The following is a 71589-nucleotide window of genomic DNA, read 5'->3' as shown; positions in this document are numbered from 1 at the left end:
TGGCGCTTAACTACTGTATGACTCTTTCAACATGCCACTGAAAAGGTTGAAAGCTGCAATTAATTGTACGATACCTGAAACTACTGAAGAGTAATTCAAAGCCATTTGCAAACATTGGATGCTTTGCATATACAACTTTGAACCTCTTTGACCATCTGAGGGTCAGTGTTCTTGTTTCAAACACACATTACACCATCTATAGAGGGATGGTTACTCAGATTTGGCTATAGTTGATTCAAAAGGGTACTTTTGGGATATTTAGTCATCTTTCAACACTTAAAGGCATACTCCTTTATATACTTCCCCAGAGTCAGATTAACTCGTGGATACAAATTGTATGTCTATGTGTCCAGTATCAAGGAAGCTAGAGGTAGTTTCGTGAGCCAATGCTAATTAGCGTTAACGCAATGCCTGGAAAAATAGAGGCCGTTACCATTACAAATGTAGACATAGAGAAAAGCCGACCCCCGATATAATCTGGGATGTCTTTAAGGCATACATTATGGGAATGATAATCTCAATGATAATCTAATATTTGGCAAAAACTAAATCTGATTACGTGATTTATTTTTCTTTAATTTTTTATTTCTATCTTAGAAAAAGACCATAACAAATCTTTACACAGTCTTTTACACAGTCAAGAACACAGTCTTTTACTTTTGAAGAGGGCAAACTCCAATAAAGCATATTACTTAATGGCAAATAAACCTGGTAAATATCTTGCAGCTCTCACAAAAAGGAATACATGCTAAACCAGTTATAATTTTAAAAGAAAGATACAAATGCTGTTATTAGAAATAACAAAGTGATTAATGACAATTTTATAAGCTTCTATTCAAATGTATATACATCAGAATTAAACAACAGTGAGACGGACCTTATAGTCTTCTTAGACTCAACAACCGTGAAGCAATTATCAGAAAACAGAGATCGCCCAAAAATAAATATTACATCACAGGTGTCAAACTCATTCCACGGAGGGCCGAGTGTCTGCGGGTTTTCGCTCCTCCCTTGTACTTGATTGATGAATTAACATCACTAATTAGTTAGGAACTCCCCACACCTGGTTGTCTAGGGCTTTATTGAAAGGGAAAACCAAAAACCTGCAGACACTAGGCCCTCCGTGGAATGAGTTTGACACCCCTGTATTACATACTGTTAAAACATATACACGGAGAAAAGCACCAGGACTGGATCGCTTTCCCATAGAATTCTATTCAACATTTTGAGACAAATTAGCACCCCTTTTTACACAAATGACAACACATGTCACTCAATTCAGTACTTATAGTTCTATGTTTCAAACAGTTATTTCAGTTATATTAAAATCAGGAAAATCTAGAGAGTCCCCTAATGATTATAGACACAAGTTTAATAAACTGTGACAAGTAAATAAAAACAAATATATATTGACAAATATATAGATTTATTAATAATGGATGTTGATCCTGAAAAGGCTTTAGACCATCTTAAATGGCCTTTTTTAAATTCAAAACTTTGGAAGTTTTCAACTTTACAGATGAAATAATAAATTTAATACAAATAATATATAAATGTCCTAAATCAAAAATATGCACAAATAATACATTATCTGATGAAATTGCTTTAGAAAGGGGCACAAGACAGGGATGTCCCCTCTCCACCCTCCTGTTTACACCGCCAATTGAACAGCTTGCAGAAGGAATTAGACAGGACCCATAAGTAACAGGTATCAGTATTGGTAAATATGAATATAAACTAAACTTATTTGCAGATAATCTCCTGATATACCTGACCAATACTGAAAACTCAATGCCCCCTTTGCTAAAAATATTTCCAGAACACTCTAAAAATCCAATTTAAGGGAATAAATGATGATTACAATATGAAAAAGAATAACTCAAGCAGTCCTTTAAGTAGACTACAACAAATAAGGATACTGTCACGCCCTGACCATAGTTTGCTTTTTATGTTTCTATGTTTTGTTTGGTCAGGGTGTGATGTGAGTGGGCATTCTATGTTGTATGTCTAGTTTGTCTGTTTCTATGTGTTTGGCCTGATATGGTTCTCAATCAGAGGCAGGTGTCAGTCGTTGTCTCTGATTGAGAGCCATATTTAGGTAGCCTGTTTTTTCATTGTGGGTTGTGGGTGATTGTTCCTGTGTTCGTGTTCACTATACGAGACTGTTACGTTTTCGTTCGTTCGTTCGTTTACTTTATTGTTTTGTTCGTTGTTGAAGTATTCTTATTAAAATGAATACTCACCACGCTGCATCTTGGTCCTCCTCTCTTTCGCCCGACGAAGAACATTACAGATACTTAATAAGTGACAACAAACAACAAATATATAAATTCCATTACTTAACAATATGAAAGCAGATCTAATTAAATTGAACAATCTTCCCATAAATCTTACAGGTAGAATAAACCTCTTCAGAATGGCATGGCTGCCAAAGTGTTTGTATTTATTTTCGGTAATACATATTACCCCACCGAAGACATTCTTTAAAAAAAAGTATACTATCATATCAGACTTTATATGGGCAAGTAAAATTCATAGAATTAAAAGGAAAGATTTACATCTTCCTAAGTCTGATGGTGGTTTTTACTTTCCAAACTTGGAATTGTATTAACTCGCTACAAAATTAACAAATTCTACAGCACAACAGCAGAGTCATGTCTTAAGTGTAAAACTAACAATAACTCAATAATCTATACTTTCTGGGTTTTCCTAAAAGTTATGGGCGGAGCTAGAAAGTTGGCTGTCAGAAGTATTACAATGTAAACTTACTTTTAATCTGTCTGTTTGCATATTTTAAGACATGTCATATGGGGGTGTAGTGAGATACCCAATGGGCTGATTCTCTTCTCATCTAGAAAGAAATTATACTAAAAACATGGAAATCAATCTATCTCCCATCATTAACGCAATAGGAAAATCTCGTTATTTATTATTGAAATACCATGGGTGACTGATGAAAGACAAATTGATACAATTTAAGGCCATGTGGCCCACTAGGGATAGGGGTGTGAGCATGCTGGTCTGGGCAGATTAAATGTTGTTGTTGTTTGTGTGCATCTGTAAGTTGATGTTTGTATCTGGTGTGAATCTTTTTTTCATGAAAAAAATGTATACAAATAAAATAAATAAATACCTTAATATAATTTGGTTTTCTGAGAAGTATTTTAAATACTTTCACATATTATAAAAATGTTCTGAGACCTGTATTTGAATTTCAAAGAAAATAGTTGCCTTTTAGTCGAAACTCTATATAAGCTATATTCCACTACCTTGAGTATTTGAAAAGTTTGTATTTTCAAATAAACTACAAAATACAATTATTTTCTGCCCTGGTCTGGTGGGGACCCAACAAAACAGCGGCACACTACAGAATGAGTTGAAAAAAACAAATCCACTCAATAAACCAGCAGAACAACTGTAAACGCTACCACATGTTGGTAATGAAAACAGCTTTTATTTCTGTCTCTGGGCTCACGTGAACCGCGACTGTGGAATTTGGACTGTTTTGGCCAACCGTGACAGTGGAATTTGTACTGTTTCTGCTGTGTGTGTGTGTGTGTGTGTGTGTGTGTGTGTGTGTGTGTGTGCCATCCTACCTCGTAAGAACTGTTGAGTTTGTCCAGAAAGAATTCTTAGGGCTCTATTCAATCTGTATTGCTGAATCGTTACAGATTGCGCAATCGAAATGTGAAGTTAATTTACGATTGCGCCGACATATGCAGCGTTTACCTTGAATGCAGTCTCCGCTAATGCGGGAACATTGAAATGTAATGGAAATCAAGTTGGAATGCTAAATTCAGCAATACAGATTGAATAGAGACCTTAAATCTAAAGACAGAATAAACCAGTGTGAAAAGGAGTCAAGCGTGCGTGTATGTGTGTGTGTCTGAAAAATTGAATTTCTAGCAGTTTCCCTGAATCAACAAGGGGAATCTGTCAAAATTCAGAGTTTCTTTGTCAAAGTTGCAAATTAAGGATGACTTATTTCCTGGCATATGACTAGCATTTTTTCACCAAAACAAAGCACTGCGCTATTGACTGGCAGTTAATGTATTTACTAGCAGTGGCTGTCTCTTTTATGCAGAGGTGGTTAGTGTGTGTGTGTGTTCTTAGGCCGGGATTCAATCTGATCAGCGCTTGATCCGTGTTAAAGTGCTTGACATTTCCGACTGAGCAGGCATCTGCAGCAATTAATGTGAACGGCGGAACATTGACTTTAAAATGTGCATAACTGACAGCGCGAATGGATTGAATCCCAGCCCTACTGTATACCTAGCCTCACCTTCTCCCATCTCTGTCCACACAGTCTTCTGAGGAAGGGGCAGTGAGCACCATGTACTGTGCGGTTGCTGTGGAGACGGAGGGAATAACAGGGAAGTACTTTGACAGCGACTGTTCCCTGGTTCTCCCTGCTCCCCTGGCCCGAGATCCCGCCCTCGCAGAAGAGGTCTTTGAGTTCTGCGAGAGATTGACATCCAAGTTCTGAGAGAGCGAGAGTTTATCTTGAAGTGTTTTATTCAATAGCAGACAAGTAAAATATAGTGTAAGGTTTTATAATCTGTGAAGGATACATATAAAGTTTTTTTTGTGTTTATGTGTGCGTCTTCAGTATTGTAGAGTCACCTAACAGCTCAGACACGCCAATAATGTTTGCCGTAGGTCATGTGATATTTTCAGCTGACTGTATTTTCCTTCCCTGTGAGTAGGGACCTGCGTTTTGGTTAATCATGTCATATGACCTGGAATTTTAACCTTTTATTTGAAGCCTTTTCCAGGAATGAGAAGTAGACCAAAAATTAAAGCAATTGTCTGAGGATGGTGCTGGACCATCTGAGATATTAAAAAAGGGGACAGTTGTCATGTGTGGCTGCCGTGCTATGTTGTTGTCGTCTTAGGTCTCTATATGGTGTTGTCTCTCGTCGTGATGTGTGTTTTGTCCTAAATTTTTGATTTTATTTTTAATCCTAGCCCCTGCGGGAGGCCTTTTGGTAGGCCATTATTGTAAATAAGAATTTGTTCTTAAGTGACTTATCTAGTTAAATAAAATTAAATATAAATGGTTAAAATTCAGGTCATGTGACGTGATTAACCCAAAGACAGGGCCCTAACTATGAGGTGTGTGTTTTAATGCGTGCCTGTGTGTGAAGAGGGAATTTTGTCAATAAACTTACTACCAGCAATGAGTGGTTGTTTCTTCACATTACATAGACACTGCCATCTAGAGGATGTGGTATGGAAGTGTGACACACGTATGGATACACAGCTATTTCATAAGACAAGCAAAGCTCTATTGAAATGATCATTTTCATTTATTCATATAATTGAAACAAACTGGTCAATTATAGTAGATTGGCAGCTTTGATGTCGCTGGTGGTCTTCTGTCATTTGGCTGAGGAAGAGAAAGCACACACATGTTACAGCCTCAATACCTTTAAGCACTGTACCTGCTTTGTGTTTTTACCTACAGTGGTACAGAGTTGCAGTAGTACAGAGTACTACGTGTACAAAAGTGTACTGAGTGTACAAAACGTTAGGAACACAAACTGACCGGGTGAAAGCTAGGATCCCTTATTGTCACTTGTTAAATCCAGTTCAATCCGTGTAGATGAAGGGGAGGAGACAGATTAAAGAAGGATTTTTAAGCCTTCTTGAGACATGGATTGTGTGACATACAGAGGGTGAATGAGAAAGACAAAAGATTTAAGTGCCTTTGAACAGGGTATGGTAGTAAGTGCCATCCGCAACGGTTTGAGTGTGTCAAGAACTGCAAAGCTCCTGGGTTTTTCACACTCAACAGATTCCAGTGTGTATCAAGCATGGTTCACCAACCAAAGGACATCCAGCCAACTGTGAGAAGCATTGGAGTCAACATGGGCCAGCATCCCTGTGGAACGCTTTTGACACCTTGTAGAGTCCATGCCCTGACAAATTGAGGCTGTTCTGAGGGATAAAGGGGGTACAACTCAATATTCGCAAGGTGTTCCAAATTATTTTTTAGACTCGGTGTCTATATTAAAATGGTCAAAAGAAAAGAAATGAAGTATTAAGACATTTAAGCTAGTCTAAACAAAAGTTCCAATTTAGTTTTTTGTAACTGGCTAAAGTTTGCACTTTTGGGACTATGCAATTGGTTCTGCCAGATAAGGAAATGTTTGCAAAAATATAAAAACTTAAACCTGAAATATCACATTTACAGAAGTAGTCAGACACAACTCAGTACTTTGTTGAAGCACCTTCAGCAGTGATTACAGCCTTGAGTCTTCTTGGGTATGACGCTACAAGCATGGCACACCTGTATTTGGGGAGTTTCACCCATTCTTCTCTGAAGATCCAGATATGTTCAATTGGGTTCAAGTCCAGACTCTGGCTGGGCCACTCAAGGACAATCACAGACTTGTCCCGAAGCCACTCTTGCGTTGTCTTGGCTGTGTGCTTAGGATCGTTGTCCTGTTAGAAGGTGAACCTTCGCCCCAGTCTGAGGTCCTGAGTGCTCTTGAACAGGTTTTCACCAAGGATCTCTCTGTACTTTGCTCCGTTCATCTTTCCCTCGATCCTGACTAGTCTCCCAGTCCCTGCCGCTGAAAAACATCCCCACACCATGATGCTGCCACCACCATGCTTCACCGCAGGGATGCTGGCAGGTTCTCTAGACGTGACACTTTGCATTCAGGCCAAATAGTTCAATCTTGGTTTCATCAGAACAGAGCATCTTGTTTCTCATGGTCTGAGAGTCTTCAGGTGCCTTTTGGCAAACTCCAAGCGGGCTGTCATGTGCCTTTTACTGAGGAGTGGCTTCCGTCTGGTGGAGTACTGCAGAGATGGTTGTCCTTCTAGAAGGTTCTCCCATCTCCCCAGAGGATCTCTGGAGCTCCATCAGAGTGACCATCTGGTTCTTGGTCACCTCTCTGACCAAGGCTCTTCTCCCCCAATTGCTCAGTTTAGCCCGGTGGCCAGCTCTAGGAAAAATCTTGGTGGTTCCAAACTTCTTCCATTTAAGAATTCGGCGTTCCGTCAACAGGACAGCTGTAAATCATTCTGCGCGTGATGTCAAGATCGCAGATTTTAGAGTAACAACAAATGTTGATACATAGAAGTGTCTTATATCGGCTGAAAGCTTAAATTCTTGTTAATATAACTGCACTGTCCAATTTACAGTAGCTATTACTGCGAAAAAATGCGATGCTATTGTTTGAGGAGAGCGCCTAACAACAAAAGTTTTTTCACCGCGATAGGTTTGATAAATTCACCTCTGAAGGTGAAATGTGTACTTACATTCTGAAATCTTGCTCTGATTTATCATCCAAAGGGTCCCAGAGATAACATGAAGTGTAGTTTTGTTAGATAAAATAATTTTTCATATCCTTAAAAGGTCCATATAGCATGCACGATCGATTTTGTATTCCCACTCGTTCAATTTGCAAAGAAAGGAATCTGTAAAAATCTCACCTTAAACGTTGTTTCAACGACTCAAATTACGTTTGTATCTATTCCTCAGAGATCCTAGAAGGTAACAAGACTTCACTATTTCATTAGGGGTGTAGTATATCCTATAGGACACCATATTTGGTCAGAGAGCGACGCCTTCATGGCACGCCGATGACGAGGGCGGCCATCACTTTAACGAGTGTATCTTTGTCAAATAAGCACCAATCGGGGTCAAATAAAGCTAGCTAGATAGCCAATGAGCTGGGCTTTACGGGAGTATCCGGAAACCATGTATTTGTTGTAAAATGTAGCTTCTAACCTTGTACGACAGCATGCCTTTTCATTTTGAACAAAAACTATAAGGATATTCAGAGTTATTAAGTTATGAAAACTGGTTGTTTTGCAAATGTTGAACTTATAATATGGCTACTAATACTTGTAAAGCTAAATCAAAGTCCAAGTATACAGATTTGACAATATTCTTGCAGAAAAATAGAATATGAATGTGAATGTCTCCTTCACGATTTGCCCAAATCTACCTGGGGAATTCACACTAAAGGTCACGAGGATCAGTCATACTCCAAATTATCCATCTGAAACTTTGCACATACACTGCTGCCATCTTGTGGACACTATCGGAATTACAACCAGAGTGACGGCTATAACCGTGACCTTTCTCTTGCATTTCAAAGATGGTGGTATAAAAACACTGGTTGTTTTTTTCATTGTATTTTCTTCTACCAGATCTATTGTGTTATATTCTCCTACATTCAATTCACATTTCCACAAACTTCAAAGTGTTTCCTTTCAAATGGCACCAAGAATATGCATATCCTTGCTTCAGAGCCTGAGCTACAGGCAGTTAGATTTGGGTATGTCATTTAGGAGAATTTTTTTTTTTAAATTTAAAAAAAAAAGGGGGCTATCCCTATTAAGAATGATGGAGGCCAATGTGTTCTAGGGGACGTTCAATGCTGCAGAAATGTTTTGATACCCTTCTCCAAATCTGTGCCTCGACACTTTCATGTCTCGGAGCCCTACGGACAATTCCTTCGACCTCATGGCTTGATTTTTGCTCTGACATGCACTGTCAACTGTGGGACCTTATAAAGACAGGTGTGTGCCTTTCCAAATCATGTCCAATCAATTGAATTTACCACAGGTGGACTCCAATCAAGTTGTGGAAACATCTCAAGGATGATCAATGGAAACAGGATGCACCTGAGCTCAATTTTGTGGCCTCATAGCAAAGGGTCTGAATACTTACGTAAATAAGGTATTTCTGTTTTCTAAAATCTAAAAACCTGTTTTTACTTTGTCATTATGGGGTATTGTGTGTAGATTGATGAGTAAAAAAAATATTTTATCAATTTTAGAATAAGGCTGTAACATAACAAAATGTGGAAAAATGGAAAGGGAATTTCAACTGAAATGTGTCTTTCGCATTTAACCCAACCCCTCTGAATCAGGTCAAGGTGTCTGAATACTTTCTGAATGCACTGTATATACACTACCATTCAAAAGTTTGGGGTCACTAAGAAATGTTCTTGTTGTCCATGAAAACATACATGAAATGAGTTGCAAAATAAATAGGAAATATAGTCAAGACGTTGACAAGTTATAAATAATGAGTTAATTGAAATCCTTCAAACTTTGCTTTCGTCAAAGAATCCTCCATTTGCAGAAATTACATCCTTGCAGACCTTTGGCATTCTAGTTGTTAATTTGTTGAGGTAATCTGGAGATTTCACCCCATGCTTCCTGAATCACCTCCCACAAGTTGGATTGGCTTGATGGGCACTTTTTACATACCATATAGTCAAGCTGCTCCCATAACAGCTCAATAGGGTTGAGATCCGGTGGCTGTCCTGGCTACTCCATTATAGACAGAATACCAGCTGACTGCTTCTTCCCTAAATAGTTATTGCATAGTTTGCAGCTGTGCTTTGGGTCATTGTCCTGTTGTAGGAGGAAATTGGCTCCAATTAAGCGCCGTCCACAGGGTATGGCATGGCGTTGCAAAATGGAGTGATAGCCTTCCTTCTTCAAGATCCCTTTTACTCTGTACAAGTCTCCCACTTTACCTCCACCAAAGCAACCCCAGACCATCACATTGCCTCCACCATGCTTGACAGGTGGCGTCAAGCACTTCTCCAGCATCTTTTCATTTTTTCTGTGTCTCACGAATGTTCTTCTTTGTGATCTGTAGACCTCAAACTTAGATTTGTCTGCCCATAACACTTTTTTCAAATCTTCCTCTATCCAGTGTCTGTGTTCTTTTGCCCATCTAAATCTTTTATTTTTATTGGCCAGTCTGAGATATGGCTTTTTCTTTGCATCTCTGCCTAGAAGGCCAGCATCCTGGAGTTGCCTCTTCACTGTTGACGTTGAGACTGGTGTTTTGCGGGTACTATTTAATGAAGCTGCCAGTTGAGAACTTCTGAGGTGTCTGTTTCTCAAACTAGATACTCTAATGTACTTGTCTTCTTGCTCTGTTGTGCACTGGGGCCTCCCACTCCTCTTTCGATTTTAGTTAGAGCCAGTTTGCACTGTTCTGTGAAGGGAGTAGTACACAGCGTTGCATGAGATCTTCAGTTTCTTGGCAATTTATTGCATGGAATAGCCTTCATTTCTCAGAACATGAATAGACTGACACGTTTTAGAAGAAAGGCCTTTGTTTCTGGCCATTTTGAGCCTGTAATCGAACCACAAATGCTGATGCTCCAGAGACTCTACTAGTCTAAAGAAGGCCAGTTTTATTGCTTTTTTAATCAGAACAACAGTTTTCAGCTGTGCTAACATAATTGCCGAAGGGTTTTCTAATGATCAATTAGCCTTTTAAAATTATAAACTGGATTAGCTAACACAACGTGCCATTGGAACACAGGAGTGATGATTGCTGATAATGGGCCTCTGTACGCCTATGTAGATATTCCATTAAAAAATCTGCCGTTTTCAGCTACAATAGTCATTTACAACATTAACAATGTCTACCCTGTATTTCTGATCAATTTGATGTTATTTTAATGGACAAAAGCTAGAGATGCTAGAGATGGCTATTTAACAGTCTGATGGCCTTGAGATAGAAGCTGTTTTTTAGTCTCTCGGTCCCAGCTTTGATGCACCTGTATTGATCTCGCCTTCTGGATGGTAGCGTTGTGAACAGGCCGTGGCTCGGGTGGTTTGATGTCCTTGATGATCTTTTTGGCCTTCCTGTGACATCGGGTGCTGTATGTGTCCTGGAGGGCAGGTAGGGTGTCACCCGGTGATGCATTGGGCAGACCGCACCACCCTCTGGAGAGCCCTGCGTTTGGTGCAGTTGCCATGCCGGACTGTGATACAGCCTCACAGGATTCTCTCAATTGTGCATCTGTAAAAGTTTGTGAGGGTCTTAGGGGCCAAGACAAATTTCTTCAGCCTCCTGAGGTTGAAAAGGCACTGTTGCGCCTTCTTCACCACACTGTCTGTGTGGGTGGACCATTTCAGATTGTCAGTGATGTGTACGCCGAGGAACTTGAGGCTTTTCACCTTCTCCTCTGCGGTCCCATCGATGTGGAGAGGGGCGTGCTCCCTCTGCTGTTTCCTGAAGTCCACAATCAGCTGATGATGTTGAGGGAGAGGTTATTTTCCTAGCACCACTCCGCCAGGGTCCTCACCTGTAGGCTGACTGGTCATTGTTGGTTATCAGGCCTAGTACTGTTGTGTCGTCTGCAAACATGATGGTTGAGTTGGAGGTGTGCGTGGCCACACAGTCATGGGTGAACAGGGAGTACAGGAGGGGGCTGAGCCCATTCCCTTGTGGGGCCCCTGTGTTGAGGATCAGCGAAGTGGAGGTGTTGTTTCCTACCTTCACCACCTGGGGGCGGCCCGTCAGGAAGCCCAGGACCCAATTGCACAGGGCGGGGGTTCAGACCCATGGCTACAAGCTTAATGATGAGCTTGGAAGGTACTATGGTGTTGAAGGCTGAGCTATAGTCAATGAACAGCATTCTTACATAGGTATTCCTCTTGTCCAGATGGGATATGGCAGTGCGTAGTGTGATGGCGATTGCATCATCTGTGGACCTATTGGGGTGGTATGCAAATTGAAGTGGGTCTAGGGTGTCAGGTAAGGTAGAGGTGATATGATCCTTAACTAGCCTCTCAAAGCACTTCATAATGACAGAAGTGAGTGCTACGGGGCAATAGTCCTTTAGTTCAGTTACCTTTGCTTTCTTGGATACAGGAAAAAAGGTGGACATTTTTAAGCAAGTGGGGACAGAAGACTGAGATAGAGAGAGATTGAATATGTATGTATACACTCCAGCCAGCTGGTCTGCACATACTCTGGGGACGCGGCTAGGTATGGTGTCTGGGCCGGCAGCCTTGCGAGGGTTAACACGCTTAAATGTCTTAGTCATGTCCGCCAAGGAGAACGAGAGCCCACAGTCTTTGGGAGCGGGCCGCGTCAGTGCCACTGTGTTATCCTCAAAGCGGGCAAAGAAGGTGTTTAGCCTGTCCGGGAGCAAGACATCAGTGTCCGCGACGTGGCTAGTTTTCCCTTTGTAATCTGTGATTGTAGTGACGTTTTGCCTGTTTGATTGCCTTACAGAGGGAATAACTACACTGTTTGCATTCAAGCATATTCCCAGTCACCTTGTCATGGTTAAATGCGGTGGTTCGCGCTTTCGGTTTTATGCGAATGCTGCCATCTCTCCACGGTTTCTGGTTTCGGTAGGTTTTAATAGTCATCGTGGGAACAACATCCCCTATACACTTCTTGATGAACTCAGCCACCGTGTCCGTGTATACATCAATGTTCTTCTCAGAGGCTACCCGGAACATATCCCAACCTGCAAGATCAAAACAATCTTGACGCATGGATTCCAGTTGGTCAGATCAGCGTTTAATAGACCTTAGCACGGGTACTTCCTGGTTGAGTTACTGCCTATAGGAAGGGAGGAGCAAAATGGAGTTGTGATCTGATTTGCCAAAGGGAGGGAGGGGGAGGGCCTTGCAGGCATCCTGGAAGGGGGAGTAACAGTGGTCGAGCGTTTTAGCACCGCGAGTACTACAGTCAGTGTGTTGATAGAATTTTGGAAGCGTTTTCCTCAAATTTGCTTTGTTAGAATCCCCAACTACAATAAATGCAGCCTCAGGATATGTGGTTTCCAGTTTTCACAAAATCCAGTTTAGTTCTTTGAGGGACGTTGTGGTATCGGCTTGAGGTGGAATATACACGGCTGTGACTATAACCGAAGCGAATTCTCTTGGGAGGTAATACGGTCGGCATTTGATTGTGAGGTATTCTAGGTTGGGTGAACAAAAGGACCAGTTTCTGTACGTTATCACAATCACAACATGAGTAGTTAATCACTCTTCTTCCCGGAGAGTTCTTTATTCCTGTCTGCACAATGTACTGAGAACCCGCTGGCGTCATGGAGCAGCCTCTGGGATAAGTTCAATTGCCCAGGGGGGTACCAACAAAGGATCCAATTTGGGAAAGTCGTATTCCTGGTTGTAATGCTGGTGAGTTACTGCCGCTCTGATATCCCAAAGTTTTTTCCGGCTGTATGTAGTAACACAAAAAACTTTCTGGGCTAATAATGCAAGAAATCAAATAAAAAATACTGCAAAGTTGCTTAGGAGCTAGAAGTAGATCTGCCATGTCTGTCGGGACTCTTTTCCAAGTTTAAAATTATAAACATTCAACATTGGCCATGCTGTCAATGAAGCATGATTTGTGCCGCTCTCAAAACAACTGTTAACTCGGAACCTTGAAAACTTGACTTCAGTGAGTTCAAGACAACTGGGAAGTCGGGAATAAATTAGCTTTGACTGGGAAAATACGTTTTGCACGGTCATCCAACTCGGAATTGTAAATCCAGCCTCCAGTTGTTTTGAAAGCACCATATATCCATAGAATGCCAGACTTTGATGACAAAATTTGCCTACGAAGGACCGCCGCGCCATCTTCCTGTTCAAGTGAGCACAGCACAACAAGTCCAAAAATGTATTGTACGCTGCTGCATAAATTATGTAATATGCCAGGGAGATATCTATACTGTAGCTAAGAAAGTAATACTAAGTGTATGTTGTGTAGTAAGATGTTAGTAACCCATGTGCCTCACCCTAGTAATTTGTTTGATTTAACCCCCTTTATTTATCCTACGGTTCTGACTTGGTACAGGGAGAACACTGAAAGAACGACCCATGTTTTGAATTCTGTCACTGTACATTTCAAAAGTGCAAACAAATAGTTATATCGACTACGTCCGTAGCTCGCTCATGAATGTCTTAATTGAAATGACGGATTGCCTCTTATCCACTTGTCATCCCCTTATGCCATAGTTTGTACATCTCAATTGTCATTAGAAACCACATTTGTTTAAGCATGTCAGCCATATCAGCTATGTTTTCTTAAAAGGCAGTAAATGAGGCTGATTGAACTGTTTCGCTGCCAGACAAGGCTCAGCTGATAGCCAGGTGTAGTGATGGTAAGATGTTGGGACAGGTTTGGGACAGCTTGTCACTGTTATCGTGGAATTCATTTATTGTTGAGTGTTGTGTTGTGTAATGGCTTTGCTGGCATGCATCCCATTTTTTTTGCCCCACCGAGATCTACATGCATGTAGCCTATTTGAAATTACGCTTGCTTCTTACATTCACCTTTTCATGTTAATTTAAATACTTTTCATTCAAATTCATATGGTTTGGTTTCAATACATAAAAACCAATTAGTAGGTCCAGGTAGTCACAAAAAATAGATGGGTGTTGGTTAAATTGTGATTTTAATGAATGTAGCCAATTTGGAGCGGGAGTTTTTTTTCTTCCTGTGAACACAGAAATGTTTTTAGCAGATTGTAGAAACGGACCCGGAGGCTTCATGAGCAATGGCATTTCCAACTGCTCAACTCCGCTCACTTGCTCTGCTGCCTACATGCCTACCTATACCTGGCTGAACCCCTTCCATCTCTCTCTCTCTCCCTCGATAGTTTGCTCTTTCTTTGCCGTGAAAGATGCGAGAGTTTGTGTTCTCGAAACAGACTATGGAAAATAGTTTCCCCCATTGCAAAAATACTGAAACGTAGGAGTCGATTGCTAGCGGAATCGAAGCTTGGCATATACAATGTTGAATTCCACCTTGTAGTGCAGTCTTGTTTAGGCCTCAGCTCAGGCACCCCCATCTGGCGTTGTGTAGACTTTAGTATTTCAGCACCTACTGTGCTTCTGTGGAAGTATTCCACAGCTGCTTTCACTTTGTCCACAGTGGGCTTCATCACCTTTAGAGCATCTCTTACAATCATGCTGATTGTGTGGTTAAGACATGGATGACGGGGCCTTTTTAAAAATGTCATGGCTTTGGTTGTGTTAGCTGCATTGTTGCTAACACAACAGACCACTTTTCCCTCTACTTGCAATTCTCTGGCCACTCTCAAAAGTTCCTCTGCCAAGTTCTCTGAGGTGTGTCTGTCGCTGAACTCAAAGACAGCTAGACATCGAAAAATCCTCAATGAAGTGACATGTAACCGACGTAAGAAGTGGTTACCCTTGATGTCCAGCAATCACTGGCAAGGCAAACTGCAGTAGCTTTTTGGACTCTTTCCCCCACTGAAGCCTGTGTACTCTCATACAGTTGTGGAATTAGTGATTTTGAAAGTGTTTTCCTGCTTGGAATTGTGTACATTGAATTTAGACTATTGCTATAATTTCAATTTGGCCTTGTTTTGCTACAGACATAGACTTTGGCATAAACTGGTCCATAGAAGACTGCGTTGCTGTGGGTCGCGGAGTAGGCCTACTTGACTGAGTGGATACATCTCCACGTGTGGAGGTGCTGGCTCCACCACTATCACTAGCATGCCCACTAGTTTCTTGAAGCTGCGCTACAGCTAGCTTCACAGTTGGGTGCACAGTTCGCATATGCCGGTGTAGGTTGTGAGTAGAACCGGCTTTATATGAGATTTGTTTTGGAAAATTCTACACTGTGATCTAACGTTGTCTACATGATTAAAATGCATCCAAATGCTACTGTGCTTCTGACTCATTTTCCAGCTGTTGTTTTCACAGCTGTTCTTCCTCTCTCTCCTCTGCTGCTAAGTGTTTGACTGTGAGTGAGTTGGCTCGGCCCTCCCTCACGCATCTTTGCTTCATTGGTTGACACTGCGTGTCTGATTGACAGGAACAACAGGTGAGGCTTTTAGTCTGAGCAGACAGTCAGAACGAACGTGTGTGCGCTTGAGCATTTAGGCCTGTATTATTTTATTTATTTTTTCATTCTTTGAATTAGTTAACTCTATTCATTTAAATGTTTTGATTATTCATATCTTTATTTTTTATAAATAGATTCGGCTCTTCTGATATGCGAGCCGGCTCCCAATGTTCACCTACAAGAGCCGGCTCTTAGAGCCGAGTCGTTCGCGAATTACCCAAGACTGTATTCAAGCAGTCTTATTAATGTTTATCCGTCTTCGTTGTTTCATTTCAAATATTGATTTAACAAACTTATCTTATTGGTGAGTTATTGTTTTCTTACTTAAAACTGAAAATGTTTTTCTATATAAAGACTCACTAGGCTACCTTTTTGTTTTTGGAAAATAAGTTGTGGGCACATTCTAAAATGGCGGGTTGGACTGGAAAGTTATCCTTTGTAGAGGTTACTGGCCTTATTTTATGAAGCACGTATCACTGACGTCGAAACAATGTAGTAATACTTCAACTATGTAACGTTAAGTAGAAGTGGTCCGAAAATATTAAGTAGAAAATGTAAAGCTGTTATCTGTCATTTGACAGAGTCATTTGACCAACCTACTGACCGGTCCCTTACAACAAAGATTGCAGTAAAAGTGCAGAAACTGCAGTCGACTGTGATAATTTGGACGCAGTAATTGCAAAATAACTGCAGTTATACTGCACTCTTACCGCAGTTACACTGCAAAATGACTGCAGTAAAAAAAAAAAACGGTGTTATTATGGACGCAGTATTCGCTGCTAACTTAGACTCTGACTGCAATCTTTTTTCGTAAGGGGTACAATAACAGTGCAAGTTAACGAACTCTATGCCAGGAAGAGATGTGAGGCATAAAAACCTCTTGACTCCAAAAATTGGCGAAAATAGGTGAAACTAGAACAGAAGTAAGTAAATGTTGCATAACAACAAGCAACCCACATGACACAACCCAAAATATGTCATATCTGCCTGGTATAGCTTGTGACGTTCTTAGCATGTACATAGGTTATGGGGTACACCCTGAGCAAATACCGGTCTCGGGTGAAACGTTTAAGTAATATTTAACCTGACCTACAGTATTCCGTAAGATATTCAAAGATAATACAGCTCTGCATCCTATGTGCTGTAACTCTCAAGAGGAGGCAACCTGACAAATGGTCAAAGGTCAGTTTTTGCACAGATAAAAGGGGATTGTTCAGATGCCCTGAAGTGAAATGTACTGGATGTCAAAACAAAAAATGCAATGTTAAGGCATCGACTAAATCAAATTGATGGCCTTGACATTACTGTGTTTGTTTTCAACTAAATCAAACTGATGGCTATGATATTACTGTGTTTGTTTCAGCTTGTCACCATGGCACACTCCCTTCCTGACCTCTTGGATGACCTGGAGCAAGATCAAAAGAGTTGCAGCAATGATCAGGTGCTGGAGCGAGAGAGGGAGATGAAAAGGAGGTGAGTTGTTGTACTCTGATGATACACCCACTGGAGAAGAGAATAACTGCATTTATACAAAATATTTAAATCTCACAATACACTATATTACCTATGACTAACCAAAATAAAAAAGTGGCACACAAACACGCATATAATTCTCTCTCTCTCACCCTCTCTATTATTCTCTGCAGTGAATTGAGGGCTGGTCAAGTCTGTCCAGTGTGTGAGCATGGGCTGAGAGACCCAGTCTCGTTTAACTGTGGACACAGAGTGTGCAGACAGTGCATCAGCAGCTTCAGGGACCAGTTTATGTCGTCTTAGGCCTAATATTATATGCCCACGGGGAGCAATTATGGTGCCTGTAACTTTATTTAGACATAACTTGTTTTAAAATTGTCTCATTTTATTAGAATTTGATTATAACTATTATCTGTCTTTTTTAGGTCTTATCAATATTGAATGTAATCTTGCTCATTGATAACATTTGGCATTTTCATGGCTCAGACAAAAAAAAGCTTTTTACAGTAGGCCTATGTCAGTGTGAATCAGAGGAGGCTGGTGGGAGGAGCTATTGGAGGATGGGCTCAATGTAACGGAATGGATGGAACGGTATCAAACACATTGTTCCATTAATTCCATTCCAGACAATAAAATGAGCCCTTCCTCCTATAGCTCCTCCCACCAGCCTCCTCTAGTGCAAATGCTATGTTTAACAATATATTTCCAAAATGAAGCCATGCAATTACTTAGAACAATGTGGACTCCAGACATGTTCAACATATTTATCAAATATGGGATAGGCCTACATTTTATTTCTGTAGGCTATTTAACAAACTAGGCTATAACGGACTAACATTCGAATTGGAGTTGATGACAACGCAATACATAAGACCGTAAATACACAACTTAATGCAACCACATATTTAGCCATGGAGCACGTTCTGGCACACCTACAACTTGTTTATTCATCAAAACCCAGCCCTTTCGCGCCACCGCCAGCTACTGCGACCATAAACCTATAGCGTATAAAATTACCATTGCATAAGGTTTGTTAAAATAGAGCCCGAATGTTAAAGGAAATATAAACATTTTATTTACATCATCCAGATGTGGCAAAGAAAACAACACATTTTCTTTAACATTCTGTGTTGTGTCCGTATTGTTTTACTGTTAATAAATGTAGCATGTTTTAGGTCATTTTTAGCCCTTGGTGGAGGTGCTGCTAGAAACCATATAAATGATTTTATTATTCATGAATACATCATTTATAACAGTATTTATGAATTGAAAAAAATACAGTTTATGAATAGCTTACTAACATGTTTAAATGTAGGAATAGCTTAATAAATGATGAATAAACTATTTACTAATCCATCAAATGTTTTATTACCAAGTGTTATCATAAAGTGCTACCCTTGTCATGTATTTGCGTGTGTGCAATTGTGGTTAGAACGCTCTCCCTTCCTCCCTCTCACTCTCTCTACAGTGAGTTGGGGGCATCCATAATGCCAGCCATCAGTGTCCGGAGGCCTAAAACACATCCTTTCTGAAGCGCACTGCCACACAAACTTGGACGCTTTATGGTGTTTCTCCCACATCCACTCAGAATGCATTTAAATCAACAAAAAATGAAACTTAATTGACTCTTCTTTTGTTTTCTTTTTTAGATGAAAACTACTGAAACAAGAAAGACATTTCAATGAACATTTTACCTTGTAGAGTAGCTAATGAGTAATAAGTCTCATAAGTATTCAGTTTGATGATTGTGATGATTGTAAGGTACGAGATTGAGGGCAACATTTTCATAGTGCAAAACATTGTGCAGATCGCAGAACTCATTAATCTTATTGTAATCTGGCAGTGTGATTTCATTTGAATTTTTTTTTTTTAAATGTGCCTTTGTAAAGAGGCAACTTTATGCATTGCTCAGTTTACTAAGCTCTAGTTAAATAATCGCCTCTTTCTAATGCACATTGTTAAAGAAATGTTCAAGGCAGATTATCCTACACTAGCAGTATTGGAAGACTGCTGGGTATATAAACAATATCAAAAGAGCGTATTTGGCCCAGTGATTGGGAAAAGGGTAGATGAATATGGACTCTGGGACCTTGATATAGGGCCATCTGTGGCAATAGGAAATGTGCCACCATGGTTTTATACAAAGCCATATGTTAATCTTAGCCTGATCAAAGAAAATAAACAGTGGTTTGAAGAAAATATAGGAACAACAGTGGATCAATATATTGGTAACCAGTTTTATTCTTGCTTGGCAGTGTACACAGATGGTTCCAAGGAGTCCACGAATGGGAAGACTGGAGCGGGTGTATTCCTGAGTTCAATGTTAATCCATGCAACAAATGATTTATCTCTATATGCAACAGAAATGGTTGCTATAATTGTTGGATTGCAGTGGCTAGAGGAGGGGCAACCAAGAAGAATAGTAATATGTTCAGGTTCTACATAAGTTTTGTGCAGTTTAAGATCTGGGAAATTAGAACGTGAGGATTTATGGATAGAAATAATGACGATGTTGTTAGGGTTAACAAGAAATGCGATAGAGGTTCAGTTTTGTTGGATTCCTGCTCATACAGGAGTCAATGGGAATGATATAGTAGATAAAATAGCAAAGAAAGCAGTGAAAAATTATTTTGTGGATATAGGCCTACAGGTGCAATTAGGGAGAGAAGAGTAAAACATTCATATCAAACACTTGGATTGCTGTCAGAGGCAATGGGATGCAAGTGGTAAAGGGGAGACAGTTTTATAGAACAAGGAAATCTGTGCAAGAGAAACGGGGATGGGATTTGGGTGGGGGGATGGAAGTAAAGGTTTGTAGGGCTTTATTTGATTTGGTTAGAAACACAGGGTTAGATAAGAGAATATCGATGTATTGGGAGGCTGTGACCGGTCTCACACTCCAGTACAGTAGGTGGCGGTGTATGCACCTTTCAGTTGGCTGCAATCCTCCAATACAATTTAAAGAAGAAACCTTTCCAAGTAAATCACAAGGCAATATTAAAACAAGGTTAACATTATTTTCTGCACTTTGCACAATGCTTTTGCACTACGGAAATGTCACCCCGAAAGATTTATCTTTATTTATTTTTGGCTTTTATATTCCTTTTCCTTGCAGTGGATGATGTGATGCAGAGAGTTAAAGAGGAGCATAAAGCCAGTCGGAAGGAGAAGTTTCAATTTGTTTTCGAGGGAAACACAGTATGAAACTCCTCTCGAACGGATCTACACCAAGCTCTATATCACAGGGGGAGAAAGTCAAGGGGTGAATGATGAACATGAAGTGTGGCAGATTGAGAAAAGATCCAGGAGTAAAAAAGCAACAGACACTCCAATCAACTGCAATGACATCTTCAAACCCTTACCTGGAAAAGACCGACCCATTAGAACTGTAATGACCAAAGGCATCGCTGGAATCGGAAAAACGGTCTCTGTGCATAAGTTCATCCTAGACTGGGCAGAAGGAAAAGCCAATCAGGATGTGGAGTTCGTCTTTGTTCTTCCTTTCCGTGAGATGAATTTGATCAAAGATGACCAGTACAGTCTTTCTGAACTTCTGAATGACTTCCACCCTGAACTTGCAGAGATAGAAGACACAAAGACATTTGCTGCTTGTAAAGTTCTGTTCATCTGTGATGGTCTGGATGAAAGCTAACTTGAATTGGATTTTCATAAAAACAAGAGGTTGACTGACGTTACAAAGACCTCATCAGTGGATTTGTTGCTTACAAACATTATCAACGGGAATCTTTTTCCCAAAGCTCTCCTCTGGATAACATCACGACCAGCTACAGCCAATCAGATTCCCCGTAAGTGCATCAACCAGGTGACCGAAGTACGGGGTTTCAATGACCCACAGAAAGAGGAATATTTTGGGAAAAGAATAAGTAATGAGAACCTTGCCAGCACAATAATCTCACACCTTACAACATCAAGGAGTTGCTACGTCATGTGCCACATACCAGTCTTCTGTTGGATTTCTGCCCAAGTCCTTGTACAAATGATGATGACAAATGAGATTGGAGATATCCCAACAACTCTGGCTGAGATGTACACTCACTTTCTACTCATTCAGACAAACCTGGCAAATGAAAAGTATCAGGGGCAAAATGAGGCAGCTGCAAAGAAGATCTTGGAATCAAGTAAAGACTTCATTCTAAAACTGGTGAGGCTAGCATTTGAGCACCTGAACAAAGGCAATCTCATGTTCTACGAGAAGGACCTGAATGAGTATGGCATTGATGTCAGTGAAGCTGCATTGTACTGTGGGTTGTGCACAGAAATCTTTAAAGAAGAGTCTGTGTTGTACAAAAAGAAGGTCTATTGCTTTGTGCATCTGAGTATCCAGGAGTTCTTTGCTGCTCTGTACGTGTTCCACTGCTGTGTGACAAAGAACGTCAAGGAGCTGGAGCCTTTCCTGAAAAATGAGCCAAAAGAATGCCCCTTGGATGAGCTTTCCTTGCACGGGCTTCTGCAGATGATAGTTGTTAAAGCCTTGCAGAGTAAGAATGAACACCTGGACCTGTTTCTCCGATTCCTTGTTGGCATCTCACTGGAGGCTACTCAGAAACTCTTACAAGGCCTCCTGCCACAAAGTGAGAATAGCTGTGAGTCTGTTGAGAAAATTAGGAAATATTTTAGGGATCAGGATGTTTTATTAGGGGATTACTCACCCGAAAGATTCATCAAACTTCTCTGAGATGACTGACTGAGATGAAAGACAATGAAAGATGAAAGACAATTCAGTACAAGAATACATTCTAAAGTACCTTAAGTCAGAAAATAGATCCGAAACAGAACTGTCGGCGCCACATTGCTCAGCACTGACTTATATGCTTCAAATGTCAGAGGTGCTGGATGAGTTGGACATAAATAATTACAACACGGGTATCACAGGTCATATGAGACTGCTTCCAGTTGTGAGAAACTGCAGAAAGGCAATGCAAGTATTAATGCAGAATTCACACATACCACATCATTATAAATAAGTATTTATCCAATTTTTATGATGTGCAACTTGTTCAGATTTGTATTATCATAAATTGACATTTTTGCAATGCTGAGGTCCTTTTTTTTATACCTTTTTAGTTAGAAGCACTGGGATTTCATTTCTCAATGGCTTACCTGGAAAATCCAAATAATTCACAATACAGTGGTTAAGAGACCCTGACGTAACATAACATCGCAGGTTATATGAGTTGTATTTTCTCTATTCTTGCAGATTGTCTGGCATTGTACTCACAAGTCAGTGCTTTGAATTGCTGGCCTCCATTCTCCAGTTTGCAGACTCACCCCTGAGAGACCTGGACCTGAGTAATATTGCGTTTCATGACAAAGAGCTGTTATTCTTTGCTGGATTGAAACCTCCAGACTGTAAACTGGAAACACTAAGGTCAGTTATTTTGGAGAGGTCCAGATAAGATATCATGATAACAACCCAAAGAGTGACTAACAAACTGTTCAACAAAGTTTCAAATTGTCACCCTGAGAGCATGTTTTGAGAAATCAAACAGTAATGGGCACGCACAGTAATGAAAGCATGTCATTAAATGTGTACATGCTTTGTATTCATGTTCACTTCACACAGATGCTTTCTTTGTTTAAATAAATCAATAATAGAGTAAGACGACCTGTTTTTAATCACTTGATGTCTCTTTCTTTGTAGACTCTCAAGATGTAAATTCACAGAAACGTCTTGTACGTCTTTGACTTTGAACAAAATGTGGGAAAAGTCAAGGGGTCTGAATACTTTCCGAAGGAACCGTATAGTCTAAGGCCTTCTCTGAAGGCTTTCAAGACCCTGCACTCAACCTCCAGCAGTCTGGTTGTAAAATCATGACCTCTCGCTGCAGTCTGTCATTCTGCAGCGTCACAGAGGAAGGCTGTGCTTCTCTGGCTTCTGCTCTGAGGTCTAACCCTTCCCATCTGAGAGAGGTGGACCTGAGATTCAATCACCTAGGAGACTCAGGAGTGAAGCTGCTCTCTGCTAGACTGGCAGATCCACACTGTAGACTGGATAAACTCAAGTATGCTAACTGTGCAAAACTTGTCTTGGGTCCCACTCTCTCCAGATTTCTATCAAATATTACCTATAATTACAGTAGATTTGAAATAGATTTCCTTCCAAAACAGTGTCATTAAGTAAAAAGTTGCTTTTCTATATACCCCTGCCTGACTTGTTCATCATCAACAGAATGGTTCTGGGCATATACCAGTCATTATAAACATTCATGACAAGTAAACAGCTGTGCAGCTTTCTACAGCTACTGAATATAATGAAGCATCTACGACTTTTGTAATGATATACTTTGTGCACCAGTCTTGTAACCACTGCCATAACTGACTGTTTGAGGAATCACTGCATTTCTCTTGTTGGTCTGAGAACAGACCGGTCCTGATATTGTGTTGCTTCATTGCTGCTCTACATACTGTAGTAAACGGCAACATCCGGGACTCAAACCAGGGTCTCCCAGCCCGTAGGCAAACCTGTAAACAACTACTCTAATAGGGTTAACCCAGTTGAGGTAGATTCGAATGAGTCTAATACCTAGGCAAGTGTCCTTACACCACAGGCGGTGTCCGTCACTAACCATTATTTTGCCTCTCCTACAGTTTGAACCAAAATGAAGAGTTGTGGTTTAAACCGGAGCTGCTTAAGAAGTGTAAGTGTCTTTGCTAATGATATTGCAATTCAATACAACTGCTATTGACCCGCTGGTTATGATAAGATTCTCTCTCCTTTGACTTCTCTTGCTTGTCCAGATGCCACTGAAGTCACGCTGGACCCAAACACAGCAAACAAATATATCTCACTGATTGGAGAAAACAGAACGCTGACATGGGTGGATGAAGAACAGACAATCCTGATGACCCACAGAGATTTGAGGAAATGCCACAGGTGCTGTGTAGAGAGCCTCTGACCAAACGGCATTACTGGGAGGCAGATTTGATTGGGAATTGTGACATAGGAGTGGCATATAAATGTATTAGGAGGTGGGGAAAGGCAACAGATTGTAAGCTGGGAGCCAATGACAGGTCTTGGTGTATGTTCTTCGAAGAAAATAACCATTACCTTGCCCGCCACAATAATAAAGAGAATCATATTTACCCAACCACCAGACCCGATCCCCAGAGAGTAGGGAGTGTATCTGGACTGGCCAGATGGCACTCTGTCCTTCTACAGTGTCTCCTCTGACACCATGACCCACCTGTACACATTCCAGGCCACATTCACTGAGCCCCTCTACCCAGCTTTTGGGGTAATGGACTCATCCGTGTCCCTTGTGGTTACCAGTAGTCCAGTGCCAGCTGAAAATCCTGCATAGTCTTGGATAAGGTACAATTCCTTATGTTGGAGGGTATTTTGTTTCACAGCCTTTTCTATTACATTTTCATGACTGAATTTGAATGATGGAAAAGTTGAAGGGGCATTATTTTTTCCATCATTGACAGTTAGCTTGTAACTTTGGGTTTAAAATAAAGAACAACTAATGGTAGTTGTTGCAGTCATAGAAACGTAATGAATGAAATGGTAATTTGGTGGTGTAAAGTTCTTTCATATGACAGTGACAAGGGTTTTAATTTGCCTATGATTTGGCCATGTCTGTTTGTAAATAAATATTTGTGTTATCTCATAGCATATGCACAGTGTAAAGCACTAGCTAACTTTTCTGCCTGTTTGTCAAAATGCATATTAAGATTTTTTTGTAATGGATTAAAAGACACTTGCTTCTATTTGAATTATCCCCTTGATTTCAAGTGTTGACAATCAGTAGACAGTGTTAGAATCGCAGAATCTTTAGCTCCCACTAACCCAACCCAGTGTTGGCATGGTGCTGAAATTCAACAGTTTTTGTGCATGCAGCATGACACACACAAACTGCAGGAGCAAACATCGCTGTCAGTGCATTCGGAAAGTATTCAGACCCTATCACTTTCCACATTTTGTTACATTACCATCTTATTCTAAAATTGATTAAATAAAACATTTTCCTCATCAATCTACACACAATACCTGATAATGACAAAGCGAAAACATGTTTTTTGAAATTTTAGCACAGAAATACCTTATTTACATAAGTATTCAGACCCTTTGCTATGAGACTTGAAATTTAGCTCAGGTGCATCCTTTTTCCATTGATCATCCTTGAGATGTTTCTACAACTTGATTGGAGTCCAGCTGTGGTAAATTCAATAAATTGGACATGATTTGGAAAGGCACACACCTGTCTATATAAGGTGCCGGAGTTGACAGTGCATGTCAGAGCAAACCAAGCCACCAGGTCAAAGGAATTGTCTCTAGAGCTGCGAAACAGGATGTGTCGAGGCACAGATCTGGGGAAGGGTACCAAAAAATGTCTGCAGCATTGAAGGTCCCCAAGAACACAGTGGCTTCATCATTGTTAAATGAAAAAAATTGGAACCAAACTGAGCAATAGTGGGAGAAGGGCCTTGGTCAGGGAGATGACCAAGAAACCAATGGTCACTCTGACAAAGCTCCATCTCTGCAGCACTCCACCCTTCAGGCCAGACAGAAGCCACTCAGTAAAAGGCACATGACCGCCCACTTGGAGTTTGCCAAAAGGCACCTAAAGGACTCTGCGACCATGAGAAACAATATTTTCTGGTCTGATTGTCAAAGACTCCAGTCACCCAAGTCATAGACTGTTGTCTTTGCTATCGCACGGCAAGCAATACCGGAGCGCCAAGTCTAGGTCCAAAAGGCTCCTTAACAGCTTCTACCCCCAAGCCTTAAGACTGCTTGAACAATTAATCAAATGGCCTACCAGACTATTTGCATTGACCCCACCCTCCATTGTTTTTACACTGCTGCTACTCACTGTTTATTATCTATGCATAGTCACATAACCCCTACCTACATGTACAAATTACCTCGAGTAACCTGTACCCCTGCACATTGACTCGATAGTGGTACCCCCTGTATATTGCCTCAGTATTGTTATTTTATTGTGTTACTTTTCTAATATTTTATTTTTTACTTTAGTTTATTTTGTAAATATTTTCTTGACTCGTCTTAAAACTGCATTGTTGGTTAAGGGCTTGTAAGTAAGCATTTCACGGTAAGGTCTATTCGGTGCATGTGACAAATAAAATTTGATTTGATGAAACCAAGATTGAACTCTTTGGCCTGAATGCCAAGCGTCACATCTGGAGGAAACCTGGCACCATCCCTACGGTGAAGCATGGTGGTAGCAGCATCATGCTGTGAGGATGTTTTCAGGGGCAGGGACTGGGACTAGTCAGGATCGAGGGAAAGATGAACGGAGAAAAGAAGAGAGAGAGCCTTGATGAAAACCTGTTCCAGAGCGCTCAGGACCTCAGACTGGGGCAAAGTTTCACCTTCCAACAGCACAACGACCCTAAGCACACAGCCAATACAGCGCAAGAGTGGCTTTGGGACAAGTCTCTGAATGTCGAGTCACCCAGCTAGAGCCCAGACTTGAACCTGATCAAATTTCTCTGGGAGACCTGAAAATAGGTGTGCAGCGACGCTCCCCATCCAACCTGACAGAGCTTGAGAGGACCTGCAGAGAATGAGAGAAACTCCCCAAATACAGGTGTGCCAAGCTTGTAGCATCATACCCAAGAAGACTCAGGGCTGTAATGGCTGCCAAAGGTGCTTCAACAAAGTACTGAGTAAAGGGTCTGAATACTTATGTAAATGTGATATGTTTTTTTATTTTTAATACATTTGCAAAAATGTCCAAAAAACGTTTTTTTGCTTTGTCATTATGGGGTATTGCGTGTAGATTGATGAGACAAAAAAAAACGATTTAATCAATTTTAGAATAAGGCTGTAATGTAACAAAATGTAGAAAAAGTCAAGGGGATCTGAATACTTTTCGAATCCACTGTACCTGGAAGTCTGTAGTGTCTGGAATAAACAGGGTATATTGGACGACATGGAAGCCAGTAATCAGAATGGTTAGTACATTTAGTACACTTAGGCTATACTACATTATATAAAGACCCATTGCAGTCATGCATAAAGCCCATGGTAAGCCTCGCAGCATCGCAACCACAGACCGTATATATAAATCCCAACTCATCATTCATCAATCAACAAGTTGTGCCCGACATTATGTTAAATTCATTAAATCTCGCGATACAAAGTCGACCCCACGGTACTTCAGTCATGTGGCTGCGTGTTGGAAAGCAAGTGAAGTCTTTCTACAGTCGAGCAGCAGAGAAAAGGACACGTACAGCGTGTCGCAGCTGATATTTTGCAATCATGGTAATATTTTGATATTTTTGCACGACATTTGGATGTTTAACCATTTAAACACCAACAAATAACTACTATTCGTGGATACACATGCTTAGGAAAATAAGATGTTCGTGGCAAAACTGCCATTTTCAACGCTGAACTAGCTAAGCTAACTAGCTAACGTATTTGGCATATGGATTCAATTTCAGGGTGGGAAGTTGACGAGTTAGCAAGTTAAGTGATTGCATAATGTGTCGTAGTAAAACATGTAAATATTGTATGCAGTAATTACTAGTTAACTACAGTAGATAACGTTAACTAGTGTTTCCAGCAGAGAGGTGGGCAAATGTTGGCAGCCTCGATGGTAGGCCTCTGTCTCAGTGAAAATTCTGATTTTGCGAAAGGAAATCGTGACTATCACTTAATGAACATATTAAGCAAATAGATAACGAACACACGTTTATGAACATTTGTAATACACGGTAAGCATCTAATTTAGTTCCCTTTGCAAGGTGCGTAATGTTACTGCGTGTTGGTTCCATTACAACACGTGGTTTGGCGCTCGTCTTGGTAAAGCATTTGGCACGGAAGTTCAACTAGGCTCACGTTACGTTTTGGGAAATACTATCAATTACCTGTATCATATCACATCGACTGTGTCGTCCACTTGTGAAATTATTATTCTTGCCTAACATTGTTTAATTTGACCACTTGCAGTAATTTTACGCACCACGTGGATATTTCCATCATGGCTGCATACACGCGTGCAGCAGCGCTTTATCGCCCACGCCCGGTGTTTAAACAAGTTAACGCATTTCGCTACCTACATTGTGATTTAATAATTTGGTTTCAGTCGCTTTGTTTTTTTCTCTCCACGGTAGTTAATATGTAGTTAGTAGTTTTAATAACCTGATGCGTATCTCTTCCACAGGTGCTGTTGCATGTGCTGTTCGAACATGCAGCAGGGTATGCGCTCTTCGTTGTTAAGGAGGTGGAAGAGATTGGTATGCTTTTGCCTCAGGTACGAATAAACAATTAATCCACAAATAACATTTGACGCAGGTATACCCATATTCCTTGACGGTTGGGGAGTTAATCTTTACTCCCAATCCCCAGGTTGAAGACTGCGTTCTAAACATTGGGAAATTCAATGGCATGGTGAGCCTAGCTGCTTTCTTCCCGTTCAAGTCGGCCCAGGCTGCTCTAGATAATATTAATGCCATATCAGAAGGTGAGTTGGTGGCTTTATTTCATTTACTCAATTGTAATCCAAGCTCAGGTGTAATGATGTTAAATAAAATCTGTCAATCCACTGAATGACTGTGCTGACACCAATCATCAAACCTGAACTTCTGGGCCTGGTTAATTAATTATACCAGGTGGCATTAGCCAATGTGTATGTTAACACACCCACAACTAATAATACTCTTATTTGTAGTCTATTATAATAAAAAAATGTACTTGTTTCAGGTGTGGTCCATGCTGACCTAAAGCTATTCCTAGAGACTAACCTGCCAATAGGGGGTAAGAAGAAGGCAATGCTGGGGGTAGGCGATGCCAAGATAGGAGGAGCTCTGCAAGAGGAGCTGGGCTTGGCCATCCAGACTGGAGGAGTGGTGGCAGAGATATTGAGAGGTGAGGACTCAACTAGGCTACAGTACAAGTTATTGTGTGGTCATCTTTTAGGATGACCAGTGTGTAGCTGGGGATGCCTGGCCTGTGGTGATGTCAAGATAATCAATCCCTGACCCTCGTGATGGTTTATACTGAAAATCTGAACGGCCGCCAATGACTCAGGTTGTGAAAATACCACCCTTGTGCATACTCACTGTCACTTACTGTTCTCACCTGAAGGTGTGCGTCTTCACTTCCACTCCCTGGTGAAGGGGCTGACAGCCCAGGCTGCCTCCAAGGCCCAGCTAGGGCTGGGCCACAGTTACTCCAGGGCCAAGGTCAAGTTCAATGTCAACAGGTCCGACAACATGATCATCCAGTCCATTGCCCTTCTGGATCAGCTGGACAAGGACATCAACACCTTCTCCATGCGTGTGCGGTAGGTACAGCTGCTTTGATTACCAAGTCTCCCTCAAAGGAGATGTGGTACATAGTAGTAGACCCAACAACCATCCACTTACATACTTGCTAACGGGACCAAATGATGTTTATACCAAATCTGTCAATCCCCTGAACTCTTCATGTTGAGTCTTCCATCGGTGCTGACGGTCCCTCAGTATAAATGTCAATTATGCCTTCGACCTGGTGGTTTTGACTGTCCAAAAATTCCCAACTTCTGCTCCCTCGTTCCCCTTCTGGTTTATAGTGAGTGGTATGGCTACCATTTCCCGGAGCTGATCAAGATAGTGACGGACAACTCTACATACTGCAAGATGGCCCAGCTGATTGGCAACCGCAAGGAGCTGAGCGAGGAAAGTCTGGAGAGCATGGAAGAGGTGGTAATGGACAGTGCCAAGGCCCAGTCCATCCTGGAGGCCTCACGTAGCTCCATGGGTCAGTAGCCATGTCCCACACTGTCTGTTATACGCAGGTATTATAAAAGGCCCCTTTTTTGCCCATCTAGGACCTTTAGGTGTCCTATATGACCAACACAGAGGGGTAGAGTATTATAGTTCTCTCATAAACCTGTAGTGAAGGCTCAAATCCTTCCTGCGGATCCTGTCGGGAGATACAAAATGTATATTTCAAACTTTCCTGTGGAGGTGTTTGTACAATGAACGCCTGTGTCCCTGGTATCAACGTTGCCGCTCGGCCTTTTCCCTTCCCGTGGCTTTTTGTAGGCATGGACATCTCTCCCATTGACCTGATCAACATTGAGAGGTTCTCCAACCGTGTGGTCTCACTGGCTGCCTACAGGCTGGAGCTCCAGGAGTATCTCCACTCCAAGATGGGCCAGGTGGCCCCCAACTTGGCTGCACTCATAGGAGATGTGGTATGTAGTGACCTTACAACTGTCCACTTGACACTAACGGGACCAAATGATGTTTATACCAAATCTGTCAATCCCCTGAACTCTTCATGTTGAGTCTTCCATCGGTGCTGATTGTCCCTGACACCTCTGCCACCAGTGACATGTTCACCGGCCAACCTCTGACATGTCGTCTCTTCCCCTCACCCTCTAGGTGGGAGCACGCCTGATCTCCCACGCCGGCAGTTTAACCAACCTGGCCAAGTACCCAGCTTCAACTGTGCAGATCCTGGGTGCTGAGAAGGCCCTGTTCAGGTACTGGGGCACCCCCTCCCTGCTGGGGAAACTGGCGGCTGCTGTGATGGCAGGGCTGGGGCGGAGCAGAGAAGAGTGACCGGGGGTGACCCCCTCGGAGTGATCTCTCTCCGTTACGCACCCCCACAGTCTGAGCAGCCGCCCAGGGCACTAAGAGGTAGATTACTTGGCACTTTGTTCTAGTCTTGGGCCACGATAAAGAGGTTATGGCTGCACGGCTGTACTTTCATTGTTAAAATTAGGAAATGTCATGGCAACTAATACAAATTATTGAGTAATCAACACTTACCTGTTGGGGAAACATTTGTTACCATAGCGAAGTTAACTGGTAACCCAACAGCCATTCCCCGCACACAGGGCTCTGAAGACTCGTGGCAACACCCCCAAGTATGGCCTCATCTTCCACTCAACCTTCATTGGTCGTGCTGCTGCCAAGAACAAAGGGCGTATCTCCCGTTACCTGGCCAATAAGTGCACAATCGCCTCAAGAATCGATGCCTTTTCTGGTGAGTGGTGGATGGTGTTTAACCCATGAGCGCAGGGTGGCCTAGTAAAAGGTTGTCTCAGGGCCTGTTCATTATGACCCGCCTGGCATTATTTGCGATGATGTTCTTATTTTTCGTCAACAGTAATCCACCTCCGGGTGTATGATGGTGATGAGTTAAATACTGAGCAAAGCCTAGGTCTTGAGTATATTTTCTGGTGCCCCCTGCTGGCAAACAGTGTTATTGAATTTCTTTCCAATCTGACAGATGTGCCCACCTGTGTGTTTGGTGACAAATTGCGTGACCAGGTGGAGGAGCGCCTTTCGTTCTACGAGACGGGAGAGGCGCCTCGCAAGAACCTTGACGTCATGAAAGAGGCTGTGATACAGGTGCGCTGACATTGAAATGGGTTCTGTTTTGTGAGCGTTATTTTAGTACTTTCCTCATAGATGTTTAGCTTATTTGCTGTGAGTGATGACAACACTTTCCCTGACTCAAATGTGGAGGGTTTACTGATTTAATGAGCCTGACACTGCACTAAAGCACATCTCCACTGCTTCTAGCAGCCCTAAGTGGCTAGTCTCCTAGAAGTATAACCATGCTGTTTTGCTTACCCCCTCCTAGGCCGGAGAGGTGGCAGCTGAGATAAAGATCAAATTGGCGAAAAAGGAGAAGAAACGCAGGAAGCGGGAGAAGAAGCTGGCAGCCCTCTCCACTGGTGACGGCGAAGAGGAAGTGGGTGATGCCAATGGCGAGGCAGAGGTAATTATTGCTTCAGCTGTCCAGTCTAACTGAAGGCATGTTTTGATTTGAGATTTGACCCTTCCACATGGTTCTGTCTCAGTGTACAGCATGCTAAACTAACTTGACTCCGAACCATTGGCTGGTCCCCTACAGTGGCCCAAATCACTGAAGTGAGTCGGACATTATAACTCCATATGGGAATGAGCGTAGGCCATGGAGTAATTATGAAACTTCCTAATGTAATGATCTATGTCTTTAGGCGACTGAGAACGGTGAGGAAAAGAAGAAGAAAAAGAAGCAGGTAGCGGTTCAAATGGAGGAAGAGGCTCCAGCAGCAGAGAACGGAGAAACACCGGCCAAGAAGAAAAAGAAAAGAAAGAGTGAGGCAATGGAGGTGGAGCCAGTGGCTGAGGCTCCAGAAACCCCCCAGTCGGAGAAGAAAAAGAAAAGGAAGAAAAAAGACTGAATAGCAGATTTGGCCTTTTTTTTTTTTTTTTAGTTCTGTACAGTTTTGTTGCCATCTTATTTTTAGCTTTGTACTTGAGGTTGTAAGCCAACTGACTTGTAATTAAGTTTCTCAATTTGGTTCTTTCCGCTCCCTAGCCTCAAAGTACTACACGGCAGGTGAATATTCAGCTCAGTGCGTTGATGTTAATGTAGTAATCATCACACTTGTATGTAAATACTATCATGGACACTTTCTATCAAATGTTCAATATAAATGTGCTTTGAACCATTTTTCAAGTAAATATTATAAATGACCCGCCTGTTGTCTCTGAAATAATTCCACGTGTGGCTAGAATTGCAGCCAGTTTGATATAAAAGGGGATCATTATTCAAAGTTGTCTAAACCAGTTTGTCAACTCATCCCTATCAATCTGAATTGTTGGAAACTGGTGAAAAACTTCAATTCGATGAAAAAGATTCTGCTTGCTTATGAGATTGCTGCCCTGTAAATGAGGTCTCACTGAATACAGCTAATGGAATGTTGATGACATGAAAGCGTCTAACCTCACATTTTCCCAGGACATGGGCAACAAGCTTAATTTAGCCATGAAATAACATGCTATTGAGTGAACATTTGGACAGTCTTGATGCTATCTAGTGGCCAAAATCAATTATCCTGTACCATAATGCACGTGTGTTATTCTACGAATGTCACTTTACGTGGGCAAGATTTCACCTGCTTTTTGGTTCTAGTGGGGAATAAAATAACTTATTTGTTGGACAATTAAGGATTAAACCAATTGCAGTGAGCTCAAAGTATTGGGACTAGTTTGTTTTCATCCATATTGGGTGAAGCGTTTAAATTACAGTACTTTAGTCACAAGCTTGATGTAGTCATTCGAATTTGGGCGGAGACAAAGGTTCACCTGATATGGATGAAGATACCCTCTAACCTCAGTCATTTCAAATTGCTATAGAGACAAAACGCCGCAAGGTGGGGTAAAAACAAGCTATCAATTACCCTCAATAGAAAAGTTCACAGATGTGTGAAATTATACTTAGCGGTAATGTACATCAGGTTCATGTGTGCATACAAAAATCATCCACGCCACATGCTTGTTCAAGTACTGTATATTCACCAACTTCATAATTACTTCTCCATGATATTTGATTCCTATCATCCTTCAAAAAAATCTTAACCAAATTTCATGTCCTACTAATACATATATACTGTATAAATACATACATAAATATATTTTACATACAACAGCCATACATTTTTAAAGGGGAATATTGAGTGGGGGGGGGGGTGGTAGTGTTTTAGCCTGGTGCTGTAAAATACTTTGTCTCTCCCCCCCCTCTGGTCTGATAAGTCAAGATAGGTGGGCATGATGCAGTGTGTACACACACAGCCCTGTCAGTTGCCCCAGTATGGGGAGCTGCCGTAGCTGGACTTGTTGACCTGGCTCTTCTGCTGCATGCTGCTAGACTGGCCTCGCTGGCTAGGACCTCCCTGCATACAGAGACAGATGACAGCGTCACAGACTGGATATGGCCAGCACAAGTACCACACTGATATAGACATGTAAACCAGAGGTAGGCAAAATGATGGCTAGTGTGGGTGCAGGCCTTTGTTAAAATAAAACTGATTCACCAAATCAGTCTTGAGTAGAATCGGGTGTTACTGCTTGGCTCGAACAAAAGCCTACAAGCACAGGGTAGGATTGCCCACCACTGATCTAACCAGTGTCTTCATGTTAACACAATGTTGTAGACTATGGGTGAATGTGTTACCTGTCCGTCCTGGGCCAGATGATGGTGCAGCATCTGGGAGTGGGGTTGCTGGTGGGCAGGCTGCAGGATGTGGAGGAAGGGGGCGGGAGCGTAGCCACCCGGGGCCCCTCCAGGACCCCCCATAGCCGAAGGCAGGTTGAAGGGAGGGGGAGTCCCCGCATGGAATCCCTGCTTATCAAAGGACTGGAAACAGACAATTGGAGAGCAAGGTCAGTGATAAGATTTATCTGGGAAAAAACGACCATGGAGAAAAAATATACCATAACACCGTTAAGCTCTGACAAAGGACTAGAATTGAAATCATAACTGATAAGAGAGTATTGTGTTCGTGTATGATCCCAGGGAGATAAGCCCTGATGGACTAATAGGTATCGTAATGATGTACAATGGAAAAAATCTAAACGCAACATGTAAAGTGTTGGTCCCATGTTTCATGAGCTGAAATAAAAGATCCCAGAAATGTTCCATACGCAGAAAAAGCTCTCAAATTATGCCCTTAATTTTTTTCTTTTCTTTGCCAAGATAATCCATCCACCTGACAGGTGTGGCACATCAAGAGGCTGATTAAACAGCATGATCATTACACAGGTTCACCTTGTGCTGGGGACAATAAAAGGCCACTAAAATGTGCAGTTTTGTCACACAAACAATGTAATTGGCATGCTGACTGCAGGAATGCTCATCAGAGCTGTAATGTTAATTTCTCTACCATAAGCCGCTTCAAACAATGTTTTTGAGAAATTGTCTGTCTGTCCAACCGACCTCACAACTGCAGACCATGTTTCAACATGTAGGTGAGCGGTTTGATGTCAACGTTGTGAACAGAGTGCTCCATGGTGTCGCTGAGGTTATGGTATGGGCGGGCATAAGCTATGGACAATGAACACAATTGCATTTTATCAATGGCAATTTGAATGCAGAGATACTGTGACGAGATCCTGAGGCCCATTGTTGCGTCATTCATCCGCCGCCATCACCTCATTTTTCAGCATGATAATGCATGGCCCCATGTCACAAAGATCTGTACACAATTCCTGGAAGCTGAAAATGTCCCATTCTACCATGGGCTGTATACTCACCAGACATGTCACCCATTGTGTATGTTTGGGATGCTCTAGATCGATGTGTACGACAGTGTGTTTCCGTTCCCGCTAATATCGAATAGGAGTGGGACAATAGGAGTGGGACAACATTCCACAGGCCACAATCAACTCTATGCGAAGGAGACATGTCGCGCTGCATGAGGCAAATGGTGGTCACACCAGATACTGAGTGGTTTTCCAATCCATACTTAAAAAAAAAAAAGATATCTGTGACCAACAGATGCATATCTGTATTCCCAGTCGTGAAATCCATAGATTAGTGCCTAATTTATTTATTTAAATTGACTGATTTCCTTATATGAACTGTAACTCAGTAAAATCTTAGAAACTGTTGCGTTTATATTTTGTTTCAGTATAAATAAACATCTGAAACACAAACATAAAACATCTCACCTGGGTCTTGTTGTAAACACTTCCACTGATTTCTGGGACCCCGGAGTTGCCTGACGTCACAGAGATGCCGCCTAGCATACGATAAAATATTTAAATAGTTGAACAAACATTCGTATCACAGTCAAAAGCATGACTTAATGCCTCTTAAAATCAGGACAGCTTATGACTTTTGCCCAATACTGCCCAATACTGATATGAAATAATGTCATTGAAATGGCAATATTATTATTTCACCAGGCAAGTTCTCATTTTTAATAATAGAAATACATTTTTAAAAACACCACAAGAGTTATAACCGTTCAAGCATGGTAACGATATGGGGTCAGATGATTTAATGGGAGGATTTAATGGGAGGGTGATGTACCTTTACCGGGGCCTGTAGCAGCAGATTTGGCCTGGCTCTGGGAGGAGTTGCTATAGCCCTTGCTATAGTCTACTCCTGCTTGGCCCTGGGTCAGGTCCTCATACCCTGAGACCAAAACAACAACATATTGACATCAACTCTCTTTTCCACAGTGGTCAACTAGATTGTTGGTGTGTGTGTCTCCCTCTCTCACGGTAACCAACCTGAGCTGAAGGTGTGCTGGCCGTAGCCGCTGGGCTGCTGCTGCTGGAAGGGGCTGGCTGAGGGGTTTCCCAGACCCACACCGTGCTGCTTGGCTGGCCCCTGTCCCTGGGGCATGAACATGGTGTGGCCGTACTGGAAGGCAGCGCCAGGCATCCCGGGGTAGTAGGGCAGGCCTGTGTAGCTGTAGCCTGGCGGGAGGAAGGCCTGCTGCTGCTGGCTGTTGTGGTGGCCCTGGGGTTGGCCTTGAGGCTGGGGCTGGGGGGGTTGTGGCTGGGCCTGGTTCTGCCCTTGGCTCTGGCCCTGTTGGGGCTGCTGTTGGGCTGACAAGCTGCTCGGCGCAGGGGAGGTAGAGTCACCCCTGCCAAACTTTGTGACTTCACCTGCAGAGGAAGGGAAAGGAGGGAAGATTACCAAAAGCCTGAGACATGGTAAAGATGTCCCCCGGGTGTGTGTGATTGTACCTGTTACTATTTTAGCAGACTAAACATGAACGATATTCCCTTTATTATCCCCCTCAGCTCCATAGCCATGGAACTATTGTCAAACTAGTTTATAATTTCAGGACCTACTTCCAAAAGTTTCAAAACAGTTGACCAAAAAGGTTTGACAGTAGCGCTGCTAGAGTTGCTTACCTGAGTAGGGGTTATTGGCGAGGCTCCCATCTCTGCCAGAGAGTGCTGCGGGACCAGGGAATGTGATTCCGTAGTAATCCTGCAAAGAGGGCTTTACACAGAGAGAGACCGGATCAGAAACAGACATCCAAACCTGTCTAATTGGAATGAATGGCAGTAGAGTAGTAGCCTGGTTGTAGTCTCTGTTCAGCTATTACGTTCCACTGCTTGCCACTCCTGTCTCTTTGCCAAAGAGACTGGCTTTCCGGTAATCTTTAAATATGAATATTTATCATTAATGAACTTGAGGAGATCAGAGGATTTGATTCTGATTCGATAACCCTCACAGCTATCATCCAATCACAATGTTTATGCAAATTAGACTGATAGGAAAACATTCTAACTTATTTCATAGATATGATTGGAAACATTCTAACATTGGGCATTCTAATCTAATACATTTCATTGTAAACATAAACATTGGAGCGGGAAAAACAGAGGATTCGGATTCCCCTTTATTGCATTTTTACCACCAGCCAATGTGATCAAAACACACCAGAGAAGCTCTCGCCATTCAAACTTACGCTGTAGCTTATTTTATTTCTAGCAAGCAAGAACAAGGTGCTTTTCCCCCTCAAATCTATACAGTACCAGTCAAAAGTTTGGACACACCTACTCATTCAAGGGTTTTTCTTTATTTGTACTATTTTCTACATTGTAGAATAATAGTGAAGACATCAACACTATGAAATAACATATATGGAATCATGTAGTAACCAAAAAAGTGTTAAACAAATCAAAATAGATTTTATATTTGAGATTCTTCAAAGTAGCCACCCTTTGCTTTGATGACAGCTTTGCACACTCTTGGCAATCTCTCAGACAAAAATACTCCTCAGCACCCCTCCACAGACAATCCCGCAGATGAAGAAGCCGGATGTGGAGGTCCTGGGCTGGTGTGGGTACACATGGTCTGCGGTTGTGAGGCAGGTTGGATGTACAGCCAAATTCTCTAAAACGACGTTGGAGGCGGCTTATGAACGTTGAGATTCCCGAAAGGCCAGTCTGTTAGCTAAAAACACTGGTCCACAGACTATTAGAGTAGGGTGTTCAATCAAAAACGCATGTTTTGACCTATTGGTAAACTTATGTGTAGATAATCCTCTAAGAAAACCATAATCCGTTCAAAAGTAATGTTTGTTTTTTTACCCTTGTAGGATGGCCAAAATTGGGCGACTAAATCAGACAAAATAAAATCTGGAAAATAGCATTGCGTCAGCTAGGCTGGATGCTGTGCGAGAATTAAGGCCAACTGACAGGCTCACTGTTGAACTTCTAGAATCCGGAGGACATAAAACAATATAGAGGTGAGATAGATATCGATTTTGAGACATGACATACAATATTTTTAGATTTTATTATACACTTTTCATATTAATATGAAATTCCTGTTCTTTTTCATAGATTTCTCACAAAAACAATATGTGGGGAAGTGTCAAGTGCCAAGATGGAGGCAAGGTGGCTTCAAAACCACGCCCCCTGTCAGTCATTAGTGCATATATAAATCATTGAGGCTCACCATAGGCAGTCTGGACTGTAGCATGTGGAGGTCCTCATAGCCGTAGATCTGCTGTGGAACACATGGCAAATACAGTCACTTGAATGGATCATACACCCAAATATCAAAATATGTTTCTTTACTTTGAAAGCAGGGAAAGGAAAAGCGGGATAACCTAGTCAGTTGTACAACTGAATGCATACAACTGAAATGTGTCTTCCGCATTTAACCCAACCCCTCTGAACCAGAGAGGTGCGCGGGGCTGCCATAATCAACATCCACGTCTTCTGCGCCCGGGGAACAGTGGGTTAACTAACTGCCTTGCTCAGGGGCAGAAAGACAGATTTTTACCTTGTCAGCTCGAGGATTCGGTCCAGCAACCTTTCAGTTACTGGCCCAACGCTCTAACCACTAGGCCAGGAGAGACAGTGACACACAAACACACACAATAGTTACCGGGTAGGCAGGCAGCAGGCCTCCTGGGCCCATGATGTACTGGTTGGGCAGTAGTGGGGGAACCCCCTGAGACAGGTTAGGAGGAGCTTTACCTGAAAAACACAAACACACTGCCCTCACACACTGCTATCTAGACAGAATTACAGTGTCACTTCTAGTCTTTATGTTTGTGTTTTAATATGTAGGTGAACGTGACTGTACGAGTGTGTGTATACATTTGTGCGTGCGCACGTATATTCATGCATGTTTGTGTGTATGTTTGCGCGTACCAGTTGAGGAGGAGAGCAGCGGTGCGGTCCTGGGGGCCGAGGAGAGGTTCGATTGGGCCGTGGTCCCGTTGGCACTGAGCCCCAGTGCTTGGCTGGCGTGATGCCCGCTGCCACCCATGCTACTGACCATGCTGTTCATGTGGCTCATGGTGCCCATGATGTGATCCATGCCGCTGTTGACCTGGTGGAGTGACTGGGCTGGGGCCTGGGCTGGGGCAGAGGAGTAGGAGCCAGACGAGGCTGCCAGAGAGCTCACGCTACTGTCTACACTGGTATACTACATAGAGAGGTAGAGTGAGAGAAAGAGAGAAACTGAGAGAGTTAGTTACAGAGGAGGTTGTACTCTGCATGGTAATCTCTTAAAAGAAGTGTGCGCGTGTGTCTGTGTGTTGAAGAGTACTCACAGTGAGAGAGGAATGACTACTGCTGCCATGGCTACAATTTAGAGAGAGAGAGCGGAAAGATACATTCATGAATGTCCTTAATATCCCCATTTGCCTTCTGCTCTTGATTTAGATATATTTACAATCAAGCATATTAATATCAATTGACCAAAGAAACTAACTGTATTTCTATCCTATAATGGCAAAACTAGGAATTCTGTATGTATAAATTGTCTGTAACTCACGTCAATGCAAGCACACATTCTAAGTCGTAAAGGCAAGTGCGTGTTACCTGCTGAGTGGTGCCAGGCTGGCAGAGGGCATGTCGTGTGGCAGACTGGGGAGTGCTGAGCTGTGGGGGGGTATGGAGGAGGGCATGAGGGCAGAGGGGGCAGGGGCACTGCTGGTACTGATGCTCAGACAGGGAGACTCCGGCTTTGGCGTAGAGGAGGCTGACGAAGCTGGGGAGAGAAAGAGGGAAACAATCAATTAAAAAACACAAATCCTGAGGTCAACTGACAAAAAGAGCAGCACTGAATGAATTAAATGTGTAACTTACGGTCCATAGCAGACGTCCTTACACCGTTCAGACCGTTCTGTTGAGACGAGCAAACGACAAAGTTAACATTGGATTCTTCACCCATGTCAACTTATCTTTATTATCCCAACAGTTAGAAATGCATTTATCATTCATATTTCATACAAAACAAATGATGTGTCTTATTATTACACAACCCAGGACACAGAGACTGTGTGGGAGGTCTGAGTCCTGTTCATTAGGGCACACCATAGCCAAAACCTTCTGCAACAGAACACAAAAACAAGCGATTCTTATAGGACAAGTTCAGGTAGTCTATCCCGGTTTCTGGACGTTTTCTTCCATTTGGTGCCTAATGAATACCACCCTGTTGGCCTGCAGTGTTCGTTATGGCTTACATTAGCCAAACTTAGACTCACCATGATTGGCCCAGGTGCCTCTTTGCTCTGGGAGAAGGCCAGGTGTGAGTGAGGGGCCACAGGCCCACAGTCATAACCGCTCCCCACTGAGACAAAGGGAGACGTGGAAGAGGGCACCGAGGAGGAGATGGAGGAGGATGGAGTGGAGGAGCTGACTGTCCCCATAGAGGAGGGGGCCAGGCCGGGCATGGGCACCGATGGGGAGTGGTAGACGGGCTCAGAGGATGAGAGAGGGAGGGGGACGGAAAGAGGGGTGCTCATAGATTCACTGGAGACAAACCGAGAAGGAGGTTTAAGTTAAACTATGTCGAGACAGTTTAAAATTTATAATATGAAGACTTCGTATGGATCTCTAGGGTGAGCTAGCATCATCTTCAATCTGTTGACCACCCCTAGGGTGTGTTCAGGAGTGCAAGATAACAGAATATACACAATAAATTGTGCTGAAGAGATCAGACTGTCTGAGGCAAAATGTGGAATCATGTACACTGGTTACTTTTTCTGTCTGTAACTTTCCCCTCACTGAATACACCCGCGGTGGAGATTGTGACCCACCTGAGGGGATTGGAATAGAGGCTAGTCTGGCTCTGTGGGGCCGGGGTGGACTCCCTGGAGCCCCCGGTGACACACGTCTCCACGGGGCCAAAGTCCGGCAGGGCCGCCTCCGAGCCAAAGTCCAGTGCTCCGAACTGAACGTTAAGACCGGGGACGTCGGCAGAGCCAGGCATTTCCACCGCCGACGAGGGGATCTGGAGTGGAGGGGAAAGCTGTTACTCAGAGGGGACTCATTGTCGGGAAACATCTTTATTATTCACAATCCTTGCATTTGAGAGAATCGGATTGTGTCAGGATCTGCACAGATTTGCTAATCTTGATCGCCAATCCCCTCAAACAACCTTAGCTTCTTCATTTAGAGCAGTGCTCTTCAACGCTGGAAATTGACCAATTAAGCATCAAGACCTTGATTAGATCAATCAGATGTGTTTGTACTCGCCTAAAACAAGAGCCTTGATAGCCAAGGTTGACCATTTCTATCCTAAACACTGGGTGAAGCCCAATTCTTTCCTTGATTCCTCCTGTCCTTGAACTCACACAGGGAATCGAGGAAATATTTGTCTGTGGTTCCTTTTACCTTAGAGGTGGGAGGTATCCTTCGTTTCTGGGCCTTTAGCTGCGGAACGCGGTGCTGCTGCAGCGAGTTGCTGCCTTGAGGGTCCGGCCCGGCACTGGGGGCAGGCTTTGCACCGATGGTGGCCAGGGGGGGTCCCTGGATGGGGGAGGGGGATTGGGCTGGGCTGGGCTGGCGAGCAATGGGCAGAGAGGGGGCGCCATGTCTCTGGGCCAGCTGGCTCAGCACCAGGGATGGCTCAGGCTGCAGCTTAAAGTCCCCTGGAGGGCGAACACACAAATACAGATCAGTCAGGCATACGGAACAACCACATACAAACACATGGCCATTTAAAAAAAAAAAGCAATATGACAGGTATTTGTCCGATTTTGGTAAATCTGTGTTACTCACGGCTGAAGTGGGAGATGTGTGAGGAGGATGTGGCGCTGGGCTCTGGGGCCTTGATATCCCAGCTTGAAGTGGAAGGCGGTGGGAGAACAGGGGGGGCTCCTCCTAGCCCTGGGAGTCTACTCCCCAGAGAGGTGTTGCTGGCCCCCTGAGTGCTGGGGGGGGGGGCTGCCTGGGAGGATGGGAGAGGACCCAGGCCCGGGCCCTTCAGCTGCTCCAAGATCTGGGCCCCCGGACTGGACTGACTCCTCTTAGACTGGCCCAGGTCCCCGAAACCTGCCCCTAGCACTGACGACTGGCAGACAGAAGGAGAGAGTTGAGTGAATGGGGCCCTATGTTAATACAAGCAAAATATGGCAACCAAGTAAGGGAAATACCACTTGACTTTTTCAAAAAAAATTGTTAGGTTACAGCCTTATTCTAAAATGGATTAAATTGTTGTTGTTTTTTACCCCTTATCAATCTACACACAATAACCCATAATGACAAAGCAAAAAAAGGTATTTAAATATCTTAGCATTTCTTTTATTTATTACGGAAATATCACATTTACATAAGTATTCAGACCCTTTCCTCAGTACTTTGTTGAAACAACTTTGGTAGCGATTACAGACTCGAGTCTTCTTGGGTATGACGCTACATGCTTGGCACACCTGTACTTGGGGAGTTTCTCCCATTCTTCTCTGCAGATCCTCTCAACCTCTGTCAGGTTGGATGGGGAGCGTTGCTTCAAAGCTATTTGCAGGTCTCTCCAGAGATGTTCTTTTTTTATTTTTTTTATTTTTTTAAATTTTTATCCCATTTTCTCCCCAATTTTCGTGGTATCCAATCGCTAGTAATTACTACCTTGTCTCATCGCTACAACTCCCGTACGGGCTCGGGAGAGACAAAAGCCATGCCAAGCCATGCCAAGCACAACCCAACCAGCCGTACTGCTTCTTAACACAGCGCGCCTCCAACCCGGAAGCCAGCCGCACCAATGCGTCGGAGGAAACACCGTGTACCTGGCCCCCTTGGTTGGCGCGCACTGCGCCCGGCCCGCCACAGGAGTCGCTGGAGCGCGATGAGACAAGGATATCCCTACCGGCCAAACCCTCCCTACCCCGGACGACGCTATGCCAATTGTGCGTCGCCCCACGGACCTCCCGGTCGCGGCCGGCTGCGACAGAGCCTTAAGGCGCGAACCCAGAGACTCTGGTGGCGCAGTTAGCACTGCGATGCAGTGCCCTAGACCACTGCTCCACCCGGGAGGCCCTCTCCAGAGATGTTCGATCAGGTTCATGTCGGGGCTCAGGCTGGGCCACTCAAGGACATTCAGAGACTTGTCCCGAACCCACTCCTGCATTGTCTTGGCTGTGTGCTTAGAGTCGTTGTACTGTTGGAAGGTGAACCTTCGCCCCAGTGAACCTTCGCCCCAGCACCCTGGAGCAGGTTTTCATCAAGGGTCTCTGTACTTTGCTCTGTTCATCTTTCCCTCGATCCTGACTAGTCTTCCAGTCCCTGCCGCTGAAAAACATGCCCACAGCATGATGCTGTCACCATCATGCTTCACTGTAGGGATGGTGCCAGGTTTCCTCCAGACGTGACGCATGGCATTCAGGCCAAAGAGTTCGATCTTGGTTTCATCAGACCAGAGAATCTTGTTTCTTATGGTCTGAGTGTCTTTAGGGGCCTTTTGGCAAACTCCAAGCGGGCTGTCATGTGCCTTTTACTGAGGAGTGGCTTACATCTGGTCACTCTACCAAAAAGGCCTCTGGAGCTCTGTCAGAGTGACCATCGGGTTCTTGGTCACCTCCCTGACCAAGACTCTCCTCCCCCGATTGCTCAGTTTGGCCAGCTCTAGGAAGAGTCTTGGTGGTTCCAAACTTCTTCCATTTAAGAATGATGGAGGCCACTGTGTTCTTGGGGACCTTCAATACTGCAGATAAGTGTTGGTACCCTTCCCCAGATCTGTGCCACGACACAATCCTGTCTCAGAGCTCTACGGACAATTCCTTCGACTTCATGGCTCGGTTTTTGCTCTGAAATGCACTGTCAACTGTGGGACCTTACATAGACAGGTGTGTGCCTTTCCAAATCATGTCCAATCAATTGAATTTATCACAGCTGGACTCCAATGAAGTTGTAGGAACATCTCAAGGATGATCAATGGAAACAAGAAGCACCTGAGCTCAATTTCGAATCTCATAGCAAAAGGTCTGAATACTTATGTAACTAAGGTATGTTTTTTATTTGTAATAAATTTGCAAACATTTCTAAAAACTTGTTTTCGCTTTGTCATTATGGGGTATTGTGTGTAGATTGCTGAGGATTAGTTTTTATTTAATCCATTTTAGAATAAGGCTTTAACGTAACAAAATGTGGAAAGTCAAGGGGTCTGAATACTTTCCGAAGGCACTGTATATACAAAAGTATGTGTACACCCTCTCAAAGTAGTGGATTCGGCCAGGTCAGCCATAAGATCGAGCACACAGCCATGCAATCTCCATTGACAAACATTGGCAGTTGAATGGCCTTACTGAAGAGCTCAGGTGACTTTCAACATGGCACCAGCATAGAATGCAACCAGCACAAGAACTGTTCGTTGGAAGCTTCATGAAATGGGTTTCCATGGCTGAGAAGCCGCACGCAAGCCTAAGATCACCATGCGCAATGCCAAGCATCAGCTGGAGTGGTCTAAAGCTCGCTGCCATTGGACTCTGGAGCAGTGAAAACGCGTTCTCTGGAGTGATGAATCACACTTCACCATCTGGCAGTCCGACGGACGAATATGGGTTCAGCGCATGCCAGGAGAACGCTACCTGCCCCAATGCATAGTTCCAGTGAAGGGAAATATTAACCCTATTGCATACAATGACATTCTAGACGATTTTGTGCTTCCAACTTTGTGGCAACAGTTTGGGTAAGGACCTTTCCTGTTTCAGCATGACAATGCCCCATGCACAAAGCAAGGTCCATACAGAAATGGTTTGTCGAGATCGGTGTGGAAGAACTTGACTGGCCTGCACAGAGCCCTGACTTCAACCCCATCGAAAACCTTTGGGATGAATTGGAACGCTGACTGCAAGCCAGGCCTAATCACCCAACATCAGTGCCCGACCTAACTACTGCTCTTTTAGCTGAATGGAAGCAAGTCCCCGCAGCATTGTTCCATCATCTAGTGGAAAGCCTTCCCAGAAGAGAGGAGGCTGTTATAGCAGCAAAACAGACCAACTCCATATTATGCTATCGCTATCTAACCTCCAAACGAGCTTCAATGCCATACAACACTCCTTCCGTGGCCTCCAACTGCTCTTAAACGCTAGTAAAACCAAATGCATGCTTTTCAACCGTTCGCTGCCTGCACCCGCACGCCCGACTAGCATCACCACCCTGGACGGTTCCGACCTAGAATATGTGGACATCTATAAGTACCTAGGTGTCTGGCTAGACTGCAAACTCTCCTTCCAGACTCATATCAAACATCTCCAATCCAAAATCAAATCTAGTCGGCTTTCTATTCCGGAACAAAGCCTCCTTCACTCACGCCGCCAAACTTACCCTAGTAAAACTGACTATCCTACCGATCCTCGACTTCGGCGATGTCATCTACAAAATAGCTTCCAAAACTCTACTCAGCAAACTGGATGCAGTTTATCACAGTGCCATCCGTTTTGTTACTAAAGCACCTTATACGACCCACCACTGCGACCTGTATGCCCTAGTCGGCTGGCCCTCGCTACATGTTCGTCGTCAGACCCACTGGCTCCAGGTCATCTACAAGGCTATGCTAGGTAAAGTGCCGCCTTATCTCAGTTCACTGGTCACGATGGCTACACTCACCCGTAGCACGCGCTCCAGCAGGTGTATCTCACTGATCATCCCTTAGGCCAAAACCTCATTTGGACGCCTTTCCTTCCAGTTCTCTGCTGCCTGCGACTGGAACGAATTGCAAAAATCTCTGAAGTTGGAGACTTTTATCTCCCTCAACAACTTTAAAAATCTGCTATCCGAGCAGCTAACCGATCGCTGCAGCTGTACATAGTCCATCTGTAAACTACCCACCCAATTTACCTACCTCACCCCCATACTGCTTTTATTTATTTACTTTTCTGCTCTTTTGCACACCAGTATCTCTTCTTGCACATGATCATCTGATGATTTATCACTCCAGTGTTAATCTGCTAAATTGTAATTATTCGATTTATTGCCTACCTCATGCCTTTTGCACACATTGTATATAGATTCTCTTTTTTCTACCATGTTATTGACTTGTTTATTGTTTACTCCATGTGTAACTCTGTGTTGTTGTCTGTTCACACTGCTATGCTTTATCTTGGCCAGGTCGCAGTTGCAAATGAGAACTTGTTCTCAACTAGCCTACCTGGTTAAATAAAGGTGAAATAAAAAATAAATAATAATAATAATATTAATGCCCATGGTTTTGGAATGAGATGTTCAACGAGCTGGTGTCTACATACTTTTGGTCATATGGTGTATGTATCTGAAAAGTTTTAAAGGGCACGAGTACGGCTCACCAGGGCGGCGTGTGCATAGCTGGTGCTGCCCGTGCCAATGGCCGACCCGTTGCGGGGGGGGTGGTGTTGGGAGTTGGTGAAAACCAGGCTCTGCGTAGAGGGGGCATCCCCTCCTCCTCCTCTTCCTTCTCCCACTGGCTTCTGCAGCAGAGAGGGCAGGTCCAGACTACAAGAGACACATATCATTATTACAACACATGATACTTTTTCTATTGCACACATACCCACTACGGAGAAAGTCTGATTAAAATCAACACAGTCATAACGGGGACCATGTCTCAAGGGAAGGATCCATACGTCCTTCCTACTTATTATGCACATCCAAATGTATCTACCAAAGCAGCTGGGCCAAACATATCACTCCATGGAATAAAACTGGCAAAGAGGTCAAGCTGTTATTTTGTGTAACACTAGGCTGGTATTTTCCCCATATCTACACAACACCAAAAGCAGTGTTTTTATTTTAGATATACATCTTTTTTTTTACGTTTTTTTTTCCCCCAATTTCGTGGTATCCAATTGGTAGTTACAGTCTTGTCTCATTGCTGCAACTCCTGTGCAGACTCGGGAGAGGCGAAGGTCGAGAGCAGTGCGTCCTCTGAAACACAACCCAACCAAGCCCGCACTGCTTCTTGACACAACGCCCGTTTAACCCGGAAGCCAGCTGCACCAATGCGTTGGAAGAAACACCGTACACCTGGCGACCGTGTCAATGTGCACTGCGCCCGGCCCGCCACAGGAGTCGCTAGTGTGCGATGGGACAAGAACATCCCTGCAGGCCAAACCCTCCCCTAATCCGGATGACGCTGGGCCAATTTTGCGCCGCCCCGTGGGTCTCTCGGTCGCGGCCAGCTGCGACAGAGCCTGAACTCGAAACAGCATCTCTAGTGGCACAGCTAACCAGCTTAGACCACTGCGCCACTCGGGAGGCCTCAAAAGCAGTGTTGATATGTGACGGGTGGGTGCCCTAGCTAGTCGTGCGGATGGTGAGCTGGGAGTTACCTTTGCCCAGGTGTGATGTGGTTCTGAGGTGCAGGTGCACTTGAGGCGGTGAACACTTTGGTCTCGGAGAGCTGAGGGGAGACAGAGAGTTATTGACAAATGTAATAGACCAAGTTGTGAGACATAAGGCTAACTATAGTTTTGTTAAACATTTTGAAGTCACACTGTATGAACTAGTACACTGTTGTGCAGGACTCTAAATTCAAACATTTAATTGGTATCACTGGTGCTCCCCACTTTAAAAAGGTAAAGAGCACCAGAAAATACATTTTTGTTAAATCGATTGAGATACTACCTATATGAATTCCAGCTACTTCTGAAGCACATGTTCTTCCCTAAAAACAAACATGTAACCCTGTAAATCCATTTGTTTATTATAAAAAGCTCAATTGTAATTGAAATGAAAAAGTCATTTGTGGAATATTTGGTTTCTACATAATGTAAAATAACTATTTTCCTTATGAGATGCATTACATTGAAAATTGTACACCATCTCTTTAAGAACGTTTGTGACGACAACATGCAAGAGCTGTCATTCATTAATTGCTATGATCATTGATCTCCTGAAGAAGCTATCCCTTTCCCGTCCTTCCTGTGCCCTCAAATGTTTGGATATACTGATAATGTTACCAGGTTGTTAGCTAGCTAATGAAGGTTACACAAATTATGTGGGTGATTTTTCTAGGAACACTGGTGCTCCCGTTTTAAAATTCCAGTTCGCACACCAAAATATTAAGGAGCATGTGCGACCAAAATGGCCGCAGTTCACAGCCCTGGTCATGTATGTGTTCCATCTGGAAAATAAATATCCAAAATGTGAACATAAGACAAAGCTCCTTCCACCCCCTGACCACTACTACTCCCCAGTCCCCATTACCCAGACTCACACTCATCTCTTCGCTCCAGTCCTCAGCAGCCCAGTCTTCCAGAGTACTCCTCCAGGCCACTGCAGGGAGCACACCAGAGAGGGGTCAGAACTCAGAAATGAATGGAAACAACACAGGGGCTTCTTGGAGAGGCGTTTGTGAACATGGACTGTAATTCAGCGGCATTGCTAGGGACATTTCCCTAGCAACAGTCTACAGGGTCCCATTAGAAATACAACAATAAAACATCCTGACCAATGAACACCTACCGGTCAAAACGTTGCAGAAAACTATACAAGAGAAAATGGGTCTTTCTATAAATAAACAAGTGCCAATGTGTGACATCAGGGTAAACATTTCAAAATAGTTAGATATACAGCTTCACGTGGAGTTACAGAAATAAAGGTTTAAATAGGCACAATGGGACCATAAGTCCACCTAGCAACAACAAAACATCTATATGTGATTCAATATGTCACTTGAAATATGGACACCGCAAGTTTCTTTGTCTTGCCTAGAAGCAAGGTCCGTTTATACATTTAGTCAACTTCTCTATCATTTATAGCCATGCTAAACAAACAGCTTCTATATTTCGGGTTGATATAATACAATAATATAATACAATGGGTTCTGTCAAGAAAATATTGACAATATTAATAATAATCAATAATGAAATTAATATAATCAGGTAACACTTTAAGCGTTGGTCTGCATGTCAGAGTCTGAAAATTAGCCGTCAAATGCTTGCTTCCTCCACTCCTTGCCTCTCCTAAAAAGTGCATTGGAACCCAAGGGGATGAACCTTCCTCTCAAAGCACATTGGGGAAGAAGAGTGGAGGTGAGAAATGGAGGAAACAATTGGAGAATCTCAATTGCATATCCTTGAATATTCACATCCTCTCTCCTTGTCTCAAAACCCATTGGATAAGAAGTTGAGAGGGGAGGGACCTAGGACTGTTGCGGTGACTGTATTACCGCCACATTGGCGGTCACGAAGGCAGTCAAATTCCACGTGACCGTTTAGTCACGGTAATTAGGCTTATCCAAGCCCTGACGCTGCTCCTGGTCATTTGTAGTCTACCAAAATTGCTATCTGCCTGGTACTCAGCACTCTATTGTCCCTCTAATCACTCAGACATCAATGCAAATCTAATCAAAAACTTAATGAGAGCCCATGAGCTCATGTTGCAACAACATTTCAATAGGCTATGTTTTTGTTGATGCTAGTGGCTGTATTAATTTGGGATCTATCGCATCCCACAACTGTCCCAGACTGTTTTGAATATTTATTTCTCACACAGATTAGAATAGGTTGACTTTTGTACTATGGGGGATAGTAGATTGACATAGGCTAGTGCTTTTTCTGTTCGTTAGGCCAACCTATCTTGTTGGCTGACGATAAGTAAATGTGGACAGTTCTTCCAACATCTTCAATATGCACCTCGGAATTGGACAAGGACCTGCGCAGTTGCGTCCCTGATGTGTCTGTCTTCACTTGTAGCCTGTAAGAAAGACCTGATCACGTGATGGAGAGCCATGTGAGTGAGAGGTGATCCGGAGCACGTAGCACTCAGGGAGAAGGGCACAACGGCCACTGGCCGCAAAAGGCATGGATTTTTTTTAGGGGATGCCGCCATGAAATTCTAGGCATTATCAAGTGCTTGTCAAATTGTGAATGACGTAGTGTGTACAGCCTGCACAAAAAAACAAAGCAGAACTCATGCCTTTCAAGAAACTTTATTGAAATCATCATTAGCGGCCTTACAATGTATTAAAAATGTAAACATATAGGCCAATGTTTGTAGAACTACTAAAGTTATTAATGTAACTCTAAATTAAGCATGTAGGAATACTTATAAAACAAAAACGGCTCAATACAGAATAGCTGCATGTGCGCACTCCCTCAAATCATTTGGAGAAAATATCCTTTCTATTCAACATAAGGACAACTCCAATAATGCTATTCTGTTCTTCTGAAATAGACCACAGTTTCTTCATATCATGCTTCTTAAGACCTGTCTAAAATAAATAATGGATTTATTGTGAAGGTTTAGGCTATATTATATGGATTTATTAGACTTTTTAAAATGTTCCAAAGGTCTGCATCAGTGGCTTGTAGGCTGTGTGTGGAAGCCAGGATATGCTAAATGTGTTTATGTTGATTAACGGTCAATTACCGTGAGACTGTCAGTTACTTGCTTGACAATCACCGGCTGACAACATTTTGTCACAACCACAGCCCTAGAGGGACCTTGACCTTCTCATTTAATGGGTTTTGAGAAAGAGACGTTTTGAGAAAGAGACGAGAGGATGCGAAGAATCAAGGAAATGCAATTGAGGTTGTTTCCTCCTACTAAGCATGGCTGTGTGCTTGATTTTATACACCTGTCAGCAACGGGTGTGGCTGAAATAGCCGAATCCACTCATTTGAAGGGGTGCCCACATACTTTTGTAGTGTACTTCCATATACACTGAGTATACCAAACATTAGGAACACGTTCCTAATATTGAGTTGCACCCCCCACCCCTTTGCCCTCAGAACAGCCTCAATTCATCGGGCCATGGACTCTACAAGATGTCGAAAGCATTCCACAGGGATGCTGGTCCATGTTGACTCCAATGCTTCCCACAGTTGTGTCAAGTTGGCTGGATGTCCTTTGGGTGGTGGACCGTTCTTGATACACACGGGAAACTGTTGAGCATGAAAAACCCAGCAGCATTGCAGTTCTTGACACAAACCGGAGCGCCTATCACCTACTACCATACCCCGTTCAAAGGCACTTAAACCTTTTGCCTTGCCCATTCATACTCATAATAGCATACATACACAATCCAAGTCTCAATTGTCAAGGCTTAAAAATCCTCCTTTAACTTGTATCATCCCTTTAATCTACACGGATCGAAGTCGATTTAACAAGTGACATCAATAAGGGATCATAGCTTCACCTGGATTCACCTGGTCAGTCTATGTCATGGAAAGAGCAGGTGTTCTTAATGTTTTGTATACTCGGTGTATACTTCCATTCATTTTTTAAACTGGTACCGGGCTACCTTCAGATGGGTATTGTGAGAGTCCTAGAGCAAAACAACTGACACGTAAGTGTTCCTGAGAGTCGCATCTTTCCGTAGAGGGGTCATATTAGTGTGTAGCCGAAACTGTTCGGACGCTATAGACAGAAGTCGGCAGATCGGCAGTACCGACTTCAGCAAAACGAAGAACACCACTACTTTTTGAAGAACCCAGAGAGTTTCATGATCCTTCTCTGTGTGAAGCCTCACCTGTCCCATCTGTGCTGTTGCTGGCCCCTGACTCCCAAGCGTCACCTTGTGTGGTCCCTGTCCCCTGTTCTGGGGTGTAGTCTGCTGGGTTAAAGGTCCTAAGGAGAGAGAGAGAGAGAGAGAGAAAATGGGGGTAGGTGAGGTTTAGGTTTAAGAAGAACTGGTGTAGGAGGAACCAGAAAAGGATAGTTGTGTGTGTACGAGTTTGTGTGTGTATTACAGAACTCACCCCATTCCCTGGGCTGAGAACCTGCTTCCTGCTGGTGCCCTGCCCCTTCCTCTGCCTCCAGATCCGACTGAACCACACAGACCCGCACAAGGTCAACACATAGTAAGCATGGCACCAGAAAAATTGTGTGAAGTTAAGAGAGCACTTAAGTTACCTGGGAGTGTTGACTGGAACATATGAGAAAGTGCCACTAATTGACACTCACCTCTACCCCCTCTCCCCCCCCTGCGACCTCGCTCTGACACTCTGTCCAAAGGGCCAGGGACCGCCTCCACACCATTTTCCTCTGGCCGCACTGCACAGGGAGACAGAGAGAGCGAAGGAGCGAGAAAGCGAGGTGGGGAGAGACAAAGAGGGAGAGAGAGAGAGGGATAGCGATAGAGAAGGAGAGAGAAGTGGGGAGACCAACAGAGAGATGATTTGGTGATTAAGGTCAGTACAAAGCTATGTGCTGCCTAGTAAGCAATTCTGCTGAATAGTGTATTGATGACGAACTAATTGCTTAATGAAAAATTGGCTGGCTATTCATTCTTAGTAAGTGCTCTATGTAGTGTTCTCTAATCCAAAGTACCGCCAATGAGAATAAACACACTAACTGTAAATGTACTAACCACACCATGGTTGAATAACTCAAATCCTCGACAGCTTACTGACTTCTCATTCTTCCTGGCTCTTAGGTGATCAATTAGGCCTAGTGTTATAGTGCCTTGTTCATTGAAATATGCATAGAATTTGATTCCGTGGCCCCCTAACCTCTCTCAACCTGGCGGCTGCGGTTGCTGGCCCCCCTGCCTCTCCGATTGCTCCCCCCGCGGCCCCTGCTGCCCTCTCTCTCTCCTCCTCTCTTCTCCCGGTTCTCCTTGCCCTCCGTCGGGCCATCCTTCGCTAGGGGTTTCTTCTTCCCAACTGTCTCCCATGAGGTCTGTGAGAAAGAGAGAGCGATAGAGAGCAAGAGAGAGAGAATATGTATGACCATAGAGACACATATTTCCCTCAGATTACACAGACCCTACAAATAATTTGAAAACAAACCCAATTTTGATCAACTCCTATATCTATTGTGTGCAATACCACAGAGTGCCATCACAGCAGCAAGATTTGTGACCTGTTGCCAGAAGAAAAGTGAAGAACAAACACCATTGTAAATGCAACCCATATTTATTTATTTTCACTTTAACTATTTGCACATAATATGACATCTGAAGTGTCTTTATTCTTTTGGAACTTTTGTGAGTGTAATGTGTACTGTTATTTTTTTTTACTGTTTGTTTCACTTTTCTTTATTAGCCATTTCACTTGCTTTGGCAATGTAAACATATGTTTCCCATGCCAATAAAGCCCTTAATTTGAAAATTGAGAGAGAGAGCGAGATGGAGAGAGCGAGAGCTAAAGAGAGTGAGCTAAAGAGAGCCAGAGAGAGCTAGAGAGAGCTAAAGAGAGCTAGAGCCAGAGAGAGCTAAAGAGAGCTAGAGTGAGCAAGAGCAAAGGAAAGCTAGAGTGAGAGCTAAAGAGAGTGAACTAAAGAGAGCCAGAGAGAGCTAGAGAGAGCTAAAGAGAGCTAGAGAGCCAGAGAGAGCTAGGGAGACCTAGAGTGAGCGAGAGCTAAAGAGAGCTAGAGAGAGCTAGAGTGAGCGAGAGCTAAATCTAAAGAGAGCTAAAGAGAGCTAGAGTGAGCGAGAGCTAAAGCTAAAGAGAGCTAGAGTGAGCGAGAGCTAAAGCTAAAGAGAGCTAAAGAGAGCTAGAGTGAGCGAGAGCTAAAGAGAGCTAGAGAGAGCGAGAGCTAAAGAGAGCTTGAGAGAGCGAGACCTAGAGGGAGCAAAGGAGAGCGAGGGAGGGCGAGGGACTGACTTTTGACCTCTCCTTATTGATCCTAATTTGCTTTGATAGAGAAAGGAGGAGGAAAAGGGAAATGGAAGTGAGAGAAGGGGAGGGGAGGGGATATGCGATAGGAGAGGAGAGGAAATAGTGGCAAAGACCTACAGATTGCAGGAATAAAAGTTAAGTCAGATCCTACAAGTCTACAACTGCTTGAACTAGTCAACGTAAAATTTAAATGGACGGATGAAAACGACACATATGTTTTTGGCCTCTATGTACTCCTCCTACTGCAGTGTCACAATGTCATTGACATATCAAAGGATGAATGACCACAGGGCAGGCAGGCAGCAGTAGCTGATTATATCATGGGAGGATTACATACATAGGAGCAAAACGACCCCCTTTCTATTTCAGGACTTCCAAGAAACAACAACAGCGTAACTGTGGCGGAGTGGAGATATCTCTCACTTCACCATCTGTGCTGCTGTGCTCTCCTCTGAAACGCCTCAATTATTTTACTACTGAATCAGGCGCTGACAGAACAAGTGACAAGTGTTGTTCATCCTAGATTCAGAGGCCATAATACTTTTTCTATTGTCCTCCTGTAAAAAAATAATAATAATCACAATATGCCTTTATTCAATCACCCAACTGGACAAGTCCACCTGGCACAGTTGGCACAAGCCCCTATTTCCAGTTTCCTTGGATAGATATAGCAATGTGCACGGCACCCTTGGGCTTGATTGGAAGGGGCTGTGGCAAGGGTCATTAAGAGATCCATTGCCTAAAGCGTATTTTTAAAAAGTCTTCAGGCTGATTCAATCCACTGTAGATAGAAATATTGTATTAGGTACATTATGTCATCTGTCCATTACAAAACGTGAGAACATATTATGGGGCGGCAGGGTAGCCTAGTAGTTAGAGAGTTGGACTAGTAACCGAAAGGTTGCAAGTTCGAATCCCCGAGCTGACAAGGTACAATCTGTCGTTCTGCCCTTGAACTAGGCCGTCATTGAAAATAAGAATTTGTTCTTAACTGACTTGCCTTGTTAAATAAAGGTAAAACAAAAAAATAAAATTCCCATCCTATCAGATCTGTGCTCCAACTAACAGATGTAGATCAAATCAAGTTCTATTTGTTACACGCGCCGAAGACCTTAACGTGAAATGCTTACTTTTTCTTTCATTTACGAATGATGGAGGCCACGGTGTTCTTGGGGACCTTCAACGCTGTAGACATTTTTTGGTACCCTTCCCCAGATCTGTGCCTTATCACAATCCTGTCACGGACAATTCCTTCGACCTCATGGCTTGGTTTTTGCTCTGACATGCACTATCAACTGTGGGACCTTACATAGACAGGTGTGTGCCTTTCCAAATCATGTCCAATCAATTGAATTTACCACAGGTGAACTCCAATCAAGTTGTAGAAACATCAAAGATAATCAATGGAAACAGGATGCACCTGAGCTCAATTTCGAGTCTTATAGCAAAGGGTCTGAATACTTATCTAAATAAAATATTTTGTTTATTTTTTATAAATTTTATAAAAATTCTAAATACCTGTTTTCGCGTTGTCATTATGGGTTACTGTATGTAGATGGATTAAATAACAGTTTTTCTCATCAATTTTAGAATAAGGCTGTAACATAACAAAATGTGGAAAAAGTCAAGGGGTCTGAATACTTTCCGAATGCACTGCACGTGTGCGTCAATATGAATGTGTTTGTGTTTTGTGTGTGTGTCTGTGTGTTGGAGTGTCAGCTTAGTATGTGTGAGAGTCCAGTGAGTGTACATCGAGTCTGTGCAAGAGTGGCTGCTACCACCAGCCACTCAACTCTCCTGAGTCAACAATGAGCATCACTAAACCAGAAAACAAAGGCAGAAAAGTTAAGCTGTTATGGTTCGTGTGACAGCTATTTCAGGGTCATATTTATTAGGAAAACAAAGTGTTTCTTATTGGACAAGTTCAGGTAGACTAGTCCCTCCCTTTTTCAGTCAGTTTTCTTCCATTTGGTGCCTAATGAATACGACCCAGGTCTAGGGAAGTTGAGGTGACTGAGCGACGCTAAGCTAGCGATGACTAGCCACCCGAAGGAAAGTGGCTGAAGGAAATTGAAAGGTAGCGTTAACGTCAGTCCCCTCTGCCCTACCGTATCAGAGGTGCTCTCAAGGAGGAAGTTGATAGCTCTGTTGACATCCTCGTTGCAGTCGTGGAGCGCTACCATGCACTCATCCTGGATCTTTCCTGTCACCTCCATCAGCTGTGGACATACATACACATCTGAATGATTTATTTGAATCCAATGAAACATATTAGAATATTAAGAACATCTTCCTAATATTGACTTGCACCCCCCGCCCCCAGAACAGCCTCAATTCATCGGCGCATGGACTCCACAAGGTTTCGAAAGCACTCCACAGGGACGCTGGCCCATATTGACTCCAACGCTTCCCACAGTTGTGTCAAGTTGACTAGATGTCCTTTGCATGGTGGATCATTAGTGATACACACAGGAAACTGTTGAGTGTAAAACACCCAGCAGCGTTGCAGTATTTGACACAAAACCGGTGGGCCTACTAACATACCCCATTCAAAGGCACTTTTATCCTGCCTGTTCACCCTCTGAATGGCACACACACACAATCCATGTCTCAATTGTCTCAAGGCATAAAAATCCTCCTTTAAACTGTCTCCTCCTCTTCATCTACACTGATTGAAGTGGACTTAACAAGTGACATCAATATGGGATCATAGCGTTCACCTGGATTCATGTGGTGTGTCTGTTCTTAATGTTTTGTATACTCAGTGTACAATGACCCTGTCTATACAGACATTTGATACAAATACACTACACACACTGAGACACACACACACACACACACACACACACACTGACTTGACTGCACATACAGTCAGAGGTATTCTCTCTTAATGTGAAACAAATACCACAACACACACAGGCCATCATTCAGAGCTGTCACAATGGCCTCTGCGAATTCCTGCCCACTCACCTGGTTCACTTTATCCTCAAATTCAGCATCATTCTTGTCATAGATCATCTGGGCGAGTCGGATCTGCTCTGCAGTCGCCTGCAAAATGGATGAGAAGGAAGTGGGGGAGGTTATAAAGATGAGAAGAAGGAAAGGAACAGAGGGAGGAGAGAAGGAGAGGGAGAAGAATTGTTTTGGAGATATGATTTACCACTTGAAGACCCGCTATGTATGATTGAGCGAGTTGTACTGTGTGCGTGTCAAATAGAAAAAGTAGCCAGCCGGGCTGGGTCCAGAGGGGCTTGTCCCCCAGGTTAAGAAATGCTTGCCAAACAAGCTCTATTTTGGTGGCCTCTGGTACATTCTAATGCTAGATTGCATTTTCAACCAGCAACTATCAGGAAATAACACTGATCACATTTTTTCACACTTTTAGAGTGTTAGTTTCATCAGCTCTTGTACAATATGATACAGGAAAATGTCATTTTGACTGCACTGGGCCTTTAAAGAACACTTTAAGTCCTGGCTTCAAGCTTCCTTTTGAGAGGTATTTTCTCAGCTAACAGCAAGACAGGTATGATTGAAGAATGAAGCAGGTGTTAAACACGGGCTTTGCTAAAGAGAAAGCAGCAGTTGACTGCTCCATTGTCAACACTTTGAGTAAATCAGTAGACCTACAGTCAATGTTCCCTCTAAGCTGCGCGCGTAGTAGCCCCGAGACTGTCGCGCAGAAATATTAGCCCATAGAGAGAAGATCTAGAGCAGTGGTCACCAACTTGAGTTTTGCCCTTATCTGGAAGAGGGTGTCCCTTTTTGGTTAGAGAGAGCAGATGGATGTTGAGACGCGGGCCCTCAGTCTGCGGCGCTCTCCCTCCGCTGAGACTGACCATCAGAGGCAGGCACCATCAATCCAATAAAATAAAACGATTTAAATGTATGCTCACTCAGCTGTGCTTCAAGGGTAATACAACAACAGATCTATTACCGGTGTGATCGGTTAAATATAGATATAAAAAAAATATAAAAAAATGGCCTGAACAACAATGCACTGGCAGGGCAATTCAAGCAAAGCTTGTAACGGCTTTCCTATTCCTCTTCATCAGAAGAGGAGGAGCAGGGATTGAACCAATATGCAGCGGATTGTGAAGACATGATTTATTAAAGAAAAACACAAAAACACGAACTTGACTAATAAACTGAAAAAACAACAAACGGTGAAGACAGATCTGGACGACGGACTCACAATAACACACGAGAACGCACGAACAGGGAAAAAAGCCTACACATAAATGACACTGAACAAACAAACCGAAAACAGTCCCGTGTGGCGCAACGACATACACAAACACAGGAGACAATCACCCACAACGAACACTGTGAAAACACCTACCTAAATATGACTCTTAATTAGAGGAACGCCAAACACCTGCCTCTAATTAAGAGCCATACCAGGCAACCCATAAACCAACATAGAAACAGAAAACATAGAATGCCCACCCAAACTCACGTCCTGACCAACTAACACATATAACAAACTAACAGAAATAGGTCAGGAACGTGACAAAGCTAATATGCGGTGCTAATGTATTGGGCCTATAGCTTACTGCACAAACCTCATTGCTACAGTACTGTTTCTAATTGGTTAATGTTGCATACGCTTATGTGTTTTAAGTCATGTTCAAAAAAAAAAAAATCTGAGCGGTAGATCTCGGCTTGCATTTTGACTCAAAGTGACCACTGTTCTAGAGTTAAACGTTTCCCTTTACTGTGGGAATTGTGGTCGAATCAATGCAATATTAGCCACTTTCAATGCAAAACAAAACTATACAAGAGATTTTGTTGAATGCAGAACGCATCGGAGTAAGGATTGTATTGCATTGACATGCACTACTCAGCCCATACTCTACACAGACCGGTGCGGCATAAACAATCAGAGCTCCAGTAGGCCTATACGCAAATAGACGGTTTGTTCATATCCTTTGCTGGTTAGTGAGTTATTAGCCCAGTTATAGATCATTTGTAGTTTGTAATAGGGGAGTGATAGAGCACAAAACATATACAGTACCAGTCAAAAGTATGGATACACCTACTCATTCAAGTGTTTTTCTTTGTTTTGACTATTTTCTACATTGTAGAATAGTGAAGACATCAAAACTATGAAATAACACATATGGAATCATGTAGTAACCAAACAAGTGTTAAACAAATCAAAAAATATTTTATATTTGAGATTATTCAAGTAGCCACCCTTGATGACAGAATTTATGGCTTGCCATAACAAATACTTATTGACTCAAGACATTTCATATTTTAATTTTGAATTAATTTGTAACAATTTCTAAAAAACAGAATTCCACGTTGACATTATGGGGTATTGGGTGTAGGCCAGTAAAACAAAATCTCAATTTAATCCATTTTAAATTCAGGCTATAACACAACAACATTTGGAAAAAGTCAAGGGGTGTGAATACTTTCTGAAGCCACTGTATATATCAATATCTTTCAAAATACCATATACAATTGCAGCCAAATATATTGTCACCCTTGCACTTTTCTTAAATAATATCTTATTTCTAAATGATATATTTAGATTTTTTTTGTCTCCACACCTTATTGGATTTTCTACATTACAGAATACATTTTATCTCTGTAACCATCAGCTTAAATGTTTCATTTAGAAAATGAAAATGAAGACAAATGGCATGGATAAAACTATTGGCACCTCAGAGCTAGTACTTGGTTGAACAGCCTTTGGACAAGCTAACTGCCTACAAATGCTTCTTGTAGCCTCAAATGAGCTTGCTGCACCGTTCTACTGATGACCAAATTGAACATTCACTCAAAATACCCCCCCCCCCCCCCCCCTTACAATCAAACATGGGGGGGTTTGATAATACTGTAGGGTTGTTTGCTACCTCTGGTACTGGGGGCCTTGAATGTACACAAGTCATCATGAAATCAGCTGATTATCAGGTGTTTGAGTCCAATGTTCAACCAAGTCCAAAAATAGTTTTTCCATTGAAGATTGTGGGTCTTCCAGCAGGACAACAACCCTGAACACACATCAAATAGTACCCAGGAACGGTTCAAGATGAAACTATCGACTGCTCTGAAATGGCCAGCATAGAGTCCAGATCTGAATCACATCCAAGAACTTGTAGTAAGATCTGAAAACATCCGTTGGTTGAAGGCATCCCTCAAACATCGAATAATTTGGGCAGTTTGCTGCTGAATAGTGGGCCAAATTGCCAGTAATGGCTCAATGATGGCTATAATAAATGTTTTTCTTAGTTATCTTGGCCAAAGGCTGTGCAACTAAGTGGTAGCTCCTGGGCGCCAATAATTTGTCCATCTGTCCATCCTCTCCACCCTCTGGAGAGCCTTGTCCATGCCTTTATTTTCTCAATTAAAAATAGCTAACTTAAGTTTCCAAAAATAAAATGTGTTGTGCAATGTTTTAACTCCAATAACAAGGTGTGGAGACCAAAAGTGTTTTTAAATTTTAACTTATTTCAGAAAAAAATAAGGAATTATTTAAGAAACGTGCCTGGGTGCCAATATATTTGGCCACAACTAAGTATCATTAGCTTTTTAAAAATTCAATCCAGATTGATGCTCTCTCTCCACTAGTCCATCTACTGTTTCTGCAGTAAAGAGGATTCACCATCTTCATCAAATGTTTTCACAATTTATCTGCAGATAAATCACAAAAGTCTATCAGTATGCAAATTAGGTTGCCAAATTAACAGTTCTCGTACTGATGCAATTCGGTAGGCTACTGATGAGTCACTCTGATGAGTAAAATACCGGATGTGGAGGTCGGCGTGGTTACATGTGGTGTGCAGTTGTGATGCTGGTTGGCAGTGGTGGAAAAAGTATCAAATTGTCATACTTGAGTAAAAGTAAAGATACCTTAATAGAAAATGACTTAAGTAAAAGTCACTCAGTAAAATACTACTTGAGTAAAAGTCTAAAAGTATTTGTTTTAAAATATACCTAAGTATCAAAAGTAAAAGTTTAAATAATTTCAAATTGCTTATATTAAGCAAACCAGACGGCATCATTTTATTTAAATATTTAATTTACAGATAGCCAGGGGCACATTCAAACACAAATTTTTAAATGAAGCATGTGTGTTTAATTAATCCGCCAGATCAGAGGCAGTAGGGATGACCAGATATGTTCTCTTGATAAGTGCGTGAATTGGACCATTTTCCTGACCAGCTAAGCATTGAAATATAACGTGTACTTTTGGGTGTCAGGGAAAATGTATGGAGTAAAAAGTAAATCGTATTCTTTGGGAATGTAGTGAAGTGAAAGTAAAAGTAGTTAAATATAAATAGTGAAGTCAAGTACAGATACCACAAAAAAACTACTCAACTAGTACTTTAAAGTATTTTTACTTAAGTACTTTACATCACTGCCGGTTGGACGTACTGACAAATTCTCTAAAACTTAGTTGGAGGCGGCTTTTGGTAAAAGAATGATCATTCAATTCTCTGGAAACAGCTCCAGTGGACATTCCTGCAATTAGCATGCCAATTGCATGCTCCCTCAACTTGAGACATCTGTGGTATTGTGTTGTGTGACAAAACTGCACATTTTAGAGTAGCCTTTTATTGTCCCCAACACAAGGTGTACCTGTGTAATGATCATGCTGATTAAATCAGCTTCTTGATATGCCACCCCTTTTTTTTTCATTTTTAAAAATGTATTTCACCTTTATTTAACCAGGTAGGCCAGTTGAGAACAAGTTCTCATTTTCAACTGCGACCTGGCCAAGATAAAGCAAAGCAGTCCGACAAAAACAACAGCACAGAATTACACATAAACAAACGTATAGTCAATAACACAATAGAAAAAATCTATGTACAGTGTGTGCAAATGTAGAAGAGTAGGGAGGTAAGGCAATAAATAGGCCATAGAGGCAAAATAATTACAATTTAGCATTAACACTGGAGTGATAGATGTGCAGATGATGATGTGCAAGTTGAGATACTGGGGTGCAAAAGAGCAAGAAGATAAATAACAATATGAGGATGAGGTAGTTGGGTGTGCTATTTACAGATTGGCTGTGTACAGGTACAGTGATCGGTAAACTAATCTGACAGCTGATGCTTAAAGTTAGAGAGGGAGATATAAGTCTCCAGCTTCAGTGATTTTTGCAATTTGTTCCAGTCATTGGCAACAGAGAACTGGAAGGAAAGGCGGCCAAAGGAAGTGTTGGCATTGGGGATGACCAGTGAAATATACCTGCTGGAGCGTGTGCTACAGATGGGTGTTGCTATGGTGACCAGTGAGCTGAGATAAGGCGGGGCTTTACCTAGCAAAGACTTATAGATGACCTGGAGCAAGTGGGTTTGGCGACAAATTTGTAGCGAGGACCAGCCAACGAGAGCATACAGGTCGCAGTATATGGGGCTTTGGTGACAAAACGGATGGCACTGTAAAAGACTACATCCAGTTTGCTGAGTAGAGTGTTGGAGGCTATTTTGTAAATGACATCGCCGAAGTCAAAGATCGGTAGGATAGTCAGGTTTACAAGGGTATGTTAGGCAGCATGAGTGAAGGATGCTTTGTTGCGAAATAGGAAGCCGATTCTAGATTTAATTTTGGGTTGGAGATGCTTAATGTGAGTCTGGAAGGAAAGTTTGTTAGCATGGTGTCCAAAGAAGGGCCAGATGTATACAGAATGGTGTCGTCTGCGTAGAGGTGGATCAGAGAATGACCAGCAGCAAGAGCGACATCATTGATATATACAGAGAAAAGAGTCGGCCCGAGAATAAAACCCTGTGGCACCCTCATAGAGACTGCCAGAGGTCCGGACAACAGTCCCTCCAATTTGACACACTGAACTCTATCTGAGAAGTAGTTGGTGAACCAGGCGAGGCAGTCATTTGAGAAACCAAGGCTATTGAGTCTACCAATAAGAATGCGGTGATTGACAGAGTTGAAAGCCTTGGCCAGGTCGATGAAGACGGCTGCACAGTACGGTCTTTTATCGATGGCGGTTATGATATTATTTAGGACCTTGAGCGTGGCTGAGGTGCACCCATGACCAGCTCAGAAACCAGATTGCATAGTGGAGAAGTTATGGTGGGATTCGAAATGGTCGGTGATCTGTTTGTTAACTTGGCTTTCAAAGATTTTAGAAAGGCAGGGCAGGATAGATATAGGTCTATAACAGTTTGGGTCTAGAGTGTCTCCCCATTTGAAGAGGGGGATGACCGCGGCAGCTTTCCAATCTTTGGGGATCTCAGACGATACGAAAGAGAGGTTGAAGGCTAGTAATAGGGGTTGTAACAATTTTGGCAGATCATTTTAGAAAGAGAGGGTCCAGATTGTCTAGCCCAGCTGATTTGTAGGGATCAAGATTTTGAAGCTCTTTCAGAACATCAGCTGTCTGGATTTGAGTGAAGAAGTGTGGGGGGGGGGGGGCTTGGGCAAGTTGCTGCAGGGGGTGCAGAGCTGTTGGTAGGGGTAGTCAGGTGGATGGATAATCTTGGCAAAGGAGAAATGGTCACTAACAGCGATGTAAACAAATTTGAGCACAAAATGAGAGAAATAAGCTTTTGTGCTTCTGGAACATTTCTGGGATCTTATTGCAGCTCATGAAACATGGGACCACTTTACATGTAACGTTTATATTTTTGTTCAGTGTAGCATGACATTTGTGTGTGTAGTCTTCAATGATAGACTGCGACAGAGCAGGTAAATGTTGAACCGGAATGCAAAACTGCGCTGAAAAGTTACTGGTCCTGTCGGGAAGTGACTGATGAGATCCACTGGCCCAACCTTATTACTGGACAGCGTTGTGAATGTTGGACCCTGAAAGAAAATAAATGAATGTGCCAGAAAAACAATATTCTAAGTGGATTGACTCATTGTCACCACATTATATGGGACCTGCAAATTCACGCCCTCTCCCTCAGTGTAAATAAATATGACTGCAACCACAGCGCACACACCCAGATGCCAAGAGGCAGTGTTTCCCTGTCACCGCTCACTTTGCGACCGACAGGCGCCTATCCTAATAATAGATCGCTAGAAGATGCATATTCAGTCACAGTCACTTTAACTCTACCTACATGTACATTGTACCTCAATTACCTCGACTAACCTGTGCCCCCTCACATTGACGCTGTACCGGTACCCCCTGTATATAGCCTCGCTGTTGTTATTTTACTGCTGCTCTTTAATAATTTGTTACTTTTATTTTTGATTTAACACTTATTTTTCTTAAAACGGCATTGTTGGTTAAGGGCTTGTAAGTAAGCATTTCTTTGTGGCATTCGGCGCGTGTGACAAATAACGTATGATTTGATCTAGCAGGGGAGAGCTCTGCAGACTTATTTCTAAGAAGCAAACTGAAAAGTAGCCTAGTTAATTTAAGTGGAAAATTTACACGGCTGAAAATGAGTCTGTAAATCAGTTGTATAGCTGACAACTGGCGCTAGTGGAAAACACATGTTGTGTGTGTGTGTGTCACTCACCTGGAGCTGTTTCTGTGGTTGAGTTGCGTGTGTGGCAGCAGGCAGCGCTTTGTCCCGAGTGCCCCGGGCTTTGTCGCCGCCCAACGATGTCATCATATACAGTATATACAAAACAATGTATGTACAAAATAGAAAAATCTGGAAGACAGGGAGAGGGTGGAAAGGGGTTGGTGGGGGGGAGAAAAGCGTGGATAAAAATTAATGTCACTTACAGTATTTGCCCTATTCACTGCAGGCAGGTATAAGATAAGACAAATAGGCCTACTGTTATACGTTAGGCCTAGGTTGTTCAAATAGTCCTGATTCCATTTGTAGTTTCTTCTGAGCTGAAATGCATTCCGGTGTGTGTGTGTGTGTGTGTGTGTGTGTGTGTGTGTGTGTGTGTGTGTGTGTGTGTGTGTGTGTGTGTGTGTGTGTGTGTGTGTGTGTGTGTGTGTGTGTGTGTGTGTGTGTATACTCATGAGTAGCCTGTATCAAACACGTCCCCACATCAACACTGTTGGAGGGATTGTGCAATCCTGAGTGTCGGTTGCAACTGTTAAAACAGTGTAGAGTAAACGTGTATTTTGCATTGGTGAAATTATTTTGACGTGATATGAAAGTAGAGGGAATTATCTATGTTTCTAGAACCTTACCATAATTGAGAATCAATTCACATTTAGCTAGATTAAGTATTTGACTGTTCTGGCTTAGAGACAAGTCGCCTTTAAACAGAACGTGTAGGGTCCTTGACTATAATGAATAACGGTAGGCTCCTTTATTCCATTAATGGGCTAGTTCTATATACAGTGCATTCGTAAAGTACTCAAACCCCTTCACATTTTCCAAATTTTGTTACGGTACAACCTTATTCTAAAATGGATTAAATTGTTGTTTCCCCCTCATCAATCTACACACTTTGCCCCATAATGACAAAGCAAAAACATGGTGATTTTATCTTCTTCAAATTTATTTAAAAAATATATATATAATAATAAAAGAATTATATATATATATATATAATATAGAACATTTACATAAGTATTCATACCCTTTACTCAGTACTTTGTTAAAGCACATTTGGCAGCGCTTACAGCATCAAGTCTTTTTGGGTATGATGCTAAATCAAATCAAATGTTATTTGTCATATACAAATGGTTAGCAGATGTTAGTGTGAGTGTAGCGAAATGCTTGTGCTTCTAGTTCCGACAGTGTAGTAATATCTAACAATTCCTCAACAACTAACTAATACACACAAATCTAAAGGGGTGAATGAGAATATGTACATGTAAGTATATGGATGAGCGATGGCCGAACGGCAAAAGCAAGGTGCAATAGATGGTATAAAATACATGTGATATGAGTAATGTAAGATATGTAAACATTATTTAAGTGCCATTACTTAGAGTGCAGTGTATAAAGTGACTAGTGATCCATTTATTAAAGTGGCCAGTGATTGGGGCTCCATGTTGGCAGCAGCCTCTCTGAGTTAGTGATTGCTGTTTAGCAGTCTGATGGTCTTGAGATAGAAGCTGTTTTTCAGTCTCTCGGTCCCAGCTTTGATGCACCTGTACTGACCTCTCCTTCTGGATGGTAGCGGTGTGAACAGGCAATGGGTCGGATGGTTGATGTCCTTGATGAGCTTTTTGGCCTGTGACATCGGGTGCTGTAGGTGTCATGGAGGGCAGGTAGTTTGTCCCCGGTGATGTGTTGTGCACACCGCACCACCCTCTGGTGAGCCTTGCGGTTGAGAGTGATGCAGATGCCATACCAGGCTGTGATACAGCCCGACAGGATGCTCTCAATTGTGCATCTCTAATAGTTTGTCATGGTTTTGGGTGAATTTCTTCAGCCTCCTGAGGTGTCTTTTATTGAAGAGGTTGAAGAGGCGCTGTTGCGCCTTCTTCAGCACACTGTGTGAGTGGATCATGTCAGTTTGTCTGTGATGTGTACGCAGAGGAACTTAAAACTTTCCACCTTCTCCCATGTTGTCCCTTCGATGTGGATAGGGGGGTGCTCCCTTTGCTGTTTCCTGAAGTCCACGATCATCTCCTTTGTTTTGTTGACATTGAGTGAGAGGTTGTTTTCCTGACACCACACTCCAATTGCCCTCGTCGTTGTTGGTAATCAAGCCCACTACTGTCGTGTCGCCTGCAAACTTGATGATTGAGTTGGAGGCATGCATGGCCACGTAGTCGTGGGTGAACAGGGAGTACAGGAGGGGTCTGAGCACGCACCCTTGTGGGGCCCCTGGGTTGAGGGTCATTAAAGTGGAGACGTTGTTTCCTACCTTCACCACCTGGGGGACGGCCCGTCAGGGTTGAGACCCAGGTCCTCCAGCTTGATGATGAGCTTGGAGGGTACAATGGTGTTGAATGCTGAGCTGTAGTCAATGAACAGCATTCTTACATAGGAATTAATTTTGTCCAGATGGGATAGGGCAGTGTGCAGTATGATGGCGATTGCGTCGTCTGTGGACCTGTTGGGGCGGTATGCAAATTGAAGTGGGTCTAGGGTGGCCGGTAAGGTGGAGGTGATATGATCCTTGACTAGTCTCTCAAAGCACTTCATGATGACAGAATTGAGTGCTACGGGGCGGTAGTCACTTAGTTCAGTTGTCTTTGCCTTCTTGGGTACAGGAAGAATGGTAGCCATCTTGAAGTATGTGAGGACAACAGACTGGGAAAGGGAGCGATTGAATATGTCCGTAAACACACCAGCCAGCTGGTCTGCATATGCTTTGAGGACGCGGCTATGGATGCCGCCTGAGACAGCAGCCTTGCGAGGGTTAACACGTTTGAATGTTTTACTCACGTCAGCCACGGAGAAGGAGAGCGGCGCAGTCCTTATTAGCGGGCCGCGACGGTGGCACTGTATTATCCTCAAAGCGGGCAAAGAAGGTGTTTAGTTTGTCTGAAAGCGTGACGTCAGTGTCCGTGACGTGGCTGGATTTATTTTATTTTTTCCTGTAGACCCTGCCACATACATCTTGTGTCTGCGCCGATAAATTGCGACTCCACCTTGTCCCTGTACTGGCATTTCGCTTGTTGGATTCGCTTGCCGAGGGAATAGCTACACTGTTTATATTCAGACATATTCCCCGACCTCTTTCCATGGTTAAATGTGGTGGGTCGCACTTTCAGTTTTGCGCGAATGCCGCCATCCATCCACGGTTTCTGGTTAGGGTAGGTTTTAATAGTTACAGAGGGTACAACATCTTCAATACACTTCTTTATAAATGCACTCAGTGAGTCAGCGTCTAGGTCAATGTTGTTCTCTGAGGCTGACCAGAATATATTCCAGTCTGCGTGATCAAAACAATCTTGAAATGTGGCTTTGGTTAGTTGGACCAGCGTTTACACACCTGTATTTGGGGAGTTTCTCCCATTATTCTCTGCTGAGCCTCTCAAGCTCTGTCAGGTTGGATGGGGAGCATCGCTGCACAGCTATTTTCAGGTCTCTCCAGAGATGTTCAATCGATCGGGTTCAAGTCTGGGCTCTGGCTGGGCCAATCAAGGACATTCAGAGACTTGTCCCGAAACAACTCCTAGGTTTTCTTGGCTGTGTGCTTAGGGTCGTTGTTCTGTTGTAAGGTGAACCTTCACCCCAGTCTGAGGTCCTGAGCGCTCTGAACCAGGTTTTCATAGAGGATCTCTGTACTTTGCGCCGTTCATCTTTCCCTCGATCCTGACTAGTCTCCCAGTCCCTGAAAAACATCCCCACAGCATGATGCTGTCACCACCATGCTTCACCGTAGGGATGGTATTGGCTAGGTGATGAGCAGTGCCTGGTTTCCTCCAGACGTGATGCTTGGCATTCAGGTCAAAGAGTTTAATCTTGGTTTCGTCAGATCAGAGAATCTTGTTTCTCATGGTTTGAGAGTCCTTTAGGTGCCTTTTGGCAAGCTCCAAGTGGGTGGTCATGTGCCTTTTACTGAGGAGTGGCTTCCGTCTGGCCACTCTACCATAAAGGCCTGATTGGTGGAGTGCTGCAGAGATGGTTGTCCTTCTGGAAGGTTCTCCCATCTCCACAGAGAAACTCTGGAGATCTGCCAGTGACCATCGGGTTGTTGGTCACCTCCCTGACCAAGGCCCTTCTCCCCCAATTGCTCAGTTTGGTCAAGCGGCCAGATCTAGGAAGAGTCTTGGTGGTTCCAAACTTCTTCAATTGAAGAATGATGGAGGCCACTGTGTTCTTGGGGACAATCAATGGCGCAGAAATGTTTTGATACCCTTCCCCAGATCTGAGCCTGTCTCGGGCTATATGGACAATTCCTTCGACCTCATGGTTTGGTTTTTGCTCTGACATGCACTATCAACTGTGGGATCTTATATAGAGGTGTGTGCCTTTCCAAATCATGTCCAATCAATTGAATTTACCACAGGTTGACTCCAATCAAGTTGTAGATCAATGGAAACAGGATGCGCCTGAGCTCAATTTCAAGTCTCATAGCAAAGGGTCTGAATACTTATGTAAATACATATGTATTTACATATATATGTATATATACACACACATTTGCAAAAAAATCATTATGGGGTAGTGTTTGTAAATTGATGAGGAAAAAAAGTATTTCAATCAATTTTGGATAAGGTTGTAATGTACCAAAATGTGGAAAAAGTCAAGGGGTCTGAATACTTTTCGAATGCACTGTATTCACACACGTCCAAAACAAAAATATATAAACTGAGAAGATCACATACTACCCTGCCTGGTTCATATCTGAGGACAATGCAGCTGCAGGTCAGTGGCTAAGTGACCATAGCTGCCATTGGCAACTTCCAGTAATGCAACAAAAAAACACGGGCTCGATTATTGATTATCTGTAGCTGAGATGACAGCAGCATCAACATCAGGTTGACTTTGCGAAGGCAATACACTACCGAATAGCCAGCCAGGGCCTATATTTTTTTGTTTACAACTCTCATTCGAGCGCATTCCCATGCAAGATAATGTAATGAGATATTGTGTCAACTCGACAGAGATTTCCCTGCTGTTGTCCAATAATACAAGTTACCGCAGCTACGGAGTTTGGCATCATCCTTTAACTGGTCACTCATAAAACATTTTTCATCTACACAATATATGACAAACACACTCGAATAGTAAACATGCATAAATGTTTATATAACACTGGTATAGAATCCGTCAAATGTGTGCAAACAATAGACTACAGTGTTATGGATAGCTTGCCATAATATTTAGCTAAGTTATAATTAATGATAAAGAATGCATGCCTTTATATGACATTTACAATCACTTAACTGTTTAATTGTCTTGACACTTTTGATGTTTTTAACTTAAATGTAACGGCGCGCGTTTCAAATACACCACTGGTAAGGATTTTAGTCCTACTGTAAATGACAAATAATACACAAAAGTGACCGACAGTGGGACCCCTTTGTCCTAGCTAGCGAAGTATCTAGCTAACGTTAGCTAGTTAGCGATGCAGTTTAGGCAATCTACGGCAGATAAAATACCAAAACACGACGGGCTGACATTCCTGCTCACACGTTGAATGTTTAACGTTACTAACGGGGGTTCTTCCCAAGGGACAATCATAAACAGCCGTTCTTCGGATATCATACATAACACGCTAGCTAACCACAAAGCTTTATCAATTCTAACGAAAATGGCCACACAGCACACAATCCAACCCCCGACATTACTTGTCGGGAAAAAGCCAAAAGAAAATAACGAAATAAAGACTGAAAAGCTGGTGTAAACAGACAAATGAATCGGTGACATTACACTTCAAGAGGGACAAGACTATGCAAGGGTTTACATTTGCTCAAGTATAAAGAAAAACATTGAGCGCCTGAACGAGATTTGCTTTTTATTACCTGCTAACACGATTCACTCAGCCAGCACAAGGTCACGTGATATACGGCGTTGCTGTAGTCGCCCTCCTCTGTGGTCGTGAAAGACAACTGCGCAGACGCGCGTCTTTCGTCCTCTTGGGGTCATTGACATTCATAACAAGCGATCGATTCGACAGTCTTTAATACAAAAATGTATTTTTTTTATAGCCAGGGCCACCTATGTACACTTGGAATAATTGGTCAGTAACATTTATTAGCTTATGTAGCTCGTGACAGAAACCCTGTCTGTACAATTAATTGAACTTCATAATGTACTGTAGGACTTACCAGAAGATACAGACCCTATCATTATGCTTGTTTACACTGAGCTGCACTGGGGTTTGAACGCAATCATGGTTAGATGTATCTCTTGAAACCCCTTCTCTGTTTGTAGGGTTTTCAGCCCTTACATTCGCCCACTATTGGCTTCATGTGAACTACAATTCCGACACTGTGTTTTAATGTTTAGAAACGTCAATAATCATCCATTTCAAACTGGTTTTCAAAACATATGCTGATATGCCCCTTATCTTAAAAAAAGGTTTCACTCCAGATACAAACATATACATACGAACAACAACTTACAGACACACAAAAAATAACATCTCATCTGCCCAGATCTGCATGCTCATACCCCCATCCCTAGCACCTGCATTATTTTTTGCCACTTGGCCTTAAATTGTACCAATTCATTTTTTTTGGTCACCCATGCCCTTTATCTTTAATATCAGCGAGAAATAATCTTTCAAATAAAAAATATACACTTACTGTGCAATTTTGCACAGATCCACACGGCTGTACGTGTGTGCCTACCTGGTGCCTCCAGATATTTCCGAAGCAAACTTCTCCAATGACGTCATCACGCTGCACCACTCTGTACAAAAGGCGAAAGAAAATGCAGCACGTGTCCCTACTCAATTCTAGTGCATATTAGAGTATCCTAGCATCCCTATAGCATCCTAGAGCAAACTCAAACTGATATCGTCATTTAATATAGTAATTTTTTAGTTTTTCTCCTAGCATATTTTCTCATTTCTATTTATTTATACTTGTTTTCATTTCTTGTTGTATATGTATTTTTGTGTTCTTCAATGTCTTCCTCAAATAATTGCTGCAACTGAAGCAGAGAATCTGAGAAGAAACATAGGGTTTTTAAAAGGTGCAGTCTTGGTTCAATAGCCAGTCCCAGGACTGCTAAACTAGTTTTTCCAAATGTGTCCCCTACCCATGAGACATTCATTTGTCCTGAGCGCCTCGCACTCCTACACAGTAAAACGGTGCCATGTGGGAGGAAGCGTATATGGCCATCTGCCACTCCTGTACATGTCAGTAAAATGAAAAAGGCCACCAAATGTAATAATATCGAATAAAAACACAGATTTTAAGGAGCATGTTGCAAACTGGACTTTGGCTATGTGTAGGAACACTTTGTAGAGATGGTCATTCAATTAAACAACTACATTCCTTATTTTGCCATTGCATTTCTTCATGGAAATTGTAAATGTATAGATTATTACCTGTTGGAAAGAACCAAGATAATCCAACCAGACTACATGGGGAGATTAATCTTCTCCATTCACCATTGCCTCTGTGGCTGTGACAGTGAGCATAAGAATTGGGCAACAAGCTATTAAGATGACCCTGACGGCAGGCACCTTCAAATATATCTCCATTAAGGATTCGCCCCTGTGATGCAGTTAAATTGTTGAACAATT

General features: G+C 42.8%; 2 protein-coding genes, 2 non-coding genes and 3 pseudogenes across 6 annotated transcripts; 6 read left to right on the top strand and 1 right to left on the bottom strand.

Moving 5' to 3' along the window:
• LOC129842028 (retinol dehydrogenase 12-like) overlaps window positions 1-5172 on the top strand; it is an 18567-nt pseudogene extending 13395 nt beyond the window's left edge.
• Window positions 5173-16984: 11812 nt separating this feature from the next.
• Window positions 16985-24801, top strand: LOC129842018 (stonustoxin subunit alpha-like; annotated as a pseudogene).
• LOC129842009 (protein NLRC3-like) lies at window positions 19841-21810 on the top strand (annotated as a pseudogene).
• Window positions 24802-27232: 2431 nt separating the features above from the next.
• On the top strand, window positions 27233-32542 carry LOC129841994 (nucleolar protein 56-like). 2 transcript variants are annotated; one of them, XR_008757445.1, is made up of 13 exons: window positions 27233-27341; window positions 28246-28335; window positions 28431-28545; window positions 28785-28949; window positions 29169-29367; window positions 29635-29822; window positions 30110-30261; window positions 30452-30552; window positions 30910-31058; window positions 31305-31426; window positions 31662-31799; window positions 31882-31951; window positions 32041-32175. XR_008757445.1 is itself a non-coding variant. In XM_055910374.1 (12 exons), exons 1-12 carry the CDS (start codon window positions 27339-27341, stop codon window positions 32245-32247), a joined length of 1629 nt encoding a protein of 542 aa, XP_055766349.1. In that variant the 5' UTR covers window positions 27233-27338; the 3' UTR covers window positions 32248-32542. The 2 variants fall into 2 exon arrangements, 1 of the variants encoding a protein (XP_055766349.1); XM_055910374.1 differs by lacking the exon at window positions 31882-31951 and having other exon boundaries at window positions 32041-32542.
• LOC129851614 (small nucleolar RNA SNORA26) lies at window positions 29881-30005 on the top strand. The gene has a single exon (XR_008758990.1). It is a non-coding gene; the product is annotated as a small nucleolar RNA SNORA26 (small nucleolar RNA).
• On the top strand, window positions 31504-31570 carry LOC129851605 (small nucleolar RNA SNORD57). Its single transcript, XR_008758981.1, has one exon. It is a non-coding gene; the product is annotated as a small nucleolar RNA SNORD57 (small nucleolar RNA).
• Window positions 32543-33343: 801 nt separating the features above from the next.
• LOC129841983 (ubiquitin-associated protein 2-like) lies at window positions 33344-69959 on the bottom strand. 2 transcript variants are annotated; one of them, XM_055910356.1, is made up of 27 exons: window positions 69857-69959; window positions 64035-64172; window positions 56563-56640; window positions 55701-55811; window positions 52483-52651; window positions 51884-52024; window positions 51730-51796; window positions 51501-51598; window positions 48243-48301; window positions 47356-47426; window positions 46354-46519; window positions 41840-42131; window positions 41453-41709; window positions 40876-41069; window positions 40321-40588; window positions 39923-39959; window positions 39656-39824; window positions 39385-39415; window positions 38981-39257; window positions 38712-38803; window positions 38277-38327; window positions 36719-36809; window positions 36086-36466; window positions 35883-35987; window positions 35519-35589; window positions 34023-34205; window positions 33344-33741 (listed from the first exon to the last, which is right to left on the bottom strand). In XM_055910356.1, exons 2-27 carry the CDS (start codon window positions 64128-64130, stop codon window positions 33646-33648), a joined length of 3651 nt encoding a protein of 1216 aa, XP_055766331.1. In that variant the 5' UTR covers window positions 64131-64172; window positions 69857-69959; the 3' UTR covers window positions 33344-33645. The 2 variants fall into 2 exon arrangements, with proteins under 2 accessions (XP_055766331.1, XP_055766341.1); XM_055910366.1 differs by having other exon boundaries at window positions 51935-52024.
• Window positions 69960-71589: the final 1630 nt, after the last annotated feature.

This window comes from Salvelinus fontinalis, chromosome 3, assembly GCF_029448725.1.
Source record: "Salvelinus fontinalis isolate EN_2023a chromosome 3, ASM2944872v1, whole genome shotgun sequence".
In the NCBI taxonomy this organism is placed as follows: Eukaryota; Metazoa; Chordata; class Actinopteri; order Salmoniformes; family Salmonidae; genus Salvelinus; species Salvelinus fontinalis.
The sequence above is the reverse complement of the archived record's forward strand: the minus strand, read 5'-3'. Positions and strand labels throughout refer to the sequence as shown.

Excerpts from the sequence above, each read along its gene's own strand:
- LOC129841983 (XM_055910356.1), bottom strand. The coding sequence starts at position 64,130 with ATGATGACATCGTTGGGCGGCGACAAAGCCCGGGGCACTCGGGACAAA. Across the intron at positions 48,302-51,500 it reads CAACAGCACAGATGGGACAG|TGGCCTGGAGGAGTACTCTG; the intron begins GTGAGGCTTCAC and ends TGCTCCCTGCAG. Across the intron at positions 38,804-38,980 it reads GCTGCTCTCCTCCTCAACTG|GTAAAGCTCCTCCTAACCTG; the intron begins GTACGCGCAAAC and ends TGTGTTTTTCAG.
- LOC129841994 (XM_055910374.1), top strand. Across the intron at positions 28,336-28,430 it reads TTGGTATGCTTTTGCCTCAG|GTTGAAGACTGCGTTCTAAA; the intron begins GTACGAATAAAC and ends CCCAATCCCCAG. Across the intron at positions 30,262-30,451 it reads CTGCACTCATAGGAGATGTG|GTGGGAGCACGCCTGATCTC; the intron begins GTATGTAGTGAC and ends CTCACCCTCTAG.